Raw genomic sequence first — 72,089 nt, 5'->3', positions numbered from 1 at the left:
AAAGTACGATCTATCTATCTATCTATCTATAAGATTGTATTCACCAGATATCTTATTTCAAGCATTTTACAAGAAACACGTTTTAAAAAATGTTGCCTTCGAGAGGAGGGAACTGGAGTTGGTGAAATGCTAACTCATTTTTGGGGTTTAGGACTCATTCCTGCACCACATTGTACGCAGCACAGTTGGAGAAGTATGGGACTTTAGATGCTGTGACTGATGTGAATGTGACAGTAAAGTCATTGAATCTAGTAACTATCAGCCACTGCACAACATCAGAGTCACAGTGTGGAAAAGTGTCAACCCGATTACATTTTATTCAGTGTTGTCCATTTTCTCTCTGTTTACCAGACTTACATATCCTACATGTATGATACAGTGGTGGGATCTAATAGTGTTTTAAGTCTACATGACATTTTAAATAACTATTAGTTCAGCTTTATTCTGAAGAGGACAAAACACACAGGGGAGAGCAACTGAAGGGGAAAGATAAAGTTGAATTGTAAGAATGTATAGCCTATAGATCAAAGATTTAGAGACATTATTGTTAGCTCACAATCTGAAGCAGTAATGTGTTAAATGATTTGAACTTAGGTTATAATTAAGAAGGTTTTAAACATTAGACATCTATTTGAATTTTGGCTCAACTGCATGCAGGAGCCTTATTACAGATACTTAACAAACTTAGTATATTTAAACACAGAAAACACATTAAGACATTAGCAGCGTGTGTAAAAAAGATACCCTTTAAACTACATTCTCACAACCTTCTGCTCACTTAAACCAAAGCCTGCTAATAATGGAATACAAACAGAAACCAGAACGCCTTGGAGACCGTTGAGCATTCATACGCAGACATCTGTTAATGGATGGAAAACGACGATACTTTTATTGCATCACAGCAGCTTTATTTACAACATCAAGGACAAACATTGAAACAAGAAACAAGTGATAAGACATTTGACATTCAATCACAATATGTTCAAGGGCTTATAACGTACATTTGATCGGGGATTAAACTCCGTTTTTTATTTGAAAGAGGACACCCTCTGTCTGAAACCAGAGCCCAGTCTGCTCTTATTGGTTAGCAGCTTGCTGGCTCTGTTGTGATTGGTCAACCGCTTAGAGATATCATTTACAATGTGTTCGAGTGGTAGCCAATAGAAGCACGGGTGTTACCTAGTGATGTCACAATGTTACTGAAGTGAACTTACAATGGAGTCCTGGAGGGAACACAGGGATTTTAGTAGTGCAGTATTCAGCTGCTGATGGCCAGTCCGCCCCTGGCACGACCTACACGACTTTACACATTGGAAATGCGTGCAATAGATACGCAGAAGTCCGATTTTGCGTGCATATGATACGCTAAACATTCCCATTGAGATCTGAGGCCGAGTTTTGCGTGCATATGACACGCCACGTTAACCCACTCTCTTCAGTATCTCAAATACGTTTATTTTCTACATATCTTCTAGAAACATATTTTCTCCCACGTTACATTTGTTATGAACGTATCTTAAATACGGTTATTTTCTACATATCTTTGCAATTTATTGTCTTGCTTATAATAATGATAATAGTAATTTATAAATATCATTTTAGAGCACACATTTGAAATCAACAATCGGGCTCGATATATGGTTAAATTAAAATCAGTAGGCGAGGCTGTAATTTCGCCAGCTGTTACTCTCATGAGCGAGGCAGAAAATAATAGTTGTAACATGCCAACAAGCTGCTGTGTCGTTTATTGCACCTCAAACATGAAAACAAATCCAGAGTTACGTGTTTCTGTACTTCCTCTAAGAACAAAGGACAGTAACAGAAGAGCTCTGTGGCTTCAGGCTTGATCGCCGTTCAAATGACAGCGTTGGTTTCCCCAAAAGTGGGCGGGGCCGTAAAGTGACGTAGATTTTACCATTCTATTTATTCTAACGTAAATTACATGCCAGTGTTTTATCTTTTTATTTAGCGATTTGTTTTTGCATGTTTAACTTCCGAATGTTTTCATGTTGAACCGGAAGTACGTCACTTCACTTTGTCTTCTTCGTCCCTTTTACGTTCCAGACAATGCATGGCTCAGCGTAACAGACTGAACAGCGACCCCAGGTGTGTCTACATTGGAATTACATCTTAATTACTGAAGGAAAAATACTTTACCTAGTGTTTGTTAACTGGGTTTTTAATGCAGTTGGCTTTTCTTAATGGTTACAATATTGCTATGAGTTATATCTGAAGCAAATTATGTTTCTGAAGATGTAGCATAAATGTGAACTCTCACTACAGGAACAATACCGGAAACAGACGATGATAGAAAAGGACTTGTAGTTTTTAAAGATATTACTGATTTTCTTTGAATATAAGAATGTAAATACTGAGTTGAGAGAATAGTCAGGGGATTTGGGTGATGGGAGACACATCTATGGAATCACAATTTCAATAGCTTACCGTTAAATGACGGATATACCTTTCTGTCTGTGATGTTTTACAAATCAGATATTAATGTGTAGAAGTAAAACATGAGAAATAATATAGCAATATCCTGTACAATTATGTAAAAACATGAATAAAACTACACATCTTCAGATGTTATACATACATAAGTGTCCTACACTAATAATACAAAGTTATTATTAGTATGCTGTGTGTACCTTGTGTGCACCGCCTAGTGGTTAAAGCACGTTATTGAATTATTTTTGTTGAATAATGTTATTTGATGAAAAAAATATTAAGAGTACATACTTTCATAGGGGGAAAGTAGAAGGTCAATGATAGAAATATAGAATATCAAAAATCAAGAAGATACTGTAAGTGATCTCTACAATAAAACAGTTTAGTGCCGGATGTACAAAGATATTAATATGAGGATGTGCAAAACAGACAAACTAATTAACCTTTATTAAGACATTAAGAATACTTTAGGTTAAGGTCTTCTTTCAAATAAGAAAAAAGCTTTGGGGGTATCTATCTACAGATAAATATTAACCCTGACAAAGTACTTAACGTCTAATATATTGCTTTCCTGCTATGTTAACTGTGTTGAAGCACTTATTTTAACTGATATTATACACATTAATTATACTCTTATGTATGTAGATAGTATAAGAAATGTACAGAATTTTACAGTTTAATGGTGGAGGTATACACACATATTGATAGATGTCTTGTAATGCACTGTTGAGGAACCTATGACCCAAGTTTTTCATTCATTGCATAGCTACACCGTAGTTGTGTATATGATATGTTAATAAACCTTGACATTTTGAAAGGGATGTGCAAAATAGCCATTATATACAGTCTTTAATGAACTATTAGAGAATAACGAGTAATGAATATACTTTATAGGGATCTGCAGATAAATGTTTAGTCTTCTCAAGCACCAGCTATCAAATATCTCTCCTGATTGTTGGCACTTGATAACAGCGGCGGACTGGGACTACAAATCAGCCCGGGACTCTCGACCCGCAGGTAAATACCGCTAGTAAATTGTCAACCGGGGGGGGGGGGGGGGGGGGGGATGTGCTAGTGACTTAGCTGACCGCCTTCCCTGAATTTTACTCAGGTCTAACTAAAGTCTGCTTTAAGGGTTGTTTATATTTTGCATCATTAATCAGAATCAGTAACTAAAATAAATGTAGTGGAGTAAAAATACCAGGTTAACCTCTGAATTGTAGTGGAGTAGAATTACAAATGTCACAAACGAGCTGAGGACCAAAATGCAACACACGGGAAACCAGGGATAGTCGGTAACCAGCTTTATTGAAGGCAATAAACTGGTAGGAGACGAAAAGGCAGATAGTAGGCAAAGGGCTGGTCGGGGACAGGCGAGGGTTCCAGGAGAAGGCAAGACGGGAGTCGCAGGTACAGACCGGGTCAGGGAGCAGGCAAGGCAGAGTAGTCCGGGTACAGGCAGGGTCAGGAAACAGGCGAGGCAGGCTGGTCAGGGACAGGCAGGGTCGAAACCGGGAGAGCAATCGGGAGGGTAATGCGGGAAAGACTGGCATGCTGCAAAGTACGATCTGGCACTGAGGTGAAAGTGAAGTGGGCCTATATCAGGGGCGTCGCCTGAACCTGAAAACATTCGGGGCTTAGCCCACAGTGGCGGCGGCACTACAGTGGCATTTTTTACTGCAACACTCCCCACACGCACACACACAGTACACCCGCGACTGTTACAATGAAGACTCGATAATCAGCTCACGGCATATAGGCAGGGGTAAAGTGGTATTTTTTATGAGTGGGGGGCTCACCTTCTCTAGGGGGGTCCGGGGGGATGCTCCCCCGGGAAGATTTTTTTTTAAATATTGAAGTTAAATGCATCAATCTGGTGCACTTTGAGAGCAAAATGAAGAGATCTATGGATACCTCTCTCAACACCCATATGAAGCAGAACTGTAAACAGATGTACTTTTTCTTTATGGATATTTTAGTAATCACTCCCCTTTTAAACTCTATTCTTGTTTTACTGCCATTTCATAACTGTTTTTCCTTTATTCTCTTATTTTTTGTATAACTATAATGATCATATGAAGGTGTGCCGCGGAAATAATCTTTTGAATAATTTGTGACCAAACCGTTTGAGACCCACTGAGATAACTTAGACTAAAGTTAACTATCTAAACACTCAGAGAGTCCTTTAGCTCATCTGAGAGGAGAGGAATCTCCTCCAGCTTGTTGTGGAACAAACAGCTCCTTGGCCCTTTCTCATGTCATCAAATGTCCCATCCTCGACTCCTCGACTCCTCGGTCCTCCGGTAGTGACCCGGAAATGAATTTTAGCGCGCCATGTTGAAGGACATCTCATTTCTCGAAATGCACATCGAGGACCGAGCATCGAGCGTCGAGGAGGCTCTCTGGAGGAGCTATAACCGAGGATACACTGATGGGTCCTCCACAGTCCTCCACGGCTCCTTCGTGGATGCATTTCCGGCAACAGTGATGTTTCAAAGAGTCGAGACGCACGGCCGGACTGATCTCAGCCAATGACAGCTCTGCATGCATCCCCTGGATATTATTTTTATTAACTGCTTTAATCGCGACGCGATGTTTACAGTGAGAACAGCTGTGAGGTCCGTGCAGAAAGCAGAGCAGTGTGTATAATATATATCATATCACTCAGTATAACAGGCCTACTCTCTTTATTTGCTTTAGTTTAGTAGATATCTACAAACAAAGTCGATATTTTTCTAAAACCATTTAGTGCTTCACATAATAAAATACACAACGGCTGTAGCCTGATTATATGCTTTAGGAGCTGTAGGTGCGTGTGTGTGTTGTAGGTGTGTGTGGTACAGTGTGTGCGTAGATGCAGCGGACAGACAGGTCTCAGTTGGTTTGGTGTCCTCTGCTTACTTGTAATACTTGTAAATAAAACTTTTGGCCCGTCATTTATTTCCCTCATTGTAGCGACCAGAGAGGGGGGGGGGGGGATATATCCAGTCTCTGATAGTGTTACGTTATTATGAGAGTGCTCTGTTTGATTCTGAAATTGTATATATTTATATAAATATATACATATATGTGTGTGTGTGTGTGTGTGTGTGTGTGTCTGTGTGTGTGTGTCTGTGTGTCTGTGTGTATGTCCGCATCTGTAGCCTGTTATTGTCTCATTATACCGCACTGTGAATGAATTAAAAGTAAATATATAAGTCGTCATGAACACATCTGTCCATCAGACAGAGGGCTGCTGTGCCTCCTGTCATCATTAATGGACGTCTCTTTAAAATGACCGCTCAGAGGAGAGGAGTTCTCATTTCTCTAACCGCCTGCTGCTTCCCCTCCTCTCTCCTCGGTTCCCCTCCTCGGCTCCTCCGCTCGCATCTCCTGTGGGCGGGACTAAGTCTCGAGGATAGGAGTCGAGGAGGGGAGTCGAGGAGGAACATTTGAAGACATGAGAAAGGGCCCTTATGTCCGTTAGTGCAACTAGCTAACCAGATGCTAACAACATGGTCCATGCTGGCACCGGTCCCTCCCTCCCCCTCTCTCCCTCTCTCTCTATCACACTAAATGCCTATTGCCACACAGAGCCGAGCTTGAATGACACAAGCACACGTTTATTTCTATGCAACTCTCTGATTGGTCTGGTGTCATGCCTCTGTTGCATTCACTGAACACGGGAAATTACAGTGCTGCTGTCCTCTCGTGTCATGATGAGGTTCACGTAAAGCACGGTTAATGTATTATATTATTGAGGGAGAATTGTCCGGGGCTACAGAAAAAACATTCGGGGCTAAAGCCCCGGATGCCCAGGCCAGGCGACGCCACTGGCCTATATACTACTGGAGCTGATGGGTGTAACAGAGTGAGAGAGAGAGACAGGGTGTGGCTACCAGGTGACTAAGGAATGTTAATGCAGAAAATAGGTGAGTGAGAAAGCAGAACTGTGACAGAACCCCCCCTTAATGGACGGCTCCAGACGTCCAAGACAAACCTATGAGAAAGAAAAAAAAAATCAACAAAAACCCTACAGACACAGGGTGGAAGGTGTGGGTATGGGAAAAGTTAATACTCATCTGAGAATGCTCTCTCGGCCTCCCCCTCCTGGAAATCCTCGTCCTCCTCGACTGAAGACGCCTCCCCCTCCTCCTCGACTGAAGACGCCTCCCCCTCCTCCTCGACGAAGCCCCCGGTCCGTAGCTGACGAGTACCCCCCGACTTAACGCCTGGTTGAGCGTGGGTCCTAGAAGGCTGCTCCGGATAGCGCAGGTGGAAGTCTCGGATGAGTTGAGGGTTGAGGATGTGACGAGCAGGAATCCACTGCCTCTCCTCAGGACCATAGCCCTCCCAGTCCACCAAATATTGAACCCCTCTTCCTCTGCGTCGGGAACGAAGTATACGACGAAGGGTGTAGGTAGGACCCCCATCGATCATCCTAGGGGGTGGTGGTGGAGGAGCGGCGGGAATCATAGGACTCTCCCGGACAGGTTTAATCCTAGAAACGTGGAAGGTGGGATGGATTTTCATGTTCCGGGGCAAACTCAGTCGAACTGCTGCAGGGTTAATGACCTTGACAATCTCGAAGGGTCCAATAAACCTGGGCGCTAACTTTTTAGACTCCACCCGAAGGGGAATGTTCTGAGTGGAAAGCCACACCCTCTGGCCTGCCTGGTACACAGGTGCCTTGGTGCGTCGGCGGTTCGCTGATGTGGCGTACCGGTTAGCAGACTGAAGCAGAGTTGTTCGAGCCTGCCTCCAAGTCCTCCGACAACGTCTGATGAAAGCCTGGACAGACGGACAGGTAACCTCCTTCTCCAATGCAGAGAACAAAGGGGGTTGAAAACCGTATGCACACTGAAAAGGGGAAAGACCAGTAGCGGAACTGATGAGAGTGTTGTGGGCATACTCCACCCACAGGAGTTGTTTAGACCAGGTCGTAGGATGATCGGAAACCATGCAGCGGAGAGTGGTCTCCATCTCATGATTCTTCCGTTCAGTCTGACCATTGGCCTGTGGATGGAAACCGGAGGTGAGACTGACCGTCGCCCCGATCAGTTCACAAAACTCCCTCCAAAACACAGAGGTGAACTGGGGCCCCCGGTCGGAAACCACATCAGTCGCCAGTCCGTGAAGGCGGAAAACGTGGAGAAGAATAAGTTCTGCCGTCTCCTTAGCTGACGGGAGCTTAGGCAGGGGTACGAAATGAGCCATCTTGCTGAACCGATCCACCACTGTCAAGATGGCAGTATGTCCGTGGGACGGTGGAAGACCAGTCACAAAGTCCAAAGAAATATGTGACCATGGGCGACGTGGGACCGGTAATGGATGAAGGAGGCCAGCTGGCGCTTGGTGAGAGGGTTTGTGCCGATTGCACACAGGACAGGCGTTCACAAACTCCCGGGTGTCAGCCTCCAGCGTAGCCCACCAGAACCGTTGCAGGACCATCCCTCTGGTACGTTGAATCCCAGGGTGGCAGGAAAGTCTGGAGCTGTGAGCCCACTGAAGCACCTCAGCCCTCAAAACCTGAGGCACAAACAAACGGTTAAGAGGACAAGAACTAGGACCGGGTTGATCCACCAAAGCGGTCTTAACCCTCTCCTCAATCTCCCAAGCGAGGATGCCGATCACTCGAGGAGCAGGAAGAATAGTGTCCGGGATACCGCAGGTGTCTCCCTCCCTCCCGAACTGCCGGGACAGAGCGTCGGCCTTCACGTTGCGGGAGCCCGGGCGGTAGGAGAGAAAAAAATTTAACCGGGTGAAAAATAACGACCACCTGGCTTGCCGGGAATTCAGTCTCTGTGCCGATCTGATATATTCCAGGTTCTTATGGTCGGTCCAAACCTGAAATGGTTGTTCTGTCCCCTCAAGCCAGTGTCGCCACTCCTCCAACGCCAACTTGACTGCTAGAAGCTCCCGGTTCCCCACGTCGTAGTTTCTCTCCGCCGGACTCAATCTCCTCGAAAAGAAAGCACAGGGGTGGAGCTTCTGGTTCTCACCAGAACGTTGCGACAGGATGGCCCCCACCCCTACGTCAGAAGCATCCACCTCCACCACCAACTGACCAGCAGGGTCTGGTACCTGCAGGATAGGAGCCGACGTAAACCGGCGCTTGAGGTCCTGAAAAGCCTCCTCGGCTGCATGGGACCATCTGAACGTTACCTTGGACGAGGTCAGGGCGGTGAGCGGGGCGGCCACGGTACTGTAGCCACAGATGAACCATCTGTAAAAGTTAGCGAATCCTAGGAAACGATGCAGCTCCCTCCGGGAATCAGGAACCCGCCACGAGGTAACCGCTGAAACTTTGGAGGGATCCATTTCCACACTTCCTTGACCCACGATGTAGCCAAGAAAGGCGACCGAAGAAGTGTGAAACTCGCACTTCTCCGTCTTGACGAAAAGCGAGTTCTCCAGAAGTCTCTGGAGGACTGTCGGGACGTGGTGGATGTGTTCCTTGAGGGTCTTTGAAAAAATCAAAATGTCGTCCAGGTAAACAAAAACATAACGATCCAACATGTCCCGGAGTACGTCGTTCACCAATGCTTGGAAAACTGCAGGGGCGTTGGTAAGTCCAAATGGCATCACCAGGTACTCGTAATGTCCCGAAGAGGTGTTGAAGGCGGTCTTCCATTCATCCCCTTCACGGATTCGTACCAGGTGATATGCGTTTCGTAGATCCAGCTTAGTAAAGATTGTAGCCCCCTGTAGTAACTCGAATGCTGACGAGATGAGTGGCAGGGGATATCGATTCTTTACCGTGACATCATTCAGACCCCGATAGTCAATGCAGGGTCTCAGGGTCTTATCCTTCTTCGCCACAAAAACAAACCCTGCTCCTGCGGGTGACGTGGAAGGACGAATAATTCCCGCAGCCAGAGAGTCATTGACGTAAGTCTCCATGGATTTCGTCTCCGGTGCCGAAAGCGAGTACAACCGACCCTTGGGTGGAACTGCGCCTGGATGTAGCTCAATGGCACAGTCATAGGGCCGATGAGGTGGGAGAGATGTCGCCTTAGTCTTGCTAAAAACCTCCTTAAAGTCCAAATACTCCGCCGGAACCCCTGTGACATCCGGAACCAGGTTCATATCCACAGCTAGTTGAGGTGCGGTGGCCTGCTTGAGGCAAACCTGATGACAGGAAGAACTCCAACCTAGGATGGACCCAGTTGACCAGTCAATGTTCGGGTTGTGGCGGCGGAGCCATGGATAACCCAAAATCAGAGGAATCTTGGGGGACCGTAGCACATGAAACTGGATTGTCTCATGGTGGTTCCCCGACATGAGCATATGGACCGGTGTCGTCTGGTGAGTCACCGTTCCCAGCAGGTGACCATCCAAAGCATTAGCCGGTACCGGCTGGGGCAACTGAACCTGTTGAATGCCCAGCTGTAGTGCGAGCTCCTCGTCAATGATGCTGACATCTGATCCGGAGTCGATAAACACAGCCAGAGCCTGAGATTTGCCTGTCAGGAGAAGTCGAGCATGGCACAAAGGTCTTCCATTGGGGATCAGCTCAGAGGTTTGGCCCACCAGTATACTCCCCATTACTGATGGGCTCTGCCTTTTCCCGGACAACGGGAAACAAAATGTCCAGCCTGACCACAGTAAAGGCATAAATTACCTCTTCGACGTAATTCCCTCTCCTCAGAGCTAAGACTGGTACGACCCACTTGCATGGGCTCGACCTCCCCGTACCGTGAGTCAGAGTAGGGATGGGAATTCTCCGCCGAAACCGGAAGTCGAAATCTCCCGGAAACCGGCCGCCGCTCGCGTCTGTTGCTCTCCTCTCCGTGTCTGAATACGTCTGTCAATCCGAGAGGTGAGCTCGATCAACCCATCCAAGGAAGCAGGGAGATCATAGGAAACCAGCTCATCTCTCATATAATCCGCTAATCCTCTTAGATATGCGTCACATTGCGCCGGCTCATTCCAGCGGCGGCTGCTGGTGCGGAAGTCAATAGCGTAATTCACCACCGTGCCGGAACCCTGGCTCAAACTCAGCAGACCTCCGGCAGCATCGGGACCCAGACGAACGGAACCGAACACCTTCCGCATCTCCGCGGAAAATGCAACAAAAGAGGAGCAGGCTGGAGTCTGCTGCTCCCACTCTGCAGTACCCCATAAACGGGCTTTCCCCGTCAAATGATTAACGGTGAAAGCTACGCGAGCCGCCTCGGAGGCAAAGGTGTGTGGCTGCAGTGAAAACAATATGGAACAGTTTGTGAGAAAAGGACTGCATCCCTCAGGCTCACCAGCGTAGCGTTCCGGAGTTCCCACACGAGGCTCCGGAGCATATCCAGTCGGTCCAGAGGCTGGAGTGAACATCGGAGCTGCGGGCGGAGGGACGGTAGCAGCCATGCTAGCGGCTCGCTGTTGAACGGTGGCGGCCATCTGCTGCATCTGGGAGGTCAGGTAAGCCAGCGTTTGTCCCTGGGTTGAGGTTGCCTGGTGGGTCTCTGTAGTTAAGGTAGCTATCGTGACCTCTTGTCTTTGGATGGCTTCCTCAACCCTCTCAAAGCGGTCTCTAGGAGACCCGGTGTTTGCTTGGTCCATTTCTGGCCAGATCGTTCTGTCACAAACGAGCTGAGGACCAAAATGCAACACACGGGAAACCAGGGATAGTCGGTAACCAGCTTTATTGAAGGCAATAAACTGGTAGGAGACGAAAAGGCAGATAGTAGGCAAAGGGCTGGTCGGGGACAGGCGAGGGTTCCAGGAGAAGGCAAGACGGGAGTCGCAGGTACAGACCGGGTCAGGGAGCAGGCAAGGCAGAGTAGTCCGGGTACAGGCAGGGTCAGGAAACAGGCGAGGCAGGCTGGTCAGGGACAGGCAGGGTCGGAACCGGGAGAGCAATCTGGAGGGTAATGCGGGAAAGACTGGCATGCTGCAAAGTACGATCTGGCACTGAGGTGAAAGTGAAGTGGGCCGATATACTACTGGAGCTGATGGGTGTAACAGAGTGAGAGAGAGAGACAGGGTGTGGCTACCAGGTGACTAAGGAATGTTAATGCAGAAAATAGGTGAGTGAGAAAGCAGAACTGTGACAACAAAGTAACAATGAGCTGTCATGTGGGTATATATTAATGCTGCGCATTATGTACACAAGTGATTTTCACCCATTTATTAATTACATGTTTTAAATTTGTACACACCAATTTGTTTCCTATCGCCTGAACCTCCAGGGCTGTACACAGTTTAATACTGTCAACTTCTAATTTTGGGAAAAACGAAAACGTCTTTTAAAACTACAATTCCCAGTAGAGACGTGCCATAGAACATGTTGCGAAAAACAATAGCCAGCATGTGTATTTCTGGGGGGGCGTTCGAGTCCAGTTTTGGAAAGTCTGCCGTGGTTTCGTTCCATTTCAAATAGCTGTTTGACGCTCGGCGTAACCTTGGCGCACTGCCACTCCAACATCCAATCCCAGAGCTTGAAGATTAATCACGGGGTTTGCAACGGGACTGTAGTCCCAAACGATAGCTGGGAATTATGGGTAGTGTAGTGTCTTCGGCCATCCTAAACTCAGATTTTTTTTTCGGATATCATATCGCATTAACACCATATCCCAACGTGCATTGCGGCTAAAACATCCCGAGCTTCAAGCTGAGGATCTTGGGTAATCAGTTTACCGTCTACGTCTGTTTCCGGTGACTTTATTTACGGCTAAAAAGCATGCTAAAAAGCCCAAGATTATAGAATTAAACGAATAAATAAAAACAAGGATAATTGTGTGTTATTGTTGAGTGAATAACAGTGTGTTATTTAGAAAAGAATAACAAATTAGAAGGAAAAAAAGATTAAAAAAAATACAGATTTCAGTATTCTGAGGCTCTGAGCCACATTTCTTTTCCTCACAGACGGCAAAAAAGGTCAGACATTATACGATTTAAAATAAAAACAATAATCGTGGCTTGGTACTAGGCTTGTTTGAGACAAGCGAGACCTGCACAGACCTGCGCAATTGCGATCAACGTCTTGCTAGTGCGTTGCATGATGGTTAGTCATTTTGTCCGACTTGCTCTGGAGGCTCGCCTACATGAGACGTTCTTTATAAATGCAAACCGAGTCAAGCCGACTCCGGAGGTGGCGGTATGCACCTTAAAGTTGTTTGCAATCCGCCAAAAAATCGAGAGAAGAAGGAGAAGAGGAAGAAGCCGACTCTGAGCTGTCCGACTTCAGGCGAGCTTTTTGAGACCTCCCCCGGCTGCGATCGGCTATTCTCGTCTACTTTCGAGGCGAGCCGCAGCTCGTCTCAAACAAGCCTATTGAGTAAGAACATGTTTTTATGAACCACACAGCTTCCGGTCTACCAAGAGCCGACCGGACAAAAATAAGTGGTGCAGGCAGGCACGAAACGTGGCGTGTCATATGCACGCAAAATCAGACTTCTGCGTATATTGCACGCATTTCCAATGTGTAAAGTCGTGTCATTTGTACGCAGACTGAAGAGAGTGGGTTGTGTTGAACACTCATAATAAAATATGTGAAAAACAAAAGATCAATTCCTCTTTCCGCCCCAAAAGACATGGAAGAAATACCTTCTTTGTGTCATCCTTTTGCAAATATAGAGAGGTGAGGGCAGATTGAACAGAGCTGGGGGGGGTGGGGGGGTCCGCTCTGAGGAGGCAGATAGAGACCTCTGCTGACTGGAAGGAAGCACAGGCGTCAGTATCAGCGTATTTTGTGGAGTAAATCACTCTTTTGTCCATGGTCAAAAGAGCTTAGGAGCAGGGGGACATGCTGCATATTCAGTGAAGGAAATAATTATTTGATCCCTTGCCGATTTTGTAATTTTACCCACTTACAAATAAATGAACAGTCTATCATTTTAATGGTATTGATTTGCATTTAATTGTGTGAAATAAGTATTTGATCTCCAACTTCCTCCTGGGTTTTTGTGACGACATTTCTTAATATTTTCACATCGATTAATGGCAAACATTTTCAGCAGATTGATAATTGATGAAAGTGATAATAAGTTGATCAAAATGAGGTCCTCCTTCACCAGTACAAAGGTAAAATCCTTTTATTTTATTTTATATTATTGCAGTAATAAATAGTGTACCAGTCACAGGGTAAATGTTTAACTACATTTAGTTGATTAAACCTACAGAATTTAAAGTAACATTTTTCACAGCATGGTATTCACTGCAGTAAAGACTATGAATACTTGCTCCATCACTGATGCTTAAAATCATTTCAATACATGTATGGCGAATAATCAACGTTGGTTTCTTTGGGCTTTAACACTCACAAAATTCATTTAAGCCTTCAATACCTGTACATTTTTTTAAATTATGTTATAAATCAAATCCGATAATATCAATCAACATCACAATATTAATATTATACGGATTTAAACGTGTTTGTCTCATCGAATGCGCAAAAAAAACCCACAAATAGTTATATTTTTAAGTTTTAGTATTACTGTAACTCAGTGACCATCAACTGGCGGCCCGCGGGCCACATCCGGCCCGCCAGACATTCTCATCCGGCCTGCACGACGGGGGTGACTGTGGCGTTGGCGGAGTGGTTAGTGCGTTCGCCCCCCACTCATTAATTTGTTTACGTCTCATGAGTAATGTGCAGTACCGGAGTCCAACAGAGAGGCAGCAGCTGCGGGACAGTAGACTGTCGTCTCCCCCCCCCCCCCCGCGAAAGTGTCTATTGGATACATTTTGGCCCTTGGACAAATGTAGTTGGTGACACACTACCCGATCCGCTTCCCTACCCGATCTGCATTGCGCATGTGCGAGATGGTCCGCCATATTTGACAACTACATACGGCAACTAAAATAGGACATTTGACACAGTGGCGTTTGGCAAAGCAGAAAAAGAAAATTAAAAAAAAACAACAATATTAATCTGAACGAGAGAGATGAGTTATTGTTATTACAACGTGACTTCACTATTATTTAACAACTCCTTTTATTGGGTCCTTTTATTGGGTTAAGTACATTGTCAGAATAAGTGAGAAATGGATGTAACTTCTGTTAGACAGCTATCATACTGAAGAAATATTGACTGTGAATGTATGCAATATGTATGGCATTCATAATTTATATCTAATTACATTAAAGGTGGGGTAGGTAAGTTTGAGAAACCGGCTCGAGATACACTTTTTGTTATATTCCATGGAATGCTCTTAACATCCCGATAGCAATGAATATCTTAAGTGCTTTGACAAAAAATCCATAAAAAATGTCATCTGTGGAAGCCGGAGTACTGTAAAAAGCACGACCAATCATTTTAGCCGGCCCGGCTAAAATAACTGGATGGCCTACCTGCCTGTCAGCCTTCCATCTGTGCACAAACTTATCTCGTGCCCTCATTGGTCATGTGTGCGTTCGTGTGTGTTGGCTCTGTAAGGAAGTGGCAGATTTTTTCCGGCTGTGTATTTTCAAATTCTAGCACACATTCGAGCTGGTTTCTCCAAAATTACCTACCCCACCTTTAACTGTGAATGTCCTTCATTTTATTTAAAATAAAATAAAATAACAAAAGATTTTTATATAGATATTTGAGACGTTTATGACTCGCGCATGCACGATGCAAATCGGGCAGCTGTCTAGACGTCAAATGTCCTATTTTTGCCGTATGGAGTTGTCCAATATGGCGGACCATCTCGCACATGCGCAGTGCGGATCGGGTAGGGATGCGGATCGGGTAGTGACAATCCCTGCTGTAACTGATACTAGTGCAGCTACTGTTCAGCTGCAGTGAGTTAACATACCATCAGAATGTGTGCATGTATTTAAAGAAGGTGAGCCCACGTTTTGAACATGTCTTTACATTGTGTTGCCTGTATGGCAGCGGGTATTTATAGATGAACTTCAAACTGTTTCTAACGCAGCTGTTCTACATTTTTTGTACTTTTTGACATTTAGAACATTGTATTCTAATACATAAAAAATCGTAGTTTATTCTTAAAATTGTAAAACCATTTGATTTTGTGTCCTAATTAATAATTGTAAACTATTTGCTATACTGCACATATTTTATTCTCAGTGTCAGTTTCGTATTGGGGTCATTCTACAGAAAAGGTGGAATCGGGGTGACCATTTCCCACAATGCCGAATACAAAAACGAATTCTTAATTTGATTATAAACCATCAATTATATCACTATGTTATGGAGATGTGTGCAGGGAAAAAAATGATGTCACTGTTCCGGATATTTGCTTGAATGTGAAGCAGTGGCATCATGTGACACCGACACCAGGGGTCGAATCTCAACTGGTAAAAATAGCATGTAGTGTCACACACACACACACACACACACACACACACACACACACACCACACACACACACACACACACACACACACACACACACACACACACACACACACACACACACACACACACACACACACACACACAACACACACAGTCAGATCTCAGTAAACAAGCTGGTGAAAGTGAGCAGACAACCGGACTTTAACAGGAACTCACAGGTATGGAAACACAATATGTTTTCTATTTATCTCAGTGGTATGTTGGTATTCATTCTCACAGGGATACTATTTTATATAATTATGATATTGTACAATATTAAATATGTCTCGTTAACAGTGGAATGTAGCCAGATTAGCAGCTCTTAAATTGAAACAGCATGAAATTCCACCCAGCTGACACTGAGGAATTATGGGAAGTTGAGTTTACCTCCTTCATCTCTTGGTATCCTCATATTAAGCATGTTAGCATTTCATTCAATAACAATGAATGTGTCAGTGTCTTATGCTAACCTTTAGTATGCTAAGGCTAAGAGGTATCCTTTCTGATCTAGTCATCTGTGGACTATTATCAATGGGTGGAGTATGAGAGAAGGGGCCCCTGGGAACAGGCTGTTCATCTCTCTGTAGTCATTTTGTGTTTCTTTGTCAACACAATGTCCTTCTTTTTGGTCATGGTATGTTTGAATGTGGTAATTGAGATGACGAGACGGCGTACAGAGAGGAGGTCGAAAACCTGACATATTGGTGCCAGGATAACAACCTCCATCTCAACATCAGCAAAACAAAGGAGCTGATTGTGGACTACAGGAAGCAGCAGGGAGAGGGACACGCCCCCATCGCCATCAATGGGACTACGGTGGAGAGAGTCAAAAGCTTCAGGTTCCTTGGGGTCCACATCACTGAGGACCTGACATGGACTCTTCACACCACCACCATCACCAAGAAAGCTCGACAGCGGCTCTTCTTCCTCCGCAGGCTGAGGAGGTTCAAAATGGATTTCAGGACACTCTGCAACTTCTACAGGTGCACCATAGAGAGGATCCTGACCTTCTACAGGTGCACCATAGAGAGCATCCTGACCTTCTACAGGTGCACCATAGAGAGCATCCTGACCTTCTACAGGTGCACCATAGAGAGCATCCTGACCTTCTACAGGTGCACCATAGAGAGTATCCTCACTGGCTGCATCACGGCCTGGTACGGCAGCTGCACCGACCTCGATCGTAAGGCTTTACAGAGGGTGGTGAAAACTGCACAGCACATCACCAGGACGGAGCTGCCATCCATGGAGGACCTTTACTCCCAGCGGCTCAGGAAGAAATCACTACGGATTATCAAAGACCCCCATCACCCCAGCCACAAACTGTTCTTTCTGTTGCCGTCTGGCAGACGTTACCGCAGCATCCTGGCAAGGACAAGAAGATTCGGAGACAGTTTCTTCCCGCGGGCAGTGAGACTGTTAAAAAATTGAACTGTTGAAACAACTTCAAACATTCATCTGCTACTCAGTAGTATGTATCTAATACCTAATATATATATATATCATTCCAATAACTTGTATATAGACTCTATTGCACTATTCCACATCATAACTTTATTTTATTTTATAACTATTATTATTTTTGTATTGCTCTTGCTCTTATTGTTATTATGTTATTATGTTGCATTGTTGGAGAAGCCTGTGACATAAGATTTTCAACTACATAATTACTCTGTAGCTATGTCAGATTGACAATAAAGAACCTTGAACCTAATTGTATGCCTTTTCTGTCTCTTTTAGGCCAATTTCTTTTCTTTTTGTAGTCCTTTTCTGTCTATTTGTAGTCCTTTATGTTTCTTTGGGGTCATTTTCAGTCTTTTGGTACATGTCTCTTTGAGTGACATTTGTAGCTAAAGGCCTGGTACGCCCATTCAGTAATATATTAATGATAAGAGTCATTGCAGTGTTAAAACAAATGTGTGAACTCACTAATGCTTGAATTTGACTTTTTGCCTCAGTTTGAGGGTTAAGTAAGAGTTGAATAGCATCTGCATGGCAGTGATGGAGATCCCTGTGGGACAGAAGGGTTGCTATAGCTAAGCCAAAAGTTCAGACGTTCTTTGAAAATAAAAGCTCTTGTAGCTGTGTGTGACAGGGAGTGAACTTTGCTGTGATGTAGTAATGCAGACTCATCAGAAATGTGAGTCTCCAGCAGCAGTCATGTTAGTCATATGAATATAAGCTGAGTGGAAGGTCAGAGAGCTGGCCTGAGGCTCAATACACCTGAGAGGAGCGACAACCACAGATCCTCATCATTACTCCACTCAGTGATCGACTGTATCCTCTGCAGCTGAGGTCAACAGCGTTGCTAATAAATGCTTAGACCTGAATTTTGTAAATCAACGTACACCAATCAGACCAAAACAATAACCCAAAAAGCAAATAAAAGCTATACATAAATCAATAAATGTTCATGTTTACCTGTGTACACTAAACCGTTTCAGTTCTTTCAATGTTCTTCTTCTTCTCCTTGGTTCTTTCCAGGAGATGGCTCTGGGGAGGAAGGTGGACGTCCCGGTCAGCGACGTCTCTCTGATCAGAGGGATGTGGGAGGTCCGGGTGAAGAAGCACAGACACACACAGAAGAAGGAGCAGGAGAGGATCGAGCAAAGTGCCCTTCCCAAGTAAGATGATCGAGGATGTACAAAACATGTCAGCTTTCACTTTCAGTTATGGTTTAGTTACAGAGAAAGCAGTATTCAAAAGCGTTAGAATGCCATCTTAAGGGTAGACACGCTGCTTTCATTACACACATTTCAAGAAGGAACAATCAAACACATGCATTATCATCTGTGCATGACTGGTGATCTGGCCACTCTGGTTCTACCTGTCCTGATGAAGAAGGGACCAGGGTCCAGATCCTCCTTCCCATCCTCAGCCGTGCTGGGTCAACTCCCTTATGTTAGGGCCGTGGCCCTGTTTGCTGAACACTCCCCTTTAAAGCCTTTTCTACTTTTAAGATACTACGAGATATGTATGGCAGCAAGTCAAGCATGTGAAGTCAAAATCTTTGGAAAACTTTGCAAATTCATGGCAGTAGAATTGTAGTCCCTTATCCGTGATAAGAACCTCCTGGCATCCGTACATGCAAAGACACATTTGCCCCTTTGCAGTCTTGCTGAAGGGCTGTAGGGCAAGATGCAAAACTCTATGTACCTTAACAAAAAAGTAAACCAAGACCAGAGTTACCCAGGGATAAATTCTGATTCTGATAAGTCACAATTTTTCCTCTGGGAAAGGTCGGCCCCCACTCTGTCCGCGGAGTCCTTGCTCCGGCAAGGCCTTTGTTGACCCCTTAATGTCCTTGGTGATGTTTCTGCGGTACCTACCGCCTCAGGTGTTCTTGAACCTCCAGTCTCTCTCTTTTCATACACAGTCTGTCCCAATCATGCAAATCTGAATGTAGGCTTTTCCCCATGAGGTGTTCAAGGCGTTTGCATGCTTAGTCAATGTTTTGTGCTGTACTGAGCCAATAACGAACATTCTTCATCAATATCTCATACACAAATTGACATTATTATTGTTATGTATTTGAGCAAGAGTTCTATAGTATAATAGTAAAGTATAACAAATAACAACATACAAATGTGGGACCCAGAGTAATATCGGGCCTCGCAAAGGAAAGGTAATGGTTCGAAACTAAATATTGTAAAAGCCCTTTATATTTAGTTGTATTCAATTCAACTGTAATTTTCTGAAATATGTTCATGTACAATGCCAACTTTAGTAGGTCAAATTATAGTTAAAAGGAGTCAAGCTCACACAGCACTGAGGGCAGCTCAGGGGCTCTATAAGTGAAATGCAGAAGAGATTAAGGCATTATTTATTAGAATGATCCGAAAGTAGGCAGCCACGTTGCAGTGATGTGCTTGTGTATTTCCAGGTAAGTTTACGTGATAAAAAGACGTATAAAAGTAGTGACACAGATGTGTAATACATCGCAACTACAAAGAAAACACTACAACAACAGCTTGGTCAAAGTTGACATATTGCCATAAACATTATAATCAGGTCATAATAAAAAACTCAAACAAGTAAGATGGAAAAGGGGTCTTACATGAATCTAAAATGTTACAGTTCCCAAATCTCCACCCAGCTTTGAACCAATTGTAGGACACACACTCAGACACAGCTGACTGTTGTCAGTCATAAACCAAGAGGTCAGGGCTGATTTTAGTCATATGAACACACAGATTGCTATTTATACCAGAACATCAGTGCTGCGGTTCAAAAGAAGGTAATGAGTTTAGAAAATGAACGTCAGGTCTCTCTGAAATATAATCTGATATGAACCTGCAGATTTTTTATTGACACGTCTCTCTGTGTCTAGGATCGACCAGCAGTGGCAGTATCGTATCTACTGTAAGAGCCTGCAGACCAAGGAACTCAACCTCCTGCATCACTACCTGGAGAGATCTACACTGACTGAGACACAACCCTGCACAGGTGACTCACTGATGTACTACGCCAAACATAGACCAATATACAGGTGTACACAGCTAAACATGACTGATATACATGTATACATACGTAAACATATCGGTGATGTTTACCTGCATACACCTATACTGTATATAGGTCATGTTTACATTGTTATACTTGTATATGAGTCATGTTTAGTTGTGTACACCTGTATTTCACTCATGTTAATCGATACACCTGTCATGTTTACTTGTGTACAGATGTATACCTGTCATGTTTACCTGTGTATACTTGTATATCATATGTTTAGTGTTGTATATATATCATGTTAGGTCAACATTGTTATAAACAATGTTTGCTTTTGTACACCTGTATTTCACTCATGTTTATTGGTACACCTGTCATGTTAACCTGTGTTTACTAAACAGTAAACGTGACTGACATACAGGTGTACACAGGTAAACATGACTGACATACAGGTGTACACAGGTAAACATGACTGACCTACAGGTGTACACAGGTAAACATGACTGACATACAAGTGTACGCAGGTAAACATGACTGACATACAGGTGTACACAGGTAAACATGACTGACATACAGGTGTACACAGGTAAACATGACTGACATACAGGTGTACACAGGTAAACATGACTGACCTACAGGTGTACACAGGTAAACAGCTATATTGCTTAAATTGTGTTGTTGTGTTTTGCTCTCTGTTGTTTATCTGTCAGAAGCAGAGCAGGATCAGAGAGATCGGGAGCAGAGCAGCCTGATCTTCCAGCTGGACGGTGAACAGTGGATGGTAAGCTGGAAATACATTCCACAATGTCTGAAAGGTAATAAAACCTGTTATTAAGTGAATATGTGTGCAGGACTTCCCCAGGGAGCTGCAGTGGATGACGTACCTCAAAGAGTGGCACGTCAGGGGGACGAGGATCTGTCGGCTGCCTGAGTACCTGGCTCTGTTCACCCAGCTCTCCGTGCTCCAGATCCCAAAGAACACCATCGCTGAGCTGCCTCCTGAGATCGGTGAGGTCAAACACGTTTTTAAACATGGATCATTTTCAGAGAGAGATCTGATTTCAGTGCCATCCTGCATACCTGAAGTCGTGTGTGAAACTGAAATGTTGACTTTAATTAAATGTCAACACATTTCACATAACTTTATTAAGATAGTTGAAAGCAACAATATTAAGTTGAACCTATTATTTTTCATTTAAACTTGATATTATTGCTTTCAACTAACCTAATACAGTTATGTGAAATATGTTGACATGATACATTTAATTAAAGTCAACGTTTTAGTTTAGTGTGTTGTGGCGATCCAGCACTCACACAACAGGAAAGAATGAAACAGAGAGGAATCAATAAAACACAAACACAGATATAGCTGATCAGTAATTATTATTTAGTTGTTGCAACAAACAAACAATAATGGGGAGTACATCACCTGCTGCCACTAGAGATGTCCCGATCCGATCACGTGATCGGGGATCGGAGCCAATCACGTGATTTTCAAAAGATCGGAATCGGGATTTTCTTTTTTATAAAATATTTTAATTATTTTATTTAATGTTACAAAACAAAAATGACCATGTTCACGTAAAGTCATCCTGAGGCCTTAGTTTTGGTTTAAAATTACACAACATCATGTATGTGTTGCTTCTTTTGGGCTTGTTTTCATAGACCTGAGGCCAGGGGGCTATACTACGAATCAAGATTTTCGTTTAGCAAGCTAACTTCAGGGGTTTCCGGTCCTACGAAGCTGGTTCACTTTTTAGCGGGCTAGATAACTTATTCTGAACAGCTATCCTCCGGAGCAGGATAGGTTCCAGGATAAAAGCACTGCCTGCTGACCAATCAGAGCTCAGTGTGCGGAGTTTAAAGCGATCAATTCATATGACAGGAGGAGAAAGGAAATACAGTTTAAACTGCCGTTGCAGGAAAGACGGCCGGCCAAAATCACCGACTGTGTGAACGTGAAAATGAATAGAATATCACCTCCCATCTTCAGAGCAATCTGACTATTATAACATTAGCGTTAAGAAAGCTTACTTAAATATCTGCCACAACATAAGTAACCTACAGTCCGCGGCACTGTGAGTGCAGACGTACCCCATTATCATTCATATCACATGATATCACATCATAATGTATCATATATTTCCTTATCTGAGTCAGCTTCTTGAGCCGTATCTGGCCGTGCAACACTCACAGTGTCACATACTGTATGCAGAAGTATTATTTTAAGCAACACATTAAGTTGACACTCGAGTCAAATGTAATTAAAGTCAGATCCACTCGTGTCTTGGACGGGGCAGCAGTGATATCATAAAACTGTTAATGAACGTATTCAAACACTTTTTCTTTTACCAGCAGTATTCACCTTGCAGCTGCAACTATGTGCCTTTTATCCTGGATAAAGTGTTTAAGTCATGGATGTTTAAGGTTTAACGTCTTCATATTTGTCTAATATTAGTTGACTTTTCATTCAGGAAATATATGACGCGCTGCGCTGTCAGTACACGGCTTGTCCATGTTTGTGATTGGTCGAATGCTCCAAATACCACCCCTTTCATGTGAACGCGCACCTAACTAGATAGGACACGGCTGGCTTGCGGTCGAGGTGATAGCCAGCGTCGTAGGACAGTTTAGCGAGAGCGTTTTTTTTTTTGGATTTAGTCAGCCGGATAACTCAAAACACATCCAGGATATGTTGAACTAGATTCGTAGTATACCCCCCAGGTTAGGTGGCAGGCTAAGAGATCAACTCAGTGAAAGCACCGCCTGCTGACCAATCAGAGCTCCGTGTGCGGAGTTTAAAGCGATCAATTCATCAATCAATCAATTCAACTCAAAACATATCCAGGATATGTTGAACTAGATTCGTAGTATACCCCCCTGTACTACGAAGCTGGTTCAACTTAACCTGGATATGTTGGAGTTAGCCAGTTGGCGTAATCCAAAACATACGCGCTGGCGCTAAACTGTACTATGACGCTGGATATCAAGTGGATCGCTCAAGCCGCCGTGTCCTATCTAGTTAGGTGCGCGTTCACATGAAAGGGTTGGTATTTGGAGCATTCGACCAATCTCAAACACGGACAAGCGTACTGACAGCGCAGCGTCATACTTCCTGAATGAAAAGTGAACTTTAATATTAGTCAAATATGAGGAAGTTAAACTTTAAACATCCATGACTTAAACACTTTACCCAGGATAAAAGCCACATAGCTGCACCTGCAAGGTGAATACAGCTGGTAAAAGAAAAAGTGTTTGAATGTGTACATTAACAGGTTTATGAAATCACTGCCCCGTCCAAGACACGATCTGACTTTAATTAGGAGAATTTGACTCGAGTGTTTCGTCAACTTAATGTGTTGCTTAAAATAATACTTCTGCATACAGTATGTGACACTGTGAGTGTTGCACGGCCAGATACGGCTCAAGAAGCTGTCTCAAATAAGGAAATATATGATACATTATGATGTGATATGATATGAATGATAATGGGACACATCGACGTCTGCACTCACAGTGCCGCGGACTGTACGTAATGTTACTCTGATCCGGTTACTTATGTCGTGGCAGATATTTAAGTAAGCTTTCTTAACGCTAATATTATAATAGTCAGATTGCTCTGAAGATGGGAGGGGATATTGTATTAATTTTCACGGCCGTCTTTCCTGCAACGGCAGTTTTTCTGTATTTCCTCTATCCTGTAATATGAATTGATCGCTTTAAACTCCGCACACGGAGCTCTGATTGGTCAGCAGGCGGTGCTTTCACTGAGTTGATCTCTTAGCCTGCCACCTAACCTGGGGGGTATACTACGAATCTAGTTCAACATATCCTGGATATGTTTTGAGTTATCCGGCTGACTAAATCCAAAAAAAAAAAAACGCTCTCGCTAAACTGTCCTACGACGCTGGCTATCACCTCGACCGCAAACCAGCCGTGTCCTATCTAGTTAGGTGCGCGTCCACATAAAAGGGGTGGTATTTGGAGCATTCGACCAATCACAAACATGGACAAGCCGTGTACTGACAGCGCAGCGCGTCATATATTTCCTGAATGAAAAGTCAACTAATATTAGACAAATATGAAGACGTTAAACTTTAAACATCCATGACTTAAACACTTTATCCAGGATAAAAGCCACATAGCTGCACCTGCAAGGTGAATACTGCTGGTGAAAGAAAAAGTGTTTGAATACGTTCATTAACAGTTTTATGATATCACTGCTGCCCCGACACGAGTGGATCTGACTTTAATTACATTTGACTCGAGTGTCAACTTAATGTGTTGCTTAAAATAATACTTCTGCATACAGTATGTGACACTGTGAGCAGGGGTTAATTGGGCCGGGGCTGTCCGGGGCTCAGCCCCGGCACATAGGACGATGCTCTGACGTCATCACCCTCGCTCATTTGTCATTTGTTTAAGCCATATATTAAACCATCTCTCGTTCTTAATATAGACTTTATTTAGGGTCGATATGTGTTGACTTTACTTTAAAATAGCAGATCTCTGTGACATGATATAGTTTTTCCGCTTAGTGAACGTGTGTCTCTGCTCCGATCAGGAGCTGCAGCACCGCGGCTCCTTCGTGCAGAGTCTGCAGCGGTGTGTGTGTGTGTGGAGATGTGTGTTGTGTGTGTGTGTGTGTGTGTGTGTGTGTGTTGTGTGTGTTGTGTGTGTGTGTGTGTGTGTGTGTGTGTGTGTGTGTGTGTGTGTGTGTGTGTGTGTGTGCTGTGTGTGTGTGTGAAGAAATGTTTGAAAATGTAAAGTAAAATGCTTCAATCTTGTGCACTTTAAGCACACATTACTAGAGACTAGATCTAGGGGGTACAACTCTAAACAACCATATTAAAAAAGATCGGTTTACATTTTAATAACCAAATATGTGAAACATAACCAATAACCTACCATAGCCAATAACTATAAATAAATGTAACTTTTATTTTTGTTCATTCATATCTTATTTTACCTAGTTAAAATGTATTTATGCATATTTTTATATCGCTCAAGTTTTAAACGATGGTTTACTGTCCTATAGTATACATTGAAATGATTTCAAACCTGTTTATCCAAATAATTATAAAGGAGTGCCTTGGAAATATTTGTTCACATAAATTGCATTTATCTCTCTCGCTCGCTCCCACGCCCACTTTGGCTGTGAGCTGCGGACGCCTGATAAGCCAACACCCCCCACTTTCATCACTTACAGCGCCCATCGTACAGGGCAAATGAAAAGTGTAACCTGGGTGAAAAGGGTGTTACCTTTACTTAATTATGAATGTTGTTACATCAAGGCTGAAAATTAGGATGAGCGCAAACAGTCAAAAAGGTTTTTTTCCCTCCCGGAGCTATACCAGCGCAGCGCCCCCCAGAACTTGTTTAATTTGTTATCACAATTACTAATGTCATGTTTTTTTTTTATTCTTGAAGAGAATGTCTTTTTTTCTGGCATTCTTCCAGCATTAACAAAAATAAGAATAACATTGAGAAAAATCTTTGAAGTAAATGGCTGTTGTTAAACGCTTCCCACATTTACTTCAATCGTTCAGTAGAAAAGATAAAAGTATCCCAGCAATACACAATAGAATATATAAAGAATAAATGAAAAATCTCTTCAAAAGACAAATACACTCCAAAAACTGAAACTTATTGACATAGGTAATATACATCAAAAGGCTTCAAATGTATTCAGTATTGTATGAACATGTTTTAATTGGGGTGTGGACATCACATCCTGTAGGGGGGTCCGGGGGTATGCCCCCCCGGGAAGAAATGTTTGAAAATGTAAAGTAAAATGCTTCAATCTTGTGCACTTTAAGCACACATTACTAGAGACTAGATCTAGGGGGTACAACTCTAAACAACCATATTAAAAAGATCGGTTTACATTTTAATAACCAAATATGTGAACATAACCAATAACCTACCATAGCCAATAACAAATAAATGTAACTTATTTTATTTTTGTTGTTCATTCATATCTTATTTTACCTAGTTAAAATGTATTTATGCATATTTTTATATCTCAAGTTTTAAACGATATTTTTGGTTTACTGTCCTATAGTATACATTGAAATGATTTCAAACCTGTTTATCCAAATAATTATAAACGAGTGCCTTGGAAATATTTGTTTACATAAATTGCATTTATCTCTCTCGCTCGCTCCCACGCCCACTTTGGCTGTGAGCTGCGGGCGCCTGATAAGCCAACACCCCCCCATTTCATCACTTACAGCGCCCATCGTACAGGGCAAATGAAAAGTGTAACCGGGGTGAAAAGGGTGTTACCTTTACTTAATTATGAATGTTGTTACATCAAGGCTGAAAATTAGGATGAGCGCAAACAGTCAAAAAGGTTTTTTTCCCCCCCAGATCTGGCGCCCTAGGCGACCGCCTATGTCGCCTATGCCAAAAACCGGCCCTGTACACCATGCTAAATGTATGTCTGCATAAATCTGAGTTATGATCGGTCATAATAACACAGAATTGGTGATGATTAAATAGTTTACAGTGAGATTTACTCCCATACTTTTGGCTATACTCACGCAGTCCTACAAATGAATTGAGATTTCCACACAAATGTTCTTTAGCAAGTGTGCAGAGTAGTGTTGATTTAAAAAAACAATTTGAAGGTTGGATATTTGTGTTTTTTGTGTATATATATATATTAATAATTTAAGATGTAATGAATTCCAGTTTATTTGTAGTAGCCTACTTTATATTTTTATTGTGACATTTGGTGGCATCAATGTGTGCATTTGATACAGATAATGGAGCAGTTGCTTTAGGGCCACAGTGTATATCCCTTAAGGTCAAATAATGAGATCCTCGACCTCCGCCCCTCTCGCACCTCCATACAGAGCCCCCCCACATATCAAATCCCAACTTAACCCCTGACTGTGAGTGTTGCACGCCAGATACGGCTCAAGAAGCTGACTCAGATAAGGAAATATATGATACATTAAGATGTGATATCATGTGATATGAATGATAATGGGGTACGTCTGCACTCACAGTGCCGCGGACTGTAGGTTACTTATGTTGTGGCAGATATTTAAGTAAGCTTTCTTAACGCTAATGTTATAATAGTCAGATTGCTCTGAAGATGGGAGGTGATATTCTATTCATTTTCACGTTCACACAGTCGGTGATTTTGGCCGGTCGTCTTTCCTGCAACGGCAGTTTAAACTGTATTTCCTTTCTCCTCCTGTCATATGAATTGATCGCTTTGAACTCCGCACACTGAGCTCTGATTGGTCAGCAGGCAGTGCTTTTATCCTGGAACCTATCCTGCTCCGGAGGATAGCCGTTCAGAATAAGTTATCTAGCCCGCTAAAAAGTGAACCAGCTTCGTAGGACCGGAAACCCCTGAAGTTAGCTTGCTAAATGAAAATCTTGATTCGTAGTATAGCCCCCTGCTCCGGAGCAGGTTTGCCGCTCAGCATAAGTTACCATGGAAATCTAGCCTGCTAAAAAGAGAACCAGCGTCGTAGGACCGGAAAGCCCGAGATTTCCCTGAATTTAGCCGGCTAAGCGAAAATCCAGCTTCGTAGTACAGGCCTCTGGTTGCTTATTTCTCTCAAATCTGGCAACAGAGTGGGCAGGGCGCAGTGTCTAATAGTAGCAGGGCTGCCAACACTCACGCATTGAGCGTGAGAGTCACGCAATTAACACATATCTCACGCACTCACGCAACACATGCCTTTCCTCACGCTCAGTTTTCGTTCACAACAAATGTATATAAATATAAAAATAAAGTGAAGGAACAGCAAACCGAGCGGTCTACGAAATGAGACGGTCAGGCTTACGGAGGACTTCCTGTTTGCGTCACCTGACACCCGCGGTCCGTAGCACTGCCGCCTAGCAACCTGGACAGCGTCACGCATTGTGATTGGCTGTACGGTATTTGCACACTGATTGGATGTAACGAGGGTATACCGGGGGTCTGAGCAAAGACGAAGGAGAAGGAGGATGAGAAGAATAAGAGAAGGTAAGGAGAATATATTATAAGATATTTTCGCGCCACAGGTAAAGTAAAAATATTTTCTTTTGTTCTTTTTTAATTAATTAAAGTTAATGCTAACAAGTGCCAGTATAGCCCTAATAATTACATAAAGAAAAAGAAAATCTGTTTAAAGTTGTGTTTCATATGGGTGTTGAGAGATGTATCCTTAAATTCATTTTGCTCTCAAAGTGCACCAGATTGATGCATCAATATTTTTAAAAAAAATCTTCCCGGGGGAGCATGCCCCCGGACCCCCCTAGAGGAGGTGAGGACCACCCCCACTTATAAAATAGCACTTTACCCCTGCTTACACCTATATGCCATTTTATATGCTGTGAGCTGATTATCGAGCCTTCATTGTAAGAGTTGCGGGTACACTGTGTATGTGCGTACTCCACTGTAGCGCCCGGTACATTAATGGGAAACCCTAGTTTGTACTTGTTCAATACATTTGTAACACTGTACACATGGACGTTTCTTTTTTCGGTTCACCAAAAAAAATAAATCTCACTCCAAGCTGAACTCAAATGTTGGCAGCCCTGAATAGTAGCAGTAAGCTAACAAGAGGCTACGTTCAGCTGGTGCCTCGGGAGTCGGGACAGAGAAAATGTCAGGAGTTTGGAAGTATTATAAAATTGAAAGCGAAGGCAGTGTAACAGCCAGATGCAATGTTTGCAAGGCGGAGGTTCCGCGTCGTGGAAAGAACAGAGCTACGTTCAACACGACCAATCTAATACGCCACCTGAGAAACAAACACCAACAACAACACAACGAGTACACAGCGGCCACTCAGGTAACGGCACTGAAACAACCGACACTTTCAGAGACTTTTAAAAGGAAAGAGAAACTGCCCCAGAACAGTGAAAGGCCAAAAAAATAACAGCCAAGATAGCTGAATTCATCGCGTTGGATGACCAGCCGTTATCTGTTACCTTTTTTTTCTCTTAATGCATTGCATAAAGATCGGATCGGGAAAAATCGGACATGTTCCAACCTTATACAGTCATACATGTTGCATCCTCTGAGTTCTACATGATCCCAGATTTCATGACCTTATTTAGCAGCTACCACACATGCCAATGTATACAACTGCTGGTGAAGAGTTTCAGCTGGTTGCCTATAGATGGGCCTCCTTCCAGCAAACCAAATGAACAACACCGTCCACTATACTGTTGCTTAATACCATGTGACATTAATGAATATACCAGAAATACGCTGTAATAAACATTCTGCTATAACAAGTGCATCATTTAAAAATACACAAACATAACAGAAAGCAAATAATGTACTTTGCAGGATGTGGCAGAAAAGGCAAATTATTAAAAAGAATAGGGATTCAACAGTGATGGCAAATTATAAAAATAAAAATAAATTCAACAATAAAATAACAATGAAATGTTCAAAAAGAAAGGAAATGATTGTGGAAAGTGTATGTATGTGTGTGTGATTGTGTTAGTGAGGGGGATATTGATTTTTACACCTGCTTTGATTCCTATGCAATAGAGATGTTGAACGTCACTGTGACCGAAACAAAACACAATAAATAAGGTGATACAACAGATACATGGATATCAAATACACAGGACAAAGCAGCTACAAAGCAGCAGATAAATGGTCTTAGGCGTTGTTTGTAACATTTTATAGAGGAACAGTGTTTTGACAGGTGAGAACAAGGACAGGTGAGGAAAGAAAAGCCCTTTCATAACTTGAAACAGTCTCTTCTGTCCTCAGGTAAATTGACGGGTTTGAGGGAATTAAACGTCAGCTACAATCGTCTGTCCCGAGTTCCTCCAGAACTTGGAGACTGTGAGAACCTGAAGAGACTCGAACTCACCGGAAACCACAACCTGTCCGAGCTGCCGTTCGAGGTGAGGCCAGGAGGATGCAATTAGGCGCGTTCACACCGCAGTACTTTTCCCACTTTAGTTCCGATATAGTTCAGAAATGTTGCGTTCACACCAAAAAAATCCGGAACTAAAATTAGTTAATCAGAACCTTTTTACCACCTTTTCCATCCCTGCTAGAGATGGGTGAGTCCTGATTCATCCGGATCATTAACCCGGATCCTAGCAATGAGCTGGTCGTGATGAGTCTCCCCTCTCCATTAACCCGAGTCCTTTGAGTCCCACACCTGGTGACGTACAAATTAAAACTATAAATTGCGTCACTCGCTACCCTCCTTATAACATGTAAAATCACATTACAACGTACCCCAGTCCATCTGCCTAGCCTTTAGCAAGTAGGATAGCTGCCAGAAGTTATCGTTTGGCTCAGGGGAGGGGACGCGGATCAGTGAAACTTCCTGCAGACTCGTGCGGACTCAGAGCCGTAACCGTAGCAGATCCAGAGATCCAGAGATCCAGGCAGACTCATCATGCACGAGTCAACAGCAGACTCAGATTCGCAAATCCTGACTCACTGAATCAAGGGAACTTCCTTCACTTCCTGCAGACTCGTGAGTCGTGGGGACTCAGAGCCGTAACCGTATAGCAGATCCAGAGATCCAGACCATACATCCATGATCCAGACTCGTCATGCACGAGCATAGCCGCGGGAACTGGGAAGTCATTTTACTTAGGGGGTGGGGACAAAAGTGGGGAGAGATTTCAACAACGGTAACATGACGTTTTTCAAATGTACACCATTCGCAGCCCCGCCTCCAGCACCCCTACTTCCCGCGGCTATTGCTCAGATCTTGTAGTCGAGTAAAAGTACAAGTACCAGAGTGTAGGAATACTCTGTTACAAGCAAAAGTCCTGCAGTCAAAATGTTTCTCAAATCAAAATATACTTAAAGTACTAAAAGTAAAAGTAGTCATTGTGCAGATTGGTCCATTTCAGAATAATGTATATGATATGTTTTATAATGATTGATCATGAAAGTGTTCTCAAAGCTGGTAAAGGTGCAGCTAGTTTGAATGACTTTGTATACTGCAGGGTAGCTTGTGAATTTACTCCAGGTGGAACTAAAGTCTGATTTAACACTTGATTATATTTCACATCATTCATCCACATCTGTAAAGTAACTAAAGGGATTAAATACATGTAGTGGAGTAAAAGTACATGCTTTACCACTGAATTGTAGCATAAAACGGAAATACTCAATTAAAGTAGAAGTACCTCAAAATTGTACTTTAGTAAATGCACTTAGTTACTTTACATCACTGCTATCAATCAGTTAAAAAGTCAGTACAGGGATTGTTCGGAGCTTCATTTGTCATCATGTCTGGGTGAGTGTTGGTTGTGCGTTGACGGTGATGTCACTGTGTCAGCTGAGCAGCCTGAAGCAGCTGCTTCACCTGGACATCGCAGAGAACTCCTTCAGATCCATCCCCATCTGTGCTCTGAGGATGAGCTCTCTGCAGCTGCTGGACCTGAGCCACAACCGCCTGGGCGACCTGCCGCAGGACATGGACAGGTGACCACCACCTGGAATCTGATTACTCTGAGCAACATGATCCTGGACATCCACTGGAAATGTCTCAGAAGTGTCATCAAAGCTTACACTGAAAAAACTGAAACGTTGACTTTAATTAAATGGGTTATGTCAACCGATTTAACCGATTGACATAACTGTATTAGGTTAGTTGAAAGCAATATTATTCAGTTTAAATACACATTTTAGCTTCAGCTTAATTGTATTGCTTTCAACTAACCTAATACAGTTATGTGAAGTTTGTTCACATAATGCATTGAATTAAAGTCAACTTTTTTTTCATTGTAGAGTTTTTTTCTTACAGTTGTTTTTACATTTAGCAATTAATTCAACACATATTTCGAAATCATTAAGATGTGCAAAAAAATACTTTTATGTCAGTGTTTTACTGATCTTTTATATTTATTTCCAGAATAGTTCAAAAGTGTCTCTTTCCCTTCCTTCTATTTTTTTTTTGGATCAAATGTCCCTTCCTTCTATTTTGACTTCTCTCTCTCCACTCTAACACATATAAATATATATAAAATAAGTAGTTGACTTGAATAAAAGCCGCACACAACCCACCTTTAGAAATCAGAACGAGACTTCTTACTCAGTGAAGTTAGTTCTGCATTTAGCGGAACACATTTCCACTCAAACGACCACACAATCATTTTGTGTATAAATAAATACGAAGCACTGTCTGTGTGTGTGTGTGTGTGTGTGTGTGTGTGTGTGTGTGTGTTTGTGTGTGTGTGTGTGCGTGCGCGCGCGTGCGTGCCTGCGTGCGTGTGTGTGTGTGTGTGTGTGTGTGTGTGTGGGTGTGTGTGTGTGTGTGTGTGTGTGTGTGTGTAGGTTGGAGCAGCTGGTCACCCTGTTCCTCCATAAGAACAACCTGACTTATCTTCCTCACTGTCTCACCAAAATCTCAACGCTCAAGATGATCGTCGTCAGCGGCGACGAGCTCAACTCCATCCCGACCAGACTGTGCAGGAACCCCGAGATCAAGTAGAGAAAAACACACACATCCTCAGTCCACTCAGACACCAAGTACACACACTACACAGACATCCAGTACACAAAACACACTGACACCAAGTACACAAAACACTACGTCCAGTACACAAACTACACCAACATCAAGTACACAAACACCAACATCAAGTACACAAACACCAACATCAAGTACACAAACACCAACATCAAGTACACAATCACACAGACATCAAGTACACAAAACACACAGACATCAAGTACACAATCACACAGACATCAAGTACACAAAACACACAGACATCAAGTACACAAAACACACAGACATCAAGTACACAATCACACAGACATCAAGTACACAAAACACACAGACAGGCAGAGCTGGCAGATGTTTTTGGACCACAGTGAACAACTTGTTGTTTTTGAGGATAAATGGCAGCTACTGTGTATTGAAGCAGAATATTTCAAAACGTGATCAGAGGTTGGCTTTGGGACAACTGGACCGAGCTTTTGGAATGCTTGGATCACAGGAATGAAGCTTTGAAAGTGTTTTGCTTATGTTATGAAACTGTTCTCAGGTTTATCAGACTGTGCGACAACCGTGCGACTGCAGAGAACAAGAAGAAAGAGGAGGAGGAGAAGGAGAAGGAGAAGAAGAAGAACAGGTGGAGAGAGCCGAGGGAGGAGGAGGTGAAGAAGGACAGCGGAGAGAAGGAGTTCATCGAGCTGTACGTCAACTCGCTGAAGGACAGAGGTGAGAGGAAAGATGCATTTATTATTATCAGGTAAACTCCAGCTACAATAATACATTTTGTATATCTTTAAAACTGTATATTGATGCTTATTGCATTTTTTGTTTGTTTAGTTTATTCGTACGTGGCATCTTAAAGGTCCCATCATATGCTTTTCTGGTTATTACCCGTCCCCTTGTGTTATGTAGCTTTTTCTGCATGTAAACGGTCTGCAGAGTCACAAACCCTCAAAGTACACCCTGTAGCGAGTAAACCTCTAACACGTGTCTATGCTGCCCCAGAACGCCTCGTTAGAGATTTTTTCTTTTTCCATTTTTTTCTTCCGGGGCATACTGACGTAACGCCGACCAAATAGACCAATCCGTGGAGCTCAGCACACACACACACACTCACTCAGCCTTACCCCCGTATTCCACCGTTATGGCCGCACAACGATCGCGGCCACTCTAGTCAATGCCTGTGTTTCCACCAGACGCGCCGCGTTACGGCTCAGAAGCGTCCCAGAAGCGTCTCGGCGCTGGGCTCCGCTAAATATACGCGGCTGTTCTATTTTTGACGCGAGACATGAGGCGTTGCATAGCGCCGGGCAGGAAGTGGACCGGTCAGAGCATCCAGTCAATCCCCAAAATAAACTCATTTTGCAGACCCTATCCCTCCGTAGTCTTTCAAGTAGGAGGAGAAATGCCAGCGTTCTCCTCCGGTTTACAGGCACTGTGTAAATTATATATATAGAATAATTATGATGATGAATGCATTTTTTTACCACTAAAATACAGCAACACATCTTTGATTCATGTCGTTTATAACTGGGATATTACAATTATTATTAACTTTGTCTGTATAAAGTAGCCTGTCCAGGAAATATGCCCAAATCAACAAAAACTGCGAGCCGGCACGCAAGACGCTCCGCTTCTGAAACGTACCCGGTGGGGTTTGACCATGGATGTATAATAAGAACTGGATACAGCGTGGGAGGCGGGGCCTCATTCATTCCTATGAGAGTTGCTCATTCGCGCATGATCATAAAATGGCCCAACTTTTGAGAGAGCGAAACGTCACAGATTACCCGGCATGCCTGAGAAGTACCCGTATGTGCGCTCATAGCGCATGCGCAACTTTAACCATGCCCCCCAAAATGCTCGTTCACATCAAGCACGTCAATTTGCGTACACGTAACAGCACCACACGTTCATGACAGCATGGCAATGGTTTGTTATTATGATAGATTTGATATTAACGAGGTGGCAGTTAGCAGCTAGCGGTTAGCTAGTAATTATGCTAATTTACACATCAATCGTTATGTACTTTTATATTACGCTGTAACAGGATCTAGTGATATCCAAGCAACAGAGCTTCATTTAGCATGAAAGAATTATTGCACTGTATATATATATATATATACAGTGCAATAAGCTTCTTAGTGCAATAAGAAGCTACAGGGACGTTAATCTACGTCGGTAATATTAACTTTATTTAATACAACATTTACGGTACAAGATTTAATCATACAGCCCATGTAGTATAATATTTTACAAATGATGAATTACAGCAAACATGTGCAATATATCCATTAGTACAGCTCCGTGGGCTGGCAGTAAGGCGATATGGGTCCGTTCTTATTGTGCATCCATGGGTAAAGATCTGCTGAACACGTAACATGAACGTGCCGGGCGGCGCGGTCCCGTGGGTTAGATGCACGTTCATAATGCAGAGGGAAATAACTCTCAGAATAACGTTATTAGCACATTTTTACAACTTGAGAAACGAATGTTTTTAATAAGGGCTATACAAGTGTTCATACTGGGTAGTTTATTTAGTTTAAAAAAAATTATCCAACGATTTACAGACCACTCTTTCCCAATGTAAGTCAATGGGAAAAAGTGTTTCCGGGCCTGGCAACCAAAAGGAAGTGTAGTACCGCCGTTTGGCCAGCACGAATATTTTCATCTGAGTCCGGCGCACTTCCTGGGGGCTTGGGTTTGACGCTGGAGGAGGTCGGAACAAAACCGCGGCGCAGACGTAACGTGGCGCAGACGGACCCGACGGAATCCCGGCGTTATCTTTTCTCAGCCGCGGTGCTCCATGGAGCTCCGTACACACAAACACTCAGGCAGTGAGTGTGTGTATGTGCTCAGGCTGAGTTCCGCGGTGTCTCGCTGTCTCGCAGACCCCACGCAGCAACCAGCAAACGACACCAGTAATCCAGCTCACAATGTCCGCTCCTCGATCCTCAAAGGGCTGAGCAGCGAGCCCCGCAACGTCCCACCAACACGGCACCCAGACCCCACGCAGCATTCTCATCTTTTTGTCATTACTGGTGTCATTTTCTGGTTGCTATCAAACGCCATTGTAAAACATAGACACTGATGTTCCGCTGTAACGGTGGTTGACTAATCAGAACAGAGTGGGCGAGCTGACCATGAACAGAAATGTACACACATCTGGCCAACTCCATATGTATATGTGTGTGAGTTCCCAAATGAAATAAATGTGTTTAATCTTAATCTCGATGTAGTGATCAGTGCTGTCGGAGTGCCCTAATAATAAGGCGTAATAATCGGGTGTTTCGGGACTTGTAAATGTGTCTCAGTTCTTGTAAAAATGTTTCGCTAATGTAATTTTGTTTTATAAAATGTAATTTTGTTTTATAAAATGTAAATTTGTCTCAAGCTTTGTTAAAGTGTTTCACACTTTTTAATTTTCTTTTGCACTTCTCAGCCACCGTAGTAGACCCCTACACATATAACAACTTAGACTATGCTATAACACCCCTTGTTGTTAAATACCAACTATGTGCAATACATATATATGCCGTTAATAACTGTGCAATATATACCTGGCTGCTCTCAGAACTGTTACAGGATGTGTATATTGTAAATTGTGTAATTTTTCTTTTTCATTTCTAATTTTACATTTTGTATACATTTGAGTGTTTCAGTAGCTCCAAATGTTTTAAATCTCATTTTAACGTTTAAAGTTCAGTTTAAATTGACGGCAGATGATCTCATAAATCAGCTCGTTGTTTGTCCCACACCAGAAACCGTCCCTGAATCTACCACCAAAGTCTCCATCTCCTGCCTGCTGTGAGGAGGAGGAGGAAGATGAAGCTGACAGTCTGTCACCATTTGAGTGAATTGAAGATCATTGGAGGGTGCTCTTTATAAGCAGCTATAGAAAATCAAACAAAAACACTTTCATTCATGGGTCTTATAGAAGAAATAGAAACTCATAGATAGCAGGCAGCAGCTCTGACTCACTGAGAATCAGAAACATCTTTCACTTCAGAGTGCTGTGATGTTTGATCATGTTGTGTTATGGAAGCCGATTTAATCCATACGAAAGAAATAAAAGATGAAAAATTAAGTGAGAAATGTAACTGCTGATGTTGAGTCATTAACAAAAGAACCAGGATGTGACTTCTGCCGCTAGGTCCGCTTAACCCTCCTGTTCTCTTCGGGTCAAATCTGACAGATTTACTACTTTCATCAATCATAACCTTTTTTGTTTTACATTCGATTGCATTAAGACTTTATGATATCCTTCACTGGAGACATTTGAACATATAACATTGCTGATCACCACTTTCATTGCATTTTGGATGATTTAGTCAACTTTGAAACACCCATGGTGTTCCCGCCATAAAGAAAAGGAATTAGTAACCATCCGGATCAGATCAGACACACACACAAACACAAACACACACACACACACACACACACACACCACACACACACACAAACACACACACACACACACACACACACACACACACACACACACACACACACACACACACACACACACACCACACACACACACACACACACACACACACACCATCATCATCGGCGGTCACTCGTAGTGGAGTATGACTGTCCTCCTTCTTGGTCCCTGTGGGTCTTCAGGTGGGCATAGAGGCCGATTCTGGACCCGATTATTCTTGTGCAGTGTGGACAGGGGAATGTAGTGGTGGAGGGTTTGGGTTGGACCTGTTTGGTGGTTGCTCTCTCCTTCCTGAGTCTGCGCTTGTCTTGTGCAGCATGGCAGAGGTCATCATTATATAGTGCAGCACCCTCACGGACAAGGTTTCTCCAGGTCGCCCTGTCTGTTGTCTTCCCAAGCTTTTAGGTCTATGTGGCACTTCTTTAGGTTTGTTTTTATGTTATCTTTGTACCTCTTCTTTTGGCCTCCAGGGGCCCGTTTCCCTTTAACAAGCTGGGAATAAAGGACTTGTTTTGGGAGGCGAGAGTCAGGCATGCGGACAACATGGCCAGTCCATCTGAGCTGGTTTTGGGCAATGGTGGCAGTGATGGTGGGAATGTCAGCCTCCTCCAGGACGCTGGTGTTAGTGCGCCGATCCTCCCAGCTAATCCTGAGGATTTTTCGGAGGGATCTCTGATGGTATGCCTCAAGTGCCTTCAAGTGCATGCTGTATGTGGTCCAGGCTTCTGATCCATACAGAAGAGTGGGGAGCACCACAGCTTTATAGACCAAGATTTTGGTCTTTGCTTGGAGGTCACGGTTCTCAAAGACTCTCTTCCTTAGCCTTGAGAAAGCCCCACTGGCACAGCTGAGGCGATGGTGTATTTCATCATCAATAACAGCTTTTGATGATAGGAGGCTGCCAAGGTATGGGAAGTAGTCCACATTTTCCAGTCTGATGTTGTCAATGGAGATGTTTGGGGGTAGGACAGGCGTACTGCTGTTTGGTGGTGGTTGGTGGAGGATTTGGGTTTTTTTATGTTGATGGCGAGGCCAAGCTGTTTGTATGCTTTCGCAAAGGCTGATAGGATACCCTGGTCCTCTTCCGAGAGGGCTACAAGGGCGTTGTCGTGCGCATACTGCAGCTCCATGATCGATATGGTGGTGATTTGACCTTTAGCCCTGAAACGGTTGATGTTGAGGAGTTGGCCGTCAGTTCTGTACATGATGTTGACTCCCTGGGGCAGATGCTTGCTTGTGAAATGTAGGATAGCAGCAACAAAGATGGAGAATAGCGTTGGAGCGATGACACATCCCTGTTTGACTCCTGTGTCGACCCGGAAGGGTTCAGTTTCGTCTCCACTGCCACTGAGTACCGTGGCTGACATATTGTCATGCAGCAGTCTCAGTAACACACACACACACACACACACACACACACACACACACACACACACACACACACACACACACACACACACACACACACACACACACACACACACACACACACTCTAGATGTGTGTGTCCCCCTTATGTGCCCATCCCCCCATGTGAATCACACCTGGCACACACTCACAAACACACACACACAGAACAACTTGACACATTTCCCGCTCTTATGTGCCCCTCCCCCCACATGGATCACACCTGGCACACGCAATACATGTTCAGTGTCTGTTCTTTGTATATGTACTGCAGTTTTTCATGTATACCAGTAGTCTGATACAATATGTACAGTTTGAAAGTGTGTTCAATGAAATGTGGTTATGATTAAAGGTTTTTGTGTTAATGTAATAGCAGTTAAAACGGGACCGGTCAAATTTGACCGCGAACACCAAAGTAAGGGGGGGAAACGAAGACAATAGGAGGGTTAAAAAACTGTTGATGTTAGATAGCGTGGGATTATGGGACTTGTTTTCATTGTTAAGTCTATCTGACAGGACTCAGGTTCATGGTAAAGATCATGTATTTAATTTGTATTCACATTACGTTCAGTCACTTTACGTCATTTCATGCTAATGAAATACATTAGCTAACGATACACTATTTTGCTAACTTCCTGCCTCAATCTCTGAAGTCTCTGTGTTTCTCTCAGAGGGAAAGGCGATATGATTATGAAAGGGGACATATTCTGCTCATTTTCATGTGTATATCAGTATTTAGTGTCAATGTGTTGGAGTGCTAGCCAATAAAAGCTCAAGTGTTATATAGTGATGTCATCATGTTACGGAAGCACACAAAGGAGGCCAATGCTGCAGAAGCACAAGAACACTCAAGAACTATACAAACCACTACAGGAGAGAGAAACCCCCAAAATGTGTGATAATTCAATGTTTTCAAAGTTACATTTTTAGATCAAATAGAAAGAAGTAAAGACTTGTAATTGATACTACAAGCTTGTTAAAATAAGAATTCTGTCACATGATCATGTTTTTGAAAGACACATTTAGGTATACAGAGAGAACATTTATTTCATGAATTGCTGCTGAAATAAATGTCATGTTTGAGTGTTTTTAAAATATTTTCTGCTTTTAAAAAATAAATAACTCATTCCAAAATCAATGTTCCCAAAAACATTGTGACAATACCCCACTACATTTCACTGTAAACCATTGTTAGTATTGTAAATGATATTTGGGATAAACTATATTTTATGGTTGAAGGTGTAAATGTGACCAAACAGTGACATCAAAAAATCTATATCAGAATAAATTCAGTTTATTTATTATTTATAATAAAAATAGCAACAAACACATTAATGAATTTATTCCCATCGGCTTCTCCAAAAACGTTTTTTTATTTGATATTAGTTGTATAACTGATCATTGTGTGTGAGGCTTTGATGTGTTGAGTGTGTTTTTCTGTTTTTATTCCAGATGTAATACATGTTTGAGACGTTCTTTGTTCACCTTGTCGTTTTTTTAATAACTGCAAGAAAGATTAGTTAACATTTCTTAAACATCTGATTGTTTTGAAGCAAATATGAATTTACCCAAATGTAAAACTAATGTTATTATTCATTATTTATAGAAGCAAGCAACATTCATCTTAATGTTAAAAATGTGTTAACTAAAATCTATATATATTCAGTATATTTATTAGAAAGGTTTGATGTTCACATTGTCTAATTTTCTAAGTTAACTGTAAACTAAGATTATTTTATTTTTCAAAAACCTGATTGTTTTTCAAGCAAAACAATAACTGTTTAAACAATAACCAAAATGTCAGAAATATTCCTTTAAGATTGTGTTGGATCACTGACAGTTATTAAACCCCAAATGAAAACAAATAAGCACACAGCTCAAATTCCATACATTTCTCTTTATTATTATTATAGATATTATTCAAAATGATGTTCTTAAGATCAAAGAAAGAAACTGCAAACGCACAACACAAAGACGTCATTCAACGTCTCTTAGTTTATATCAAAACTGATATGAACATGAAGAATGATTAGAGGCACACGTTCAGAGACACTCAAGTGCAGCATCAGCAACTGGTCTGCATCATGTACACGAGGAAGAGGAGGGAGAGGAAGAGGAGTGGGGGAGGAAGAAGGAGGAAGAGGAAAAGGGGTGGGGAGGAAGAAGGAGGGAAGAGGAGTGGGGAGGAAGAAGGAGGAAGAGGGGTGGGGAGGAAGAAGGAGGAAGAGGAGTGGGGGAGGAAGAGGAGTGGGGAGGAAGAAGGAGGAAGAGGAGTGGGGAGGAAGAAGGAGGAAGAGGAGTGGGGGAGGAAGAGGAAGAAGGAGGAAGAGGAGTGGGGAGGAAGAAGGAGGAAGAGGAAGAGGGGTGGGGAGGAAGAAGGAGGAAGAGGAGTGGGGGAGGAAGAAGGAGGAAGAGGAAGAAGGAGGAAGAGGAAGAAGGAGGAAGTTTGAATAATGATCATGAACTCAAATCAAAGTCTTCTTAGTCCTCTTAAAGATATTCAGTAACTATGGCGACGTACAAAAACAGAGCCATCATCAGTTTGGTGAGTTCCAACTGTCGGCCATGTTGTCGCTTCACGTCCCATCGGAAAGTGGAACTTCACACCTTTCAACACGGAGTAACACTTAATTCTAAGAGAAGTACATCCAAGTTTGTTTGAAAGTGTTGCTACCAAAGCATTACCTATTTGAATTATTCTAAAATGTGTATCGTGTTTTTCTACAAAAGCTCTGGCGTGTTAAAAGTCTAAACATCTGGATAAGTATAACCATGATCAAATACACTTGCAATACATGACATGTTTTAAATACGGTGAAATATACTCATTCAAATGTCCCACTGCTGACCAATGACATTCAGTTTCAGGTAACAAGATCTAAAAAGACATTTGCAGTTGTATGCATGGATCCATGTTAGCAGCGCGCGCAGGGAGTGTTGTCCATGTTTTCCCATGAGACGTGAATGCAGCAGCAACGCAAAGACCGGACAGCAGACGGGAGGAGAACTAGCTAAAAACACTGATGCATTCTGGGATCTTGATTGGTTCAGATTGACTGTAGAAAAATATACTGTAGGTCCAACTTCTGTTTTTGACATCATCTTTGAGAAAGAGAGAAACATGAGAATATTGAAGATTTAAAAACCGAAAGAAAACTATTTGGATCGATTGAGAGCTTAAATCAAAAAAGAATTGCATGTTTTAAAGATTGAATTTGAGAAACTCTTCCACGTGAATCAGACAAATTGTAACGTGATTGTGCTTCATGAAGCGACACAGACCATCATCTCCCTCGGGTGTTTCCACAACCACGTTTGATGCTGCATTCAGGTCATGTTGAATTAAAAACGCCAGCTATGAACTGACATCGAATGTAACATTTTGGTTACTTTTGTAACGTCTGTAACGGAGACCTGTGAAACTAAGGTTTCCCACACATCAGATAGGACTTTAAACGCAGCATGTGTTTCTTTTACAATAATTTGGACTGTAGGAGGATGTGAGTTTGAAATGGAAAGAATTTCAGAAATGGATTGATCGCTTATCACATACAAAATAAGAACGTTATATATCAGAGGTGTTGCTGCTTATTCTCCCTCAGTTTTTCAATTGGCCGTCTTCCTTTAAGGCAGCCGCTTGTTTCTGTTCATTTTGATGAAAATAGCAGAGACATAAAAAGGAGATAATCCATTACACTCAATACTTATTAATACTAAATAAAATGTCTACGTGAGTTTTAAAGCAATGAAATGGCTTTTGGTTTTGAAAACCCTCCTTGTTGGTGCTTTCATGAACACATTGTTGCCTGGTGCTGCATCTCAACTTGTTTTGAAATGGATTTACTCTATGAAGAAATTGTTAAAATAAGTGTTAAAGGGGAGTACACATCACTTTGTTGCATTTCTATCGATACACCATCTTCTAAATTGTTTTGGCTTCTTCACTCAGGTTTTTAAAAGCATGATTTGAAAAACTCATAAAAACAGGTAGATAGAAGCACACATATTTAACCAATTTATAGTAACAGGAAATATTTGAGCTTGCTCTCTCTGCAGGCTGACCATGTGATGTCAAACATGTTGACGTAATGAAGACGTGTGCAAAAAGGTAAAGTAACAGGTTACAAGACATCGATGAAGTCCTTTAAACATCACATCCATCACTGGACATGGTGACTGTCCCAGCATGCACTGGTGTGGAAGTTAAGTATATGGGGGGGGGGTCTTTTGAGAGTCTAACCAGAGAGGGGGACACTATTGGCCGTTTGTTCTCTGTGATTAGAGGGGGTTCTTTTTGGGAAAGACATTTCTTAAAAACATCAGAAAAAAAGTGACAAAAGAATAGAAACAGAAAACTCAACAAGAAAAGAAATGGCACAATTTGGTCAACAACCCCCAGAGTGGAGTCGGGACTTTTTTGTTGTTTAAAAATGTGACTACAGACGAGGAAAACAGAGCGTTCACTGCACAGATCAAAGTCAGACAAAGAACATCAGTTCCTCGCTGGAGCGCTTGATTCGCCCTACCTTGAGGAGGGGCAGTTTCAGAGCCTGGACATAACTGACAGGCGTAACACACTTCAAGTATTTAAACACCAGAAGAACAGACGAGGAGAGGGCGATAGACCCGTGATCTGGTGAGATGAATGAAGCGCACTGAGCCGGGGGGTGTGATGGAGGGACCATCTGGATTTACGCTCTGGATTTACGCTCTGGATTTAATACAAACTGCAGTTTCTCACTAGACTATAACGGATCTGAGAATCTACTGATATACTCCATATTTGTTCTGTTAAACACAACGTTGTTTTGTCTTTGAGATTCAATTGATTTAACAGCAGGGGTGGATAGAGGCTGTCTGAGCAGCAAGGGCGCAAAGAATAAAAAGGAAACCAGCTGCATGTGGTGGGGCATCAGCGTTCAGAAAAGCATGCGAGGCAGCGTTTTCTTAATGATATGCTTTCCTAATGGGCATCAGGTGTTAGCTACCACAGGGGCAGCAAGAGAGACTCATTCCTATCATCCCAAGAGAGGAGGAGGCAAAACAACATTACATTCAGAGCATAAATCAATAAATGGTTCTCAGAAAGCCCCCCCCCCCCCCTCTATGACACCTCCCCAGCTCCGTACAAGCGCACCTAAAATCAACCGTCGTCTCATTTTCTAAATCATTTTTCTAGTTCTTCCTCAATATGAAAACCAACAGCAGTAGAGGATGATGTCACAGCTGTTCGGATCTTGCACATGCTCAGTGTGGTCGACAGTCCGTTGTCTTGGTAACTGTTTATCCACGGATATAACACCATCTCCCGTGTCATATCCCACAATGCCCAGCAGATCCGCCTTATCTCCCGTCGTGATGAAGTTTCAAGTTAAACAGTCGGTAGCTTCTTGTTGTCCCTCATTGCATGTGAGGGGTGTTTGATCTGCTGACCTCTGCAGACCTGACGGGTGGAGCTAGGTGCAGCAGATGCACACAGAGGCAATATGACTCTTAAAGTGAGATATTAGGCGGCAACCAGACTGAAGGCTTCAAAAATGTGAGTGATATGCATGGTGCGTTACACTTCAGCAAACTATATCCAAGGTTACACCTGTTCCCATGACTACCTCCATCACGCATCTCTACCGGATGGAGGATAAAGTCTAAAGATCCAAAACGAGTTCACTGACATGGAAGGACAAGCTATAGTCCTGGTGTTTGAGTGATTCAAATTCATAATAATAATAATTTGATCTTGACCAACATTGTCATCTTTCTCGGACTCATGTACTGCCGCCCAATGGAACATACAGGCTAAAAGTAATGAATTCTGTTTTTGTTTTCATCAAAAAGAAAATAGAACTGGAAGTAGGAGACAAAAACAACCAGTCCTTTGAGATTTCAAATTTTGAAGCTACATTTTAGACCAATCTGAATATAATTAAAAATCAATTAGCGCAACATAAGGAAATAAATACCATGCATCATGTAAAGAAATTAAACTTGTCAATGTGATTGCCGCCTAACGTTCCTTGACGGGACAGTCTGTATCTGAAAAAATAAAAAAATAAAAAAGTTTATTCTGAAGGGGGGCAGGTCTAGCAGACTGTGCTCAAGGCCGCTGCACCGTGATTGGCTGGACTGCTCGTCAGTCACATGCTGCTGTCCTGTAGGAGCGGCTCGATGTCCTCTGCGTCACTGGTGGGCGTGGCCAGAGGGCTGGCGCTCTGAGCGTGTGCGGTGGAGGCGTTGCTGGACTTGCGGGTGGAGCAGGTCTTGGCGTCGACCATTCGGTGGTCATCTGGGATGAAGAAGGCAACAATGAGAGCAAAAAACACGGCGCACGCTCCGAACAGGAAGGGAGGACCGGGGATCATGGCCTTCTGCAGACAGAGAGAGACAAATACATTACGGAGGAAATTCACAAAGGGAAGGGCTGCTTTTGCGACTGCTAACCCGGCATGAAGGGGGAAATAAACCCCTGACTGTGCTGCCACAAACTGAAAAGAAATCCAGTCCAAACCCTGGCCCCTGAGCATCTATCGTTTTTCCAACCCAGTTGAGATTTAACCACGCCCACTTACGCATTACTTGCGTCTACTATCATTTGGGGGAAAAAACGATATGGGTTGTTAATCAGTCAGTGCAGCATCAGTCTTGGAGTTTTCATCACGAAATATGAATCTGAAGCTACAGTCGCTTCATAGAGCATCTTTTTCAAAGTAGATGACAATAAAGCTTTTTTTAATATGAACGAAAGTCACAGTTTCTTTGTCTTTCACACTGTATGTGTTGTTTAAGAAAAAGGGAAATAAAGTTAAAAAAGAAGGTCACAGTTATGCATAGCTGGGGAAATGTAAATAGAAAATAAAAAAATGTATTCACCATGGATTAAAAAATAATGAAGTAGAAAGCAATATGTAGCTTTATAGTTGTTTTGTCACGATTTGTACACGAGTACAGTATTTGAGTAAATGTACTTTGGTATCCTCCAACACTTCCAGAGGATAACAAATATTCCCACTTCTTTTCCCTGGCATTTACAGGCCAGGTGACACTTGTGCTTTTCAATGTGGGTTTTTATCTTACTAGTGTTTTGTATTGTTTGTACGTCATGTAGGAGAGTTTCTCAGTCTGTGGCTTCTGATCTGGTTTCATTGTCTCGTGTCTTACATTTGTTTCATGTCCCGTCTGTTTTTCATGTATTTATGCTATGTTTTTATATAGTTGTTGATGTACAGCACTTTGTTCAACTTTTTAAATGTGCTATAGAAATAAAATGGATTGGATTCCTCTTGCTGCAGACCGCTGGAAGGTTTTCCCTTACTCTGACAGTTTAACAGCCCATATCGTTTTTCCCAAGCTAGAGAAGACGTGATATGACTTTAGTGTTGTTGACATGGGGACGGCGAAGTTCTGTTTATACGTCCATGACACAGTCATGCAGAGCTACATTGATGTGGAAGTGGGCCTGGTTGAATCTGAACTGGGTTGGAAAAACGATAAGAATGTAATACGGGTAAGGTAGCGGCTGACTTCCTGTGTATGTGTCTGTACCTCTTTGTGCTGTGGGGGTCTTCCTGCCACGTGCTGGACGTCATTCAGCTCCACGTTGAATAGGAAGAAGATGAAGCCGTAGAGAGCCGGTCCTAAGCCGTTACATAGACCTCTGATACCTGTGATCATCCCCTGGGCCACACCTGAACAATCACAGACACACACAATGAGGAAGGGTTCAAACATGCATCAACAAAGAAATGGGCAAAAAGAAATGTATCCATGTTCTCTACTTCAGGCAGACACACAGACAGGTGGACAGACAGGTGGACAGACCTTGCTGGTCAGGTGCTGCGCAGTGTGACACCAGAGCAGAGACTGCTGGGAAGGTGATGGAAGACATGGCTGCTACTGTTCCTGCTGCCCACATCATCCTGAAACACATAAGAGTAAACTAATTACATAATAATACATTATAAAGAATAATAATATATGATTCTATAATGATTTCATTTTGAGAAAACAAGTACAGTATGAAAACTGTAAGAAAAGAAAAGGCTAGTAAAATATGATCTTCAAATGTTTCAGTCATTTTGTTTATGAAAAAAGTTGTTTTATCTTAAAGCAAATTCTGTAATGGCATCACTGGCGTTACTTTATTAATAGAATGATAATGCTTCCTTCTTTCTTCATTTTTTTGCAATATTATTTAGTTTGTCAATATGCTTATTTGCTGATTGTTGAGTTATATCCGAGTGTAAGAAAATGTTTTTAGAGAGTACTTGTCCATGGACAAGTGAGTTTGGCAATTTACTTGTCCGAATAAATGTTTCACTTGTCCAAAGCTATACTTTGTGCATGCTGCACCTATTTTAAATATCAACATAAAGCATGCAAGAATCTGGGTTGCTGTAACTAAGGTAACATTTTATTGTTTATTTGTTCATATTTGGCAAGGAACATGCTATACAAGAATCTTCCTCTTGGGGCCACTGGAATCTTCTTCTTCAGCATCGTATTTTACATTTTCCCACGGTTTGAGACACCGCTTACGTAAGTTTAAGTTTTACTGCATCACACATAGGGATGGGTATCGTTTTAACAGTACTACTACTTTTATCGACCCGGTCCTTTAACGGTACTCTTATCGGTTCTTTTGAAGAAGAAAAAAGGTAAATTAACTAAACAAATTGTAAATAATGTGAACATACAGAACTGTAAAAAACAAATAAAAACCAAGTATTTACTGCAAAGACACAGTGGTACAGAGCAACACAGGGGCATACAGGTCTGCTGCAAAAGGCTCAACGGTTCTTCTGGAGGAAGATTGAGGCTGTGGTGGAACATTATGTGTTTAGACAAATTGCTTATATGCTAAACTCTTATTGCACTTTTGGCAACGAGCATTGTCCACATCGAGACGGTAAAGTTTAACCACACCTTGGAGCGCTTAGTTCTCTGTGCCATCTCCGCTGTTTGTTTGTTTGTTTGTTTGTTTGTTTGTGTGGTTGTTTGTGTGGTTGTTTGTGTGGTTGTTTGTGTGGTTGTTTGTGTGGTTGTTTGTGTGGTTGTTTGTGTGGTTGTTTGTGTGGTTGTTTGTGTGGTTGTTTGTGTGTTGCATGCATGTAGCAGCCGCGTGTGTGTAAACTGCCCCCCCCACACACAGACGGGGGAGAGAGATCTCTCGTCTGGATTGGAAAGATCGAAAATACATCATAGACGCATTTTGCAGTCTTTTTGCGTATTAGAAACGGAGTTGGCGACACTAAAACTGCAATATAATGTTTGTGTAGCAATAATACACATGACATCTTTTTTACATGTCTCCAGTACCAATAAAAAGACCGATAACGTCGGAGCTTAACGGTACCACTGTCTTTAATAATTCCACCCCGGGGCCCGGTACCCATCCCTAATCACACATGACAAAGAAGGAAACGTAAAGCGGTCGCAAACAACAATGGCGGACACGGACAATTTGCAAATTAGTTCTGCCTTTTTTAAGCTGAATTTATCAATAATTTGTCAATAAATATGGGCGAAAAACCTCACTTGTCCGTCGGACACGTCAATGGAAAGATGTACTTGTCCGATATTGTAAATAACACGTCCCGGACGATCGGACGTGTGCTTTTTCGCACTCTGCCTTAGTTTGGGACCCCCTTAAAAATGATTAATGGAAGGTATAATGCGCAGCTAGCCTGTCATTATTGAAAAAAGAACATCAACAAGGTGATCAGGATCACAATCTTGAACTCACAATGTTGATTTAAGTATTGATTTAAAAATGATGGTATTGCTTATAGCTTAGATTGTCTGTTCGGCTGGAACTGCAGCGACAGAAACATTAACTTAAAATGAGCAGACCGAGGTTCAATGTTCAAACTTGACCAAGCACTTAGTATTAACCCAAGCCGTGTAACCTGAGATAATGCACTCTCACAGTGGCTGTACTCACCATGGCTCGGAGCCGAAGCCGTACCAGGCCAGCTGGAAGAGCTGGAAGCCCAGACCCAGGAGAACTGTGTTCTTATTACCAATGGTCCTCATCAAAACACTGAGGAAGAGAGTCTGACACACAACAGAGAGAGAGAGATTATGGTACGTGATGAATGAAGTCTCAAACAATCTTAATATTATTTATGTAAATCAGTTTTGGACATTTTCTGATATATGTTAAAACATCTTAAATATAATTAAATTCATGTTTTCTTAGGTCAGGTACAGCAACATAGCTACTGTGTAAATCACTTCCTGTGTTCACTTTTGAGAATTGGGAGAGTTCAGGTGTCTACATAAAAGTCAAATTCATTCCAATTAAGCTGATGAGATCTTGCATAGAAGCAGTGATTGAACAAAAACACAAGTATACATATTTAACCCTAGAACTAGCATCTGTCGGTATGTATATTTTTGCACGTCATATTTATTTGACTTTTGACCGATGTGTAATGCTTTATTTACATGCTGCTGTAATAAAGAAATGTGGAGGATTAAAATGTGTTTTAATCTTTTCTGAACCGTGGTGGAAAGCTAAGCACATTTACAGTACTTAAGTGCACGTTTGAGGTACTTGTAAGTATTTTCTTTTCATGACACTAAATACTTTTACTCTCCTATAATTGATAGGTTAATATAGTACTTTTTACTTCACTACATTTAACATTTTGTTACTTTACACATTTAGATTTTTGCATAATACAATAGTTAATCAAATACATTATATTTAATATCAAACTAGCCAACAGTTTGTACGAGAACAACTAAGGTTTGTTTAATCAGCTATTAAGAGATGAGTAAGTAGCCTTTGGAGACCATTTACATGCACAGAAATATGTAACACTACGGGAAAGGGGAAACCTCCAAAAGCACAATAGGGCCTCTTTAAGTAACATTTCCAAAACAGGACTTGTATCAGAGTATTTACAAAGTGTGGTATTAGTACTTGTACTGAAAAGATCTGAACGCTTCTTCCATCACTGGTTCTCAACATCCATTAAACCAACTCAGTGTAAAGAGTTTCATTTCTGTGGCACTTAGGAGGAAGGTTGTTTGTAGTTTGTCCATTTAGTTTTGGACAGCCAGTGAGGACGGATTCTGTACCAAATCCTCCATGATGATATCAGCTGGTGGTTTGTGTACCTGAGCGACGATAGAGAGGATCCCCACCATGGCGATGAAGGCAGCGATTGCTGCAGGAGAAAACTCAATCACCTGAAACAGAGAGCAACACATCGTACAGCGAGTCAATAATTAACATTCCATCAATGAAGGACCCTCATTGAAACACCACCATGTTTAGAATAAACACACGGATATAATGTATTCATTGAGGGGAACATCAAGGATATTCACAGGCTTTGGAATTTAGAGACTTGGTGGACTGCGGCACGATTCATGTATAAAGTAAAAAATGAAATGCGTCCAGACTGTATCGAGAAGTCGTTTAAAATTAGAGTAACTCAGTATGAACAGAGGAATTTGCAAGCTTACCAAAAGATTAGAACAAATGAAGAAATGCAAACCAAAAGATGCAGTCAAAGAGTTCATTTGTGGAAGAGTTTTGAAATAAAAAGTAAATGTGTAATACACAAAAGATATATAAGAAAATGTGATTATTATCAAACATAAAACAGGATGAACAATAGTTTGGATTGTAATACATTGTGGCGGACTTTGGGGTAGACCTACATTTCAAATGTTTTTTCAAGGCTAGGTGTGACAGAAGAGGGTTTATTCACTAATAGGTCATATGTAATGACTTATTGTTCTATTGTGTTATTTGTAAAAGTTAAAAACAACAGGAAAAGTAAACGTTGAAACACTGGACCTACATTTTTGCATCCATCAGTGATTTAGTCAGCTATTGTTTATTGACAAATGCATTGTTTATCATACGACTTACAGTAGAAGTTGGACACTTTAAGCATGGAACTTTTATGGTAAACAAATAGCTATACTTCAAGTAAAAAAAACAATATCTTGGGCCCATGTTTGGTACATGTTTTGGTTGCCAAGCGGAAGACCAGGGTACGAATCTGGCCCGGGATCATTTACCCACGTGTCATCCCCATTTCAATTCTGTCTCTACAATAAAAGGCATTGGTTGCCTATAAATATATATTTTTTTAAAACAACAAAAAAGCAAGATCCCCTGAAAAAGAAAAGTGCCTCTGATAGAAAAAGACAAAACTGCTTCGTGTAGCCCATTATACATTTTTGTTCCTAATTTCCTTTATAGAAAAGAGGGCCTGTAAATGCACTGAGAACATTTGAAATGGTGACTCGAATGGAGTTGGTGCCATGCCATGGGTTAAATAGTGTTCATAGTGCAGAGAGATGACTAACAGCTGTTAGTTGATCCAAATATTTATTGTTCTTAGAGACAGTCCCTGCTACTTTCTGGCTGAGATCAATTTGATTGGCTGATCTGAGGGAAGTTATTGCTGTATTTACAGTATTAGCTGAGCCTGTGGCCCATAGCAGTGACCGTGAGTGTATTATTTATTCTGTGAACAAATACTGTCACTCGGCCCGGGTCCTGGATGGCTATGAGGTAAGGATGAACACTAAATCTATATTTTATTGAACTCGTAACATGGACAGGTGCAGTATACAAATCAGAGGAGATGCAATATTTGTATTTTAATATCTCTTTCAATGAAACAAGAATAATAATAATAATAATAATAATGTAAACATTTATTAAAAATGGCCTCATATATTGTAAATTAAATCGCATTTGCAGTTACTATATTTTTTTCAAATTGTTGAGCACTACATTTCAGGTGAAAATTGTTTAAAAAGTTTGTCCTTTATCATCCCACCAATGCAAATCTAGGTTTGTGCAATTTATTATGCGATTCAGCTCAAGTTACCGTAATGAGTCCTTCTGGTCACCACAACTCAGGAGGAGTTAACACTGATGCAGCCGTCGACCCACTTTTCTCTTTTGTTTTTGGTGTGTGTGTGTGTGTGTATGTGTGTGTGTGTGTGTGTGTGTATGTGTGTGTGTGTGTGTGTATGCGTGTGTGTGTGTGTGACCTGTTTCAGGTAGAGGAAGAAGCTGGAGTACTGTCCAGCCTCGGGCAGGTAGGACAGGAACACTGTGACGCAGATCAGCAGCACCGTGCTGTCTTTCCCCACACGACGTAGAGACTGCACACAGAAAACAATCAGCGCTCACTACAACTTATCAATAGAGCTGTCAATCAATCAGACACAAAGAACCCCATCAATACTTCACCCAAGCAGTGTTTAGGGCTTTACCATTAAGCTGCTACAGATCAACAATCATTTAGACTGTTATAAACATTAGGGCTGCCCCCTGGTAGTCGACCAAACGTTAGTCTGCTAAAAGTCTTAGTCCAGCTAAGTAAACATTCGGGGGCTGAAAACATTTTGTGAGGTGAAAACATTTATAAATACAATTTATCCTTAAAGTTTAAGATATTAATATAAATGATAATAATAATAGGTCAATTAATCGCTTGAACTGACGACTACTGGTCAACAAGGAACAACATGCTTTGATGTTGTGCCTCCTCTGACCTGCTGTGTCATGGGGTCAGCTGGTGAGAACACACTACATGTGACCTGTGACCTTTGACCCCCCTTTGTCACAGTGTGTTGTTTTCAGTCTTTGTAAACTCACAGCAAACGGGTCGGCCTGCTCCCAGGAGATGGGGAAGCCCCAGGACGTCAGCCTCATCTTGTCTGGCAGCGACTCTGGGACCACGAAGAACACAAAGGCGATGTCCAGCACAGCTATCACCGTGGCCAGCAGCACCACCAGGCTGTCCCCGTACTGCGCCGACAGGTAGGCCCCGATGGCTGGGCTCGTCACTAAACTGGCCGCGAAGGTTGCAGAGACCTGATGAGACACAGAGAGAAAAATATAGACGTTACTGGGGCTGCTGTCTTTAACTTTGTCTAAAAATATAAAACAAAACAAAACAAATGCATTAGAATACAAAAACTGCTCAAACGTGTATTTTATCACTTCGTCATAATGCGAGTGAAACCACAAGACCATGCGCCAACTATCATTCGGCATTATTGTGCGATACACAACACCTAATTCTTTCAGGAGATGACAATATTCAGAATTTAATGAAAGGTCATGGACACAGCATGTTCAGGTTTTATAATGTACATTTCAAATGTAGCAAATGTTTTTATTAAAGTTTTGCAAACTCAGAACAGTAACTGTTATGGTACACCATGGGAACATTATGACTACAGTTGGAAAATAAGGGAAATGTAAGTTATTTAAAACAGCAGTCGTCTTGGGGGCTTTAATGGGATTATTAGTGGAATATGCATTTTCATGAGACATGTCAGAGGCTTAGTAAGACTATTCTCTTTCTGCAGACTGGAAGAGTTCCAAACCGCCTATCTTCAGGGACTGACCAGGGAGCAATGGCTGAATCGGTGGTTATAAGTAAGTCAGCCTTCAGAACGCAGCAACGTGCATGTCAGGTGACGAGGAACAACCACTCGCAGCCCAAAGATAGCTTCCATTGCGGCTGTTAATATCAGTCTTTGGTAAATACGAGGAGAAATTGATCATTTTAGTGCAAGGCTAATCATAGCTTTTAGATCTGTCCCCCTATATTTATTTTATGAGCGCCGCTGCAAAACCTTACACAATCACTACCATCCTCTCCTTACAATGTATAGGTGCCAGTGCCCCACAAACACCCACACCTCTATATACCGAAGAGCAGAGACAGAAACGGCTGAACCTTCATGTGTCAACCACTTTGTCAGTCAAAAACCATTACTCGTTTTAGAACCACATTTTTTAAGCAGCATCATAAAACAGCAAGCACAGCAGGGGTCAGGGACCAGAATGCACTGCTTTAGTCTCTTGGCTCAATCACTATTGGTCTCTAAACCTCAATGCTATAAACAAAGACAACTCAAGAGAGTGCACATTTGATCTTGTACTTCCTGTGACCTGGTTCTCTGCAGATTTCCATAATGGCAGGAAACACCATGAAAGCGCTCTGCAGGACCTCCATTGTGTACCCACAATGAGCTATTACAGTAATCTGCAGTACTGCTCCTACATCATCTGCACGTTTAAAGAACATTCAGACAGGTATTAGAGCTGTGAGGTAGCGTTATCCTAGAGCTGTGACGTGCTGGTGTCCTTGGTTGTTGTTGCTCTGTGGAAGTGAAGTTAAACCCACTTCCTGTCACAGTCAGAGTGATTCAATCTGCAGGGTGCAGCTGTAGTTACCAGTCCGTAAGCCGTGCTTCTCTCGTGCTCTTCGGTGATGTCGGCTACGTAGGCGAAGATCACTGAGAATGTCACTGCGAAGATCCCTGAGACTGATATCAGAGCGAAATACCACCTGCACACACAGAGAGACACAGTATATTTACAACACTTTGCAAAGCAGGACAACTCACAATGTCTCGATTCTGTAATTCAATGCATCTCTGATTTCGAGGCGTCTGTAATCATCTTAAATACCCTCATTTCCCGATAGTTCAAAGTAGAATGTTCAGGTGCAGAGCCACAGATTCTCAGTTTTGAATTTGTGTAGCTAGGTGTAAAAATAAACTGTACACATTTTTAAAGTGATGTGTTTTTGTATCCCTATAATCAAAAACTATTTTCTCTTTCTCTTCTCACATTTTGTTTAGCAATTGATGCACAGCACTGTATTATTTAGAGAATGACTGTCATTGAGAGCTGCAAAGACAGCCGTCTATGACTTGTGGACAAAGCAGATGACAAAACATAAGTGTTATTATGCTTACATAGCAGAAAGTCGGGGCAAGCCACAGAAAATCACAAAGGCAGACATTCCGACCTATTCAAAGAGCAAAAATAATTTAAAGGGGCCCTCTTATCCTTATTGTTGGAGTTGTCCCTTTACTTGAGTGTGTTATATAGGTTTTTGTGCATGTCAAATCCCGGTGTTCCCTCCAGAGGGAGTTACTGATGTTGGTATCATGACTTTTAACTGGTGCCCTCATGGCATCTAAAACAGAGACAAAAAAATGATAGTTTAATTTTGAATGGAAGATTTTGTTGAACTTGATGCACAGACCATGTGACTCACAGAAGCTTGAGAGTCTCGGTTTAATGAAGGGATTTGATATTAGTTGCACTTTTACAGCTGTAGCACAGTACAACTACAGTACTACAGACTAGTGTAAAAGCAAAGAGATTTCAGAAGCAATTTTGACCGTCAACTGAAACAAAAACAGATTTATTCTCTGAGGATAAAAAGATAAATATATATAAATGATGTTTTTTTAATGAGCCCTACTCTGCATTTTATATGTTGTACAATGTTTTTTCAGGGTTATGCTTCACTCTACTTCTGCTCATGTTTCATGGATGAATACAGTGACTGTGCACTTTCCATGAAGAACACATAAAGACTGAAGGGGGGCTGTGAGACCAGATTAAAGAGTGCTTTCTAGCTGAGCTGCTGTCTGCAGCCTACATGCTGATCCTCAGCTGCTCACATGAACAGCATGTGACTGTTCAAACTCCAACAGGCCGCAGCCTCTACCAGCTCTACTGAGAACAGGGCACTAACCAACCATTACGTTCATTAGTTCAAAATCACCTTCACCATTATGTTAAAGTCACAACTTTTGAATCCCAGAACAAACACTGCAGAACTAGAATCCACACAATAAAAAACATTTAACAACAAAATCTCTTTAAATTCTTTTTTTAAACTTAGTTTTTGTTTATTAACGTAACTCTGATGTAAATAACTCCTCATTTCATATTCAAGAATCAGCTGTTCCTCTTCTGTTGTGGTTCTTTGTAAGTGAGGGACAGGAATACATCCAAACACAGAACCCTGCGATGCCAGTTGGGACTCTGTGTCATGGACATAATGTGCACAAAAACAGCTTTGACCCAAAATACTGCTTAAACCTCCCCCACTGCATCACACCGGCTGCTGCTACAAAATATTGTAGAGACTTTTTTTGGACAGAAAACAATTAAAACTATAAACAGTTCCCTTGAAAGGCTGGGGATGAACTCAAACAGGTTTCAGTCATCCAGAAACCATCACCCAACAGACAAAGATTGTCTTACCAGGGGCTGATCCTCATGAAGGGGATGGGGGCACAGGTGAAGAAGACTGTCATGAGGAGGAAGGACTTCCTGCCCCAGATGTCCGACAGTGCACCAATCAGAGGAGCCGACAGGAACGACAGGAAGCCCTTTGCAGGAACACAGTAAAGAATATTGGTGTTAAGGAAAATGCTAGTTAGGATCTGTTGTGCTTTTGTCACTATAGCGTTGTGCAGGAATGAGTCCTTAAACATGGGAATGAGTTAGCATTTCACCCCTTCGGGTTCCCTCCTCTCGCAGTCGATGTTTTTTTGAGTGTGTTTATGTGTAGAAGTCTTAAATAAGGTATGTGGTTAACCCAAGCAGAGGAGATTTTTACCTTTTGTTTTATGACAAAGGTGAGTAAATACCTCACTGGTGAATGACTGAAGCTTCCATGTGTCATAAACCACTGTTTGCTAATAATGGCGCATTTCCACTACAGCGCGGAGCCCCGTTTAAGAGAGCTGTGACGTCAGCGGCCCGTCTTTGGTTGGGTTTCCACTTGGCCTAGTACCGGCCGGCGGGTCCTAATTCACAGTTTTTCTGGCCTCATAAAATCGCGGGTCTAGGGCCAGAGACAACGAGGCTGAGTCGGGCTGAGTATGCTAAACTAGAGAGAGCATCGCTGGCAAGGGGGCTACAACTACAACAAGATGGACATATTTGACCGTGATTTAATTGTAGTACACGTTTCAAAATGGTGCCGAAGTAACAACATACTGATACCGGTTAGTAAAAACCATGAATTAATGCTAAGTCTGCAGACAGACGGCAGGTGAAAAACCTTTTAAAATGCGTGTTTTCTAAATGGAGATCGGCTAAGCTAACGCAGTATATGCTCTGATATTTTCTGTGGTTCTCATTGAAGATGACGTCACGGCTCCGCCTACACTGCGTTACTATAGATACTACCCCAGTTCCTAAACTGTAATGGAAACGCAGCATAAAGTGAGCCAGTCCTAACAAGGCCTAGCCATACAGAGCGAGGCCAAGCGAGGCCCTGTAGTGGAAATGCGCCATAAAAGTGACAGAACTTCATCTTGACGTCATCACGCCCACACAGCTCTGTCTTTAGCTTAGCAGTGGTGATGGGCAGCCGTGGGACAGTGAGGTTGTTTGTTAAAAGCATTGCTTTGGCTTTTTATTTCTGCCCATTGCATTTACTGGTGTTAATATTTGGAAATTATCACACTGAGAAAAACGTATAAAGTATCATGCGTGTTGGCCACAAAGCTTATTTTCTGCAGTATGCCTAAACCCAATGAAAACATCCCATTGCCTATTGTTGAGGGAGCCCTTGGGATGCTAACTTCCTGGTCGGCCTAGAAAAATACATAGTCACTGCTCCACTCTATTGCCAACAGTACAGAGACGAAAGAAATCGGGGAGATAGAGTACATGTCAGATGGGACGTAACATTGCTTGATTACGATACTGACATATTTAAGAGGCTGGGTTTCTTCCAGTTTCTTTACTTTCATTCATTTAGGCACAGATGGCTGCAGTTTTTAGCCCCGTTGCATCCCTTACACAACAATGGAGCCACACCTTGAGGTTTACAGATTTTAAATGTTGGACAAAAAGATCTCTGGTATCAGATCAGTGTCAGGTTCAGAGTGGAGGTATCAGAATCTGGAGACAAAAGTATCCCTGCCAATATCTGTGTTAGCAGCTCTGTTTCTATTATTTAAAAGTTCCATTTTGTCGTTTACATGCAAATAGAAGACAGATTACAGATCACTATCTCCTGTTAGTATTTGCTTCTACAATCCTCCAGAGGTTAATATGATTGTGTCTGAGAAGTCTTACCTTCACACCGTGAACCAGGCCGTTCATGAGGAAGGTGTGCTGAGGAAACGTCTCACGGAGGACCTGAAACAGTAACACAATGTCCTGTTCATATCTTTTGAAAAGAAATAATGATATCTGATTCTGGAAAACATAAACCCAATAGCTAAAGCAAGCAATGAAAAATCCTATCCCAGCAATTAAGGACTATTTAGCATTTCACTTTCTATTTAGAAAATCAACCGTCTGTAACTTTTGACACGCGCGTGCACTTTTTTGACCTACCCACCCACTAATTAGATTACAAACAGACAGCTTTTGTTAAAGCTTGTTGAAGCAGAAACAAGCAGCTTTTCAACTTTTCCTCCACTAGCGTTTTTGAAGTTGGTGCTTTGTCCGAAAGACAACTGGACGCTGAATTTTCTTTAGAGCTATCAACAAACAAAGCATTTGCTTCCACAATAACTGAACGGTCACATTGGTAACATATCAGATTTTCATATGAACAATAAGATCAATCTACTCATATATATCATCATCAACATGGCTACCACCTTTGACTCTTAGCCAAGTGCTTTCTGGTTGGCTTTGAGGCATTTTATATGTCTAGGCCTTTTATTTTGAGATTTGGACCTGGATTGGACAGAATCTCATTTTAAAGCCAGGCTTATGGGAACTCGGTAGCTGGTGTCATTACTCGTCATAGGCGATTTAAAAAGTATTACATTTTAATTTGTGTCAGGTTGGCTATCAGTCCTATTCAAAACTATTAAAAAAGTTAGCATGCCAAGCCGTAAGCTCGTCTGGCAAACATCCAGCTCACTGGACTAACAGTGAAACTGGATGCTGAAGTTTTGTTGTGGTTTGTTGTTGTTTGCCATGCGTTTACTCACGGTCAGCATGGGTGTGGTCAGCAGCCCCCATGCGAAGAACTCCAGGAAGATCACCACCACCGCATGAGTCACTTTGGCCCGGCCTCGGCCTTGCTGCAGCGAGAGGAGAGGCAGAAACATTAACTATTCATCTGTGGGAAGTAACCTCACTTCCTGTACAATCTGATCTAATATCTTTTACCAGCAGTTTACTCCAACATGATGCATGGTTACAGTAAGGCATAATAACCGCTCTAATGTTTCTTCTTATGTTGGTGATCCAGAAAAAAACTTTCTATCGCTGTTTTCATACTGGTTAAGACATGTATAGAAGGAATTCAAAAGCTAGAGGAAACAAAATCCACAATAAAAAGTGGTGCAAAAAATAACATACTCTGACTTTTGGGAATTGATCAGAAAGGTGATAGATAACATCATTATTTGCAGCTCTAGATTATTTGGATGTGAAGCTGAATGCATTTTTCACTTTAGGATAAATAGTCCAGTTAAAGAGTTGTATTAGCCGGGTGAATGAGATGCCTATATGCAGTCATAGTTACTGTCATGTCCATGATGCGTTCCATGACAGCCAGTGTCTCATATAACGTTATGAGCTTGTACAATACAGTAGAATGTCAATTCTGTAGATGAAGACAGTACATAAAAGGACTAAATTACATCAAAATGTACTGCAAAACAAATCACCATAAGGATATATGTTTAAATTGTGCAGCTCTCTCTTAGTTTCATATATTATATACTTTGTGAAAGTATGGGGGAACACCTTTATATGTATTAAGAGCCAATTGGAAACACATACCAAGACCAATCCAATGTTCATGCTACAGTAGAGTGCTGGAAGATTTCTAAATCAATCAGACTACTGCCAACCAACTGAGGCACTATTATTTACCTGTATTCTTTAAAAAGTTGTGATATAGTTAACTCTGCACTATTCAGAGGTTGTTGGAAATTAGAAAGAGCCGATTAATTTGTGCTATGAATATTACTCTGTAAAAAACACTTTGTTTACAGTTTGAATTTGAGTAGCCAAAAGTTGGAAGTGGATATAAATATGACAAGTAAAGAGGAAGTATAACAAGCCTACACCTTTGAAGTCAACTGCTTGTTTTGTTTGAGTTTGTTGGTACAAAAACAAAAGTATATAACGGGGGTAACTCCAGCTCCATAGGGCTTTTAGTTACACCTCCCGTCAAAAGGAGCAAGGCCTACTGAGAATATAGAGTATTCCCAGGTTTATTGTTCATACACCTGACAGAGATGGACAGGGTTTGGTAAAGAGAGACTGGTAATGCAAAGTAACGCTCCTCTGAAATGTTATGGCACAAGGCCCGAGCGTTGTGTGATGATGGGAAGATGAATCTTGCTTGTCTGGTATATCAAATCAAACTGTATCTGTATAGCACTATCATACACAAAGTGCTTTACAAACCAAACACATCAAAATAAATAAAAACAATACTATGTCATTCTTCAAAGGTATAACTTGAGTAACACATAGCTTTGAGATTAAAAAGTAAACGTAATTCCCACGCAGGACTGCATAAACCAGGAATAAAAAGGGATAAAAAAAGAGAATACAATTAGAGTAAAATAAGAATAAAATATAATTCAGTACAAATTCAAATTCAAAAGGTGGGTCTCTTAAAAGTATTGTTGTGACATAAGTTAGGTACATATTGTACTTTGGAAACGTACATAAAGATACAATTGTTTTTTAATATATATTTTTTGGTGAAATCATTACTAAAAAAGGACCGAAACGAATATCTATAAACTACTATTGCACACTCATGGGTCATGGATGTTTATATTTGTCAACAATCACAGCAGCATCTAAAGCTGACTGCTGAACGAAATGTCCTCAGGTGTGAACAAACAAGCTTCACCTAGCATTTGATCTTCCTTTCTCTGGAGTGACAGCTAACGTTTGGATCCGTGAAACAGCGCTATTAGTTATTATGGTTTACCTGACGCAAACAGGAGTTAGCTGGCTATAATACCTAGTGAAATAGGTTTAATACATGACTGGATTTAAACGAACAAATTAACGGCACCACACATTCTAGCTAGCTAAGCTTCTGCTACAAAGCTAACCGTGGCTCATTAGCTAGTCAACAACTCCCAAACAAATGACTATTGTTTTCTGTTACAGCTAACTGGTTAGCTTAGTTTTGATTAACGTTAAAGCTAGGGTGTTGCCCTGCAGTTTAAACCGACCGAGCTAGAGCACTTACCGATGCCCGGACCAACATGTTGTCGTTGGCCTCGGTTGCCGTTTTCTCCCGGTTCATCTCACATCTTGCCGTAATAATGTTTACATCGAGTCCTTGTTGCTCGGCATCCTCCTGTGGTTTCTCCGTCTCTTCCAGGGTGTCCCGCTGCTGTGTGAATTACAACTACGTGTATGCGCTATCATGGACTTTAAAGTCTGTAACCGGTAAACGCAAGCGGTAAACCGTGAAGGCTCGGCGTCTTGCTTTTACCAAAATTCCTCTGCTCTGATTGTAACTGATCCTAATGTCGCCGAGTTTTTCTACACCAGGGTGCCCCGGCTGAGCGGTGCAGTCAACTCCTTGTCGTCGTTACAGTTAAATGCAAAACACCGCCCTTCGGGACCGTCTCTGGTAGAAAAACGAACACTATATTTCCCCGGCTTCAACCAATGAATGACCGTAAAACGCGAGCTGTTCATAGATCAGTTCTAGAGCAGACAGTGAGCACCATCTGCTGGGCCATCGTCCACACTACAATGCAGATGGGGTTTTAATTGTTTCCACATATGAAGCGGACAGCATCGTTAATTTTAATATCATAACACACTAAAATCAAAAGATTATTGTGGCATTATCTTGATGTTAGGACTCAGTCTGTGAGAAAAAGAAAAACAGGTCAAGAGAGAATATCAGTATTTGGCAGGAAGACATGGCAGCGGACCAATCCATTCAAAATTCAGATTGATCACTATTTAGCAAGGGGAAGAAAGGCGGGACTCCTCTCAAACCTGCAAAACAACCCAGGTGAAGGCACCCAGCATAATGAGTAACACGTCCGGTTAGAATTTTTAAAATAAAAGCGTGACTCTTGAAAAAAAACTTCTCTCTGCATCTTCTCATAAACATTGAATTTGGATTTAACACACAAGAACAAAACACTTTACATCACTTAATGACGAATAATATTCTTCCTGATGTGAACTAACTCGATCCTAAGGGTGAATAGACTCAGTTGACAGCCGTTTTGCGATACATTGTCGTGACCACGAGATAAGGTGAGTATTCACACCAGCTTCATGTCATGTAGCCTATGCTATATTAACCAAGAACATATCATGTTTTTGCAACAGTATTTCGATTTGAAAAAGTAATACACATGAAATGACATTTTAGTAAGTATAACAGTATCGTACAGTAGCAATGCAATCATGTAACAAAACGGAATAAGTTATTTCCAAATGTAACTCAATGGAAACATTTCCTCTAGGGACTGAAACAGAAGTTGTTGTAATTCCACGGTTTGACCACTACGAAAATGGGCTTTGGAGCCTGGCGCTCTTCCTGGGGGCTTGGCAAACTTACATTGGGAAATATAAAAACACATAACTATTTTATAAAAGAAGGAATGTCAGCGAATATTTTTGATGAAGTAAATTCAACCCTCATTACGAACACTATAACTTTTTCAAATAATTAGGTCCTAAAAGTTGAGCAGAGCCAGGCCGAGGGAGGCGGGGTTTAAGGAAAGTGCTAGTGCGCATGCTTTGTGGGCCCACACCATGGGGCCCACATGTGCGGAAGATCACCGGATGTTCCGGTTTCTTTTCCACATCCTCCCTAGCTGTCGAGCCATTTTGGCTTCATGCGCCATTCAACAACTTTCATAAAATTGAACGGAGCCCGCCTCCAAACCCTGCTTCGAGTACTCTTCATACATCTGTGGACATAGGTAATGTTAGCATTCATAACTTTATTGATTCATATTTCAGTTATGTTATGCTTTGTCAAAATGTTATAGCTGTCCAGCCTGTGTGCATTGAACGCGGATAATCACTGCTCTTCATGCTGTAGAGTAGACTACTCTGGACCTGTAATAATACCTAAAAGTTTGTTGGCCAATTGTACGTTTTACTTTTTCATTACTTTTGCTGTGAAACAGTGCCTTACTAATCCGAAGATATAACCGTATTAAAGATGTTAACACTTACTTAGCATTAAACTGGAACTCTGATTCACATTTTAAATGAATGAATGTCTCTAAAGCGACAGTAACTTTAAGCTTCTTTGTAATGATAATGCACTCCCCTACAAAATCACCTCATATTCCATATCTCATTTAGGCCATCACAATTCTTTTTATTGCAATATCAGTTTTTCCCAATATTGTGCTGTCCTTCTGTGTACATTCCAAACGCTCATGTTTAAAGCTACACATGTTACACTATACACCAAATAAGATGTCCAAATGACATTAGACAGTTTATTATATACGGCCTTTAAGGAATGCTTACCTAATTTATGCTTCATGATGATTTGATGCATGACATATTGGAGGATATAATGAATTCCTAATTTTCACCACCAAAACTTAAGTCTGTATTACTATGTGATTACGTCGCAATCAATTCATCACGTTTTGTTAGTTGCCTGTAGGCATACAAATTAAGGTACAACCACAGTGAATTGTAATCTCATCAGTTCCTTCCATTTGTTCAATAACAATAGTTGAATCAAGTTTTTGTCACTTACGGAATTTTAATCCACAGTTTATTCATAAATGCATCAATAATTGACAAAACATTTCTGGATTGTCTGGTACATTAAAGTTGATTTTAAGATCGATCTATTCGATCAGCCTCTCCGATATAAAATATTAGCTTCATATTTCAATGACAATAAAGGATTTCTTGAATGATTTACAATTTAGTGGGTGATGCATAAGTTGTTTTTATTGTATTTGTGATATTAAAAGCATGGTAGAGATAGTGCATTTTAAAGTCATCTGTACACCTCTTTGTCTTTACAGCAAGAAGTTCACAACAGTTGAAAATGCCCTCTTGTGTTGCCTTCAACTGCAAGAAGCGAACAGCTGAGAAAGGAGCCACGGTTTCTCTTTTCCGGTATGTTCAAATATTTGTTTATTTATAGATTTGCACAATATGTATGTAGGCTAATGCTAGAAAGCTGAATACAATACTAGCTACAACTATTAATATTTTACATTTAGTAATGTGTTATTAGATTAGAATATAGTTACATTATTTATCCTGATTTGGGAAATGGTTTGGTCACTGCAGCATGTAAACATCACATGGTCATAGGATCACATCCATGTGTGTTATGGATAATTAAGGAAACTCTTTTAAAACAGTTTTATTTCATTAACTTTACTATTCAAATGCGTCCGCTTCTTTTAAGAAAGGAGAAGGTTGAAAGAAAAACGTTGACATAGTAAAACCAAATTGTGTTGTTTTTTGTGTATAATAACACATTATCATTATACTGCTTAGCGTTATGTTTCACTGTGCGGGGTAGTCCAACAGACAGACCCTGTGGCACACTTAAATCCATGGGTGAGCATTTCATTTGCGCCGGCGAGCCCAACGTAAAAGAAATGACGCAGACACATCAGTTTATGGATCTTGCTGATGAATTAAAAGCACATTTCCCAAACTGAACGTCATGTGCGTCTGGAATTTCACTAATGTGAAAACAACATAGTTCAAGTTTATTCGCAATTTTCTGGGGTATTGCCAATATGCTGTCCTGGTTTCGGCGCAGAAAAGCGATATATTAGAAACAACATAAACATGGAGGCTACCCGGACCTCTGTAGGGGGCTCTATTTTGATGCTTTTTTATGCATTCAGTCTAGTCGTTAGCATGCATAGAACATGTCTGAATCATAGAAAAATTAAAATATGTAACATTACCTCAAACACGCATGTTTTTTTTTTTAAAGATGAAATGTGAATTGCGATGTAAAATATTTATGCTCTGTCATATCTCCTCTTCTGCCTGTGTCGCTCATGGGTTGACCAAAATATTCACAAAGTTAGTTCTTCACATCAGCTTACATTTAAATTACTGTACGTTCGTGCCCACACTTTCTTTTAATATACATCCATGGCCTAGTACACATTGACAATAATAACGCTGATTTCGTCTGGGAGGGCCAACATTTTGGTTGGTTACACCAGAGGCCTGTACTACGAAGCAGGGTTTGCGGTTAGCGAGGTAACTTCAGGGTTAACTCTGAGTTTTCGGTCCTACGACGCTGGTTCACTTCTTACCGGGGTAGATCTCCATGGTAACTTATGCTGAACACCAAACCTGCTCTGGAGCAGGTTATGTTCCAAATAAGAGATCAACTCAGTGAAAGCACTGCCTGCTGACCAATCAGAGCTCTGTGTGCAGAGTTTAAAGCTATCAAGTCATATTACAGGATAAAGGAAATACAGTTTAAACTGCCGTATGCAGGAAAGACGCCGACGTGTCGCACTTATCATTCACATCACATCATAATATATAATATATTTCCTTATCTGTGTCTGCTTCTCGAGCCGTATCTGGCCGTGCAACACTTACATTATTACTTACCAGCTGTTCTGTATTCACCTTGCAGCTGCAGCTATGTGGCTTTTATCCTCGTTTATCTGTTTAAGTCATGGATGTTTAAAGTTTAACTTCTTCGTATTTGTCTAACATGATAGTTTACTTTTCATTCATCGTATCCTGACGCTGCGCTGTCAGTACGCTTGTCCCTGTTTGTGATTGGTCAAATGTTGCTAACCCCGCCCCTTTCACGTGAACGTGCTCTCAGCCGGACAGAGAAACCCTGGGTTGACTTACCGAGTTGATAACCAGCGTCGTAGGACCGCTTAGCGAGATCTCGTTTGTTAGGGTTAGTTAAGCCAGATAACTCAAACATATCCAGGGTCTGTTGAACTGGCTTCGTAGTACAGGGCACTGGTCTGAAAGTACGTTGTGTTACTGAAAGTAAGTCAATATTGAGCTTTGGTTTCCTTGGGTAACAGCGGTGTCCTGCGTGAAAGTGTATCTATTAGATGTGATTATGTTGGCAGCCCTTTACGCCCAAATCTGACGCAATAGAACTCTGTGTACTGTCATACTTTGACTCGCTGTACAAGATGCCATATTTGACAAGTTGGGGTAATGATATGACACATGAAAAAACCACTGAAAAAACTGAACCATTGACTTTAATTAATATTTGGACAATGGATTTCCCATAACTGTATTAGGTTAGTTGAAAGCAATAATATTTAGTTTAAATAACAAATATAGGGTTCAACTTAATATTATTGCTTTTAACTAACCTAATACAGTTATGTGAAATATGTTGACATAATATATTTAATTAAAGTCAACATTTCAGTTTTTTCAGTGTAACCAGAAACTGAAGTTAAACAATACATTGGGATGTTCACACAACTTAACCAATTACACAATTATTTCACAGATTTCCTCACCATGATAAGGCAAGGATGCTTAGCTGGGTCCACAACATAAACCGCAAGAATTGGATGCCGTCCCCAGACTCACGCTTATGCGCTCTACACTTCACAGAGGAATGTTTTCACCCTTCCTGTGGGAGAAGCCTGCTGAACTCAAATGCTGTCCCAACTATTTTTGCCTACCCCGGTGTCAATACATCATTCAAGAAACCTGCAGTTAGTCACACATCATCCAAAACACAAGCGGTAAGTATGCACACAGAGATAACTGACACTGTCAACTTTGATCACCCGTACTGCTGCAAGCCTGTGAGTAGTCCTACCCCCCCTGGCGAAGTCGCACCATCTACAGACGTAACCAATGTTGTGGAACCAATGAACTGCAGCACCACTGTGACCACAAATCAGAACAGTGTTAGTGTCACAGAAGTATCAGATGGTCATGGGTCCACAGCCCCTCTTCAAAACGTGACAGTAGAAGAACAAACGCCATTTGGGAATATCCTTTCGGAAACTGCTAAATCTCCAGATGCACAAATAACAATTCGAAAATTACAAATGAAAGTTCATAACATGGGAAGGAAGTTGGTCATCAGCCGCAAACGTCTGAAAGTTGAAAAACAGAAGAGCAGACGATTAAATACGAGGATTTCTTCTTGTTCTGCCGTGATCCAAGAGCTAAACCAGAAACTTGGACAAATGAAAGAAGAGGCGTTGGTAATGGCTAAAAACAATTCCAAAAGCAATCCCAAAAGTAAGCCTAAAAGCAAGCCTAAAGGCAATCCTCAAAGTGATCTTCAAAGCGAACCTCGAAGCAAGCCCAAAAGCAAGCCTAAAAGCGATCCTCAAAGCAAGCCAAAAAGCAAGCCTAAAAGCGATCCTAAAAGCAAGGTACCATGAAACAACTTAGATTGATATATCTTTTTGGTAGGCCTTTATTTTAGGCTGTGAAATATATAAAATGGCTCCTTTCCCCGTCCATAGCAGTACATCACTTAGCTTCCTGCTGGTACTCCTTTCTGTGTCTCCAAACTATGGGCTTGCCAACCACCATCTACTGTATGTAATACACCGTCTATAAATAAATACCGTAAACAAATCCAAGCTATTCACTTAACCCGGCAACAAAACAAAACCAGGATCAGAAAAATTAACTAAATCAAAATGTGATGTGTCCAAGGATGTTCCCTGTGCCTTTGCCCTGCTTGTTAGCCTGGTTGCTACTAGCTGCAACTGAACCAACTTTAGGGAAAGGTTGGTTGTGAACTAAAAACAACAAAAGTCAATCTGTCAATCTTTTTAAAAAAACTTCATAAATTCGACCTCTGCCTAATCCTATTGGTCAACATTTGTCCTTTTTGGCTCCTCAGATTATCTTAACGGTCTCACATACTTTGAACCGGTGTAACAGATTACATTTCACCCCAAAGTCTAGTTTGTACGGTTCAGATGTAAAAAACTAATGTACCAAAAAATGAAAGTGGACAGCTATTTAACACAAGTAGCAGTCTGCGAGTACAGTTGTATTGACATTGTTTCCAAACTAAAACTACAGTAGGCATGATGTGGTCGACCTCTTTGTATAGGCTTGGGATTTTGCATTGGCACGCTTTAGCCTCTACTTCCTAGCCTGAAATGGAGGCAAAACTGTTTTCGCATTTGTGTGTTCTTTGTGTTGCTGTGTCATTATTTCTTAGATAAAGAGGGCCATATCAAGTGCTAACTAGAACTGTCCTTAAGGTTGAAGGTAAGGACGGGACATCGGACCTTGTGGTATGCATACCTAGACAGGATCCATTCCACAAGGTGCAGAAGACTTTAACATGGTGGTGCAAAAAAGTAGTTGGTGATCTCATGCCTAGGAACGACTAAGTAAAGGGATAACTTGAGTGCAAAAACGACTTTGATTCCACCACAGACTGACCAGATCCTGAACTTTCAACCACAAACAAGATAAAGTTTGTTACTGAACATCAGGACGCGTAATAAACACATTTGTTAGGGTACTGCTAATCTGGCCATGCACATTTGCCATTAATAGAAATGTCTGACTTAATGTTAGTCAACAACAACTTCAATTCACTCAATGATTCTGAATACAGCTTCATCTCATTATTCCTATTTGGCTGGTATGATTTGGGTGATGAGTTCATCTAAACTAACCAAGGTTGTTATTTTGTTTGTCATCACTTGCCTCCTTTCCCAGAAAGAAGCAGTTGATTGTATAGTGTTAATAGTTCATCTATGTCATTGATATTCAAGTGTCAATCACTCCATTCTACATAGGGTACTGAGGGGCACATTTGGTAGAATAAAGAGTGTAATTCACAAAGCACTCGTAAAGAACGAAATATTTATGGCTTTACTGTTCTGCCAAGCAAATCATTTTGTTGACGCTACTCTGCTGTCTGCGCATATTTTATTCGTTATATGCCGACATTTGCTGCAAAATATAACACAGCTCCATTATAGAATTGATGACGTAGAAATAGAAATTGCTTTACATCTTTAGACATTCAAGACTCATTGTTAGAATCATTCTGTTTGCACAACATTCTGACCCAACCTCTGTATTCAACATTTTGGAATAACAGTTGTTCTGACATCTCCAAAATGTATGTTACTTCTCCATCATCCATTTGTGAATGCGTTTGATGATAAGCTGTATCTGATTTAGTCCAAGTCCATATCCAAGGTGTTGTGTAATTATATAGTGAGTACGTAAGATCCACAAAGATTTGCCAAAATTCTGAATACGTGATGATGCTTGCTTTACTGCAGTACAGTTACAAATGAGTTCCTGGTAGTACAAGTGGGGCTCGAGCCGAACATCATCCTGTTGTAGATAGAAATTCACAAACCTCGTGAACAACAAATCTTTGTTGAAATTGGCAGAAGACTTAGTTAACCTTAGCTGTTTGCAGCAAGTGGGGTGTGGCGCCATAGAGTTGCTCTATGGTCATTTCATGCTCTATTCAGTAAAATGAAAATTGGGCAAAGATCAGTTATAACATTATCATGGTGAGTTCAAATGTGGTCTTATACAAATATTTTGTTTACAGTTTTAATGAGTGAAATTCACCAGCTTAATGCTTCAACCACACACTACTGACACAGCATAGGAAAACACATTAAAGCCGGTACATACTTTCCGCATCTGCTGCAGTCACATACGTGCACGTGGTTCCACTTCGTAGTACAATTGAGGGTTTGCGTCCGCAGGGCATTCAGGCATATTGCTTTGTTTTGCCAGAGTTCAACGCCTTTTGGATCACTTTGAATGCCTTTTAAGACTAATTATGTTCATGTTGATTGCAGCCTTAACACAACGTTTCTTTAATACAATCACTCCGTTGGTTCACTTCTTCTACTTAGCAAACAAGCTAGACTGGAGTGTGGAACAAAACAGGAGCATAAGCTGTTTTACGCGTAAAGTACGCTCAGTCACACAGTCTTGCTGCAATCGGACGGTCCAGTGCACAAGCCGAATGACCTATTTGGTCACAAGGACCTTAGCATACCCTCAAAGACACGCAGACACGAAAAGTATGAATTGGCCTTTACTATAGCCAAATGAGTAATAACTTGTTAGGCTCATTTGATGTAACCAGTGGTAAAGCAAAATCAGCAAGCTAGCTTACTAGCACTTATTAGCTTTTACAAAGGTTAGAGAAAATGAGCTTGATTGTACGTTTGTATTACTCCAATGACAACATAAAACAGTTCAATATAAATTGTATTCCCGTTTGATTTGATATACTAGTTGCACTAACTGTATTAATAGGGCATTGGGGATCTTCTTTAGTGCTACAGGAGTCATGCTTAAAACCTGGAAATGTGTTATCATTAGCTCTCACTCATCTTAAAGTCAATGGCATTGTTGAATTTGTAAAGATTGGTGGATGTTTGGTTATGTTGCTCATATTTCTAACTTCAACTATACAACTCAAAAACATATTTTGGTAGCAACTGATATTTATGACCACTTCCCCCTGTTTATGGCCACTTTCTCAACGAAGGACCCAAAGAAAACCGTACTTTCTCTGGAAAATCAAATGTACAGCATTTGTCATGCTGAGCTTCCATGTTTGATAAATGGAATGTTTTGGTTCGACATATTGATTTTATATCAAGAATGAAACTAATGCTGAGGTTTGTTCGGCTGCAATGTATATCTACATAAATACCTTTTTTGTTATAATAAGGATATTATCATCTATTCTTTATGAATGTTTGATTCATTTTTGGTTCAGGTTTTGTTCAGTGGTTTATATCAAGTTTGGTACTGTTCTGCAGCTGAGCCCTACTTTCAAATATGTAAGAGAATACAAAATGTGAAGTAAGCGATATAAACTGTAATTCTATGAAAGTAAAAAAAAAAAAAAAAAATCAAAGTTTTACAGATGGGAGTGGGCAGCAGTTCACAACAGTGACACCATACCCCTGGACAGGTGTCTAAAATAACTTTAAGCAACCCACAGATGGCTCTCTTCCTCCTCTGCTCGTCCTGCTTGTGCTGCATGTCCTCTTCTGCCTCTGGTTGCTCAGGGCGACACAAAGGGATTTTGGTTTCCCGGACTGCTTCACCACTGAGCCACCTGGAAGGACGCCTCCAGCTCTGATACACGCTGTAGGTCTGCAACAAGAAACTCCTGAAACATGGAGACTTTGAGAAAAGATACTCCTCATCCAACGAGGCCTGGAAAAGCTGCCACAACAACCCCTACCTGAGCCTAAAGATTGATCCAGCACCGTGCTGAGAGAGACATGGAGAATATCTCTTTGAGCCCCATGGGAGCTGTCGAGGTCCCTGAGAGAGCCTGCTGCCACTCCCGCCAGCGAAACTCCTCTGTCTCTCACAACCGTTCTGTTTTCACCATTTGATGTCAGATGCTAGACATTTTCCAAACTTACAAAAGTGTTGACTAACACGTTTCAGACCAACATGTCCAACTTGAAAAATTCACAATTAATATTTGAATTTCTTTACATTTCTTTGGTGCTTTTTTAACTCAACTGCAGAACAGTGCATTGGCCAATTCATTTGACCAAACAATGATATCAGTCAATTATTTCACCTGTTTACACAATCTGAGCTTTCATTCATCTTCCATTAGTTCATCATTTTCGTTCTGTTTTGACATTGAGTTGTGAAGTTAGAAGTGGAATAAACCGTTTCATATATAAAGAACCCCTATTCTGTGATTTGTATTATGCTTTAGGGTCAATGTAGTGTGCAACGACAGTTTTATGGTAACATCATTTGACAGATTTGCTCATTTCATAGTACATAGGTGGCAATTAGCATGTCACATTACAATCGGGCCTAATTTGATTCACTGCAGTGAAACTGCTCACTGTCATGTGAACTGCACTAACATTTTCTGTGCATTGTAACATCTATTTTCCACTTATGTGTTCCTTGTTCCATATCAGCGAAGTGTAGCAGTTTCTTCCGCTGACCAAACCTCTCGTCAGAGGTGGGAAAAGTACTCAGATCTTGTAACCAGAGAATAGGAATACTCTGTTACAAGTAAAAGTACTGCCATCAAAATATACTTAAAGTACCAAAAGTAGAAGTAGTCATTGTGCAGATTGGTCCATTTCAGAATAATATATATGATATGTTTTATAATTAAGTGTTATCAAAGCTGGTAAAGGTGCAGCTAGTTTGAATGACTTTGTATACTGCAGGGTAGCTTGTGAATTTACTCCAGTTGGAACTAAAGTCTGATTTAAGACTTGATTATATTTCACATCATTCATCCAGATCTGCAAAGTAACTAAAGGTTAGTGGAGTGGAGTAAAAGTACACGATTTACCTCTGAATTGTACTGAGGTAGAAGTACAAAATAGCAACAAATTGAAATACTCAAGTAAAGTACAAGTACTTCAAAAATTGTACTTAAGTAAATCTACTTAGTTACTTTACACCACTGCTTCTCGTCCACTAGTCTTGCAAGCATTACAAGCAGACTAACTTGTTTTTTGAGTGTCCCAGAGCAATAGCCTAAATACAATGTCAAAGCAAAACTGGAGTGCTTTGTGTTAACACTGTACTGTTTAAAAGATTCAATATTCAAGGCTTTATTGTCATGTGCACATTAGCTAAAGTGTAGATATGGCAATGAAAAACTGAAGTCACAGGCCCCTCCAACCGTGCAACATGAATATATAAAGGACATAAATAAAACAGATAAAATAGTGCAAGAGAATGTTTTGAGATGTGCAAAAATGTAAATAAAAAAGAAATAGTGCAAGAAGAGTACAAGTACATGGAATGATATATAGATAAATAATTAGCAAGATGCAAACAGATGAATGTGTATGGATGTTCTTTAAAGGGTTCAGGTGTTTAGCAGTCTTATGGCCTGCGGAATAAAACTGTCCCTGAGTCTGGTGGT

The 72,089-nt window shown here is 41.6% G+C and overlaps 3 protein-coding genes across 4 annotated transcripts; 2 read left to right on the top strand and 1 right to left on the bottom strand.

Moving 5' to 3' along the window:
- Positions 1–15,821: 15,821 nt before the first annotated feature.
- On the top strand, positions 15,822–36,767 carry lrrc2 (leucine rich repeat containing 2). The gene is made up of 10 exons (XM_034118487.1): positions 15,822–15,888; positions 18,194–18,333; positions 20,040–20,155; positions 20,869–20,939; positions 21,010–21,166; positions 29,895–30,031; positions 31,435–31,580; positions 32,433–32,585; positions 33,149–33,324; positions 36,360–36,767. Exons 2-10 carry the CDS (start codon positions 18,197–18,199, stop codon positions 36,407–36,409), a joined length of 1,143 nt encoding a protein of 380 aa, XP_033974378.1. The 5' UTR covers positions 15,822–15,888; positions 18,194–18,196; the 3' UTR covers positions 36,410–36,767.
- Positions 36,768–42,346: 5,579 nt separating this feature from the next.
- On the bottom strand, positions 42,347–60,780 carry mfsd14bb (major facilitator superfamily domain containing 14Bb). The gene is made up of 12 exons (XM_034117782.1): positions 60,450–60,780; positions 58,213–58,305; positions 57,341–57,403; positions 55,511–55,638; positions 53,678–53,792; positions 52,085–52,303; positions 51,475–51,588; positions 49,573–49,644; positions 48,389–48,501; positions 46,267–46,364; positions 45,991–46,133; positions 42,347–44,816 (listed from the first exon to the last, which is right to left on the bottom strand). Exons 1-12 carry the CDS (start codon positions 60,504–60,506, stop codon positions 44,586–44,588), a joined length of 1,446 nt encoding a protein of 481 aa, XP_033973673.1. The 5' UTR covers positions 60,507–60,780; the 3' UTR covers positions 42,347–44,585.
- Positions 60,781–61,294: 514 nt separating this feature from the next.
- LOC117473087 (THAP domain-containing protein 8-like) lies at positions 61,295–70,873 on the top strand. 2 transcript variants are annotated; one of them, XM_034118569.1, is made up of 3 exons: positions 61,295–61,483; positions 63,235–63,328; positions 65,691–70,873. In XM_034118569.1, exons 2-3 carry the CDS (start codon positions 63,258–63,260, stop codon positions 66,583–66,585), a joined length of 966 nt encoding a protein of 321 aa, XP_033974460.1. In that variant the 5' UTR covers positions 61,295–61,483; positions 63,235–63,257; the 3' UTR covers positions 66,586–70,873. The 2 variants fall into 2 exon arrangements, with proteins under 2 accessions (XP_033974460.1, XP_033974459.1); XM_034118568.1 differs by lacking the exon at positions 61,295–61,483 and adding an exon at positions 61,931–62,157.
- The last annotated feature ends 1,216 nt before the right edge of the window (positions 70,874–72,089 follow it).

The sequence above is a fragment of the Trematomus bernacchii genome, unplaced genomic scaffold, assembly GCF_902827165.1.
Source record: "Trematomus bernacchii unplaced genomic scaffold, fTreBer1.1, whole genome shotgun sequence".
Lineage (NCBI taxonomy): Eukaryota > Metazoa > Chordata > Actinopteri > Perciformes > Nototheniidae > Trematomus > Trematomus bernacchii.
Note: the sequence above shows the minus strand (reverse complement) of the source record. Positions and strands in the feature narration are given on the sequence as shown.

Bases quoted from the DNA above. Each gene is read 5' to 3' on its own strand.
- lrrc2 (XM_034118487.1), top strand. From the start codon at position 18,197: ATGGCTCTGGGGAGGAAGGTGGACGTCCCGGTCAGCGACGTCTCTCTG. The intron at 20,940-21,009 runs GTAAGCTGGAAA...ATATGTGTGCAG, and splicing joins TGGACGGTGAACAGTGGATG to GACTTCCCCAGGGAGCTGCA. The intron at 31,581-32,432 runs GTGACCACCACC...GTGTGTGTGTAG, and splicing joins CTGCCGCAGGACATGGACAG to GTTGGAGCAGCTGGTCACCC.
- mfsd14bb (XM_034117782.1), bottom strand. From the start codon at position 60,506: ATGAACCGGGAGAAAACGGCAACCGAGGCCAACGACAACATGTTGGTC. The intron at 55,639-57,340 runs GTAAGACTTCTC...GTTCCTGCAAAG, and splicing joins GCCTGGTTCACGGTGTGAAG to GGCTTCCTGTCGTTCCTGTC. The intron at 52,304-53,677 runs GTAACTACAGCT...GTGTCTCATCAG, and splicing joins GAAGCACGGCTTACGGACTG to GTCTCTGCAACCTTCGCGGC.
- LOC117473087 (XM_034118568.1), top strand. From the start codon at position 61,968: ATGCTTTGTGGGCCCACACCATGGGGCCCACATGTGCGGAAGATCACC. The intron at 62,158-63,234 runs GTAATGTTAGCA...TTGTCTTTACAG, and splicing joins TCATACATCTGTGGACATAG to CAAGAAGTTCACAACAGTTG. The intron at 63,329-65,690 runs GTATGTTCAAAT...ATTATTTCACAG, and splicing joins GCCACGGTTTCTCTTTTCCG to ATTTCCTCACCATGATAAGG.